Source organism: Prunus avium, chromosome 6, assembly GCF_965620075.1.
Source record: "Prunus avium chromosome 6, drPruAviu1.hap1.1, whole genome shotgun sequence".
Taxonomy (NCBI): domain Eukaryota; kingdom Viridiplantae; phylum Streptophyta; class Magnoliopsida; order Rosales; family Rosaceae; genus Prunus; species Prunus avium.
The window spans coordinates 27,000,390-27,069,906 of NC_142289.1; the positions used below are offsets into that span (position 1 = coordinate 27,000,390).

General features: G+C 41.0%; 5 protein-coding genes, 1 long non-coding RNA gene and 1 pseudogene across 7 annotated transcripts; 2 read left to right on the top strand and 5 right to left on the bottom strand.

Annotated features, from left to right (window-relative positions):
• Positions 1-3,998: 3,998 nt before the first annotated feature.
• LOC110745744 (pathogenesis-related protein PR-4) lies at positions 3,999-4,820 on the bottom strand. Its single transcript, XM_088254216.1, has 2 exons — positions 4,464-4,820; positions 3,999-4,317 (listed from the first exon to the last, which is right to left on the bottom strand). Exons 1-2 carry the CDS (start codon positions 4,731-4,733, stop codon positions 4,147-4,149), a joined length of 441 nt encoding a protein of 146 aa, XP_088110342.1. The 5' UTR covers positions 4,734-4,820; the 3' UTR covers positions 3,999-4,146.
• A 17,310-nt stretch (positions 4,821-22,130) lies between these two features.
• LOC110749445 (putative aspartyl protease At4g16563) lies at positions 22,131-23,681 on the bottom strand. Its single transcript, XM_021949559.2, has one exon. The coding sequence runs from the start codon at positions 23,626-23,628 to the stop codon at positions 22,255-22,257; it is 1,374 nt and encodes a 457-aa protein (XP_021805251.2). The 5' UTR covers positions 23,629-23,681; the 3' UTR covers positions 22,131-22,254.
• An 11,424-nt stretch (positions 23,682-35,105) lies between these two features.
• On the top strand, positions 35,106-42,747 carry LOC148293946 (uncharacterized). Of its 2 annotated transcripts, XR_015836358.1 has the most exons (14): positions 35,106-35,218; positions 37,260-37,322; positions 38,092-38,191; positions 38,484-38,557; positions 39,005-39,092; positions 39,444-39,572; positions 39,709-39,808; positions 40,104-40,428; positions 40,565-40,629; positions 40,715-41,085; positions 41,165-41,284; positions 41,407-41,497; positions 41,798-41,871; positions 42,550-42,747. It is a non-coding gene; the product is annotated as an uncharacterized LOC148293946 (long non-coding RNA). The 2 variants fall into 2 exon arrangements; XR_015836357.1 differs by having other exon boundaries at positions 39,019-39,092; positions 40,715-41,497.
• A 1,079-nt stretch (positions 42,748-43,826) lies between these two features.
• Positions 43,827-45,082, top strand: LOC110750395 (uncharacterized; annotated as a pseudogene).
• A 9,296-nt stretch (positions 45,083-54,378) lies between these two features.
• LOC148293947 (uncharacterized) lies at positions 54,379-55,347 on the bottom strand. Its single transcript, XM_088254660.1, has one exon. It carries the CDS (start codon positions 55,345-55,347, stop codon positions 54,379-54,381), a length of 969 nt encoding a protein of 322 aa, XP_088110786.1.
• A 1,477-nt stretch (positions 55,348-56,824) lies between these two features.
• Positions 56,825-57,199, bottom strand: LOC148293948 (uncharacterized). Its single transcript, XM_088254661.1, has one exon. It carries the CDS (start codon positions 57,197-57,199, stop codon positions 56,825-56,827), a length of 375 nt encoding a protein of 124 aa, XP_088110787.1.
• A 3-nt stretch (positions 57,200-57,202) lies between these two features.
• LOC148293949 (uncharacterized) lies at positions 57,203-58,477 on the bottom strand. Its single transcript, XM_088254662.1, has 2 exons — positions 58,211-58,477; positions 57,203-57,892 (listed from the first exon to the last, which is right to left on the bottom strand). The coding sequence occupies exons 1-2, from the start codon at positions 58,475-58,477 to the stop codon at positions 57,203-57,205; spliced, it is 957 nt and encodes a 318-aa protein (XP_088110788.1).
• Positions 58,478-69,517: the final 11,040 nt, after the last annotated feature.

Here is a 69,517-nt window from a genome sequence, read left to right on the forward strand (position 1 = left end):
GTATTTTTGCAGATAATAGAAAATACAGAGGAGTTTAAGCAGAAATTGAAAGATAGCATCAGAAGGAAATCTGATCTGTTTAAGAATGGTGATTTAGGGACGGACAAAGTATGATGCATTCCTTCTTGAAGTTTCAATATTCTTTCTCATAATACCTTGTGAAACGTTTACATCCAAGCATATAAACAAATATTTTTACATGCTTTGCTCCACAGGTACGATATGCTGCTGCAGGCTACAAGGAAAGATATTACAAATACAAATTTTCTGCAGAAGGGCCAGGGGATATTGAAAGCAAAAGAAAGGAAGTAGTACGTGTGCCTTTCATAAATTTTATCTTATACTTCTTTAGTCCCCATGATGTTTTTCTTTTTTGTTTCTTACAGAAGCTGCACTTTTTTCTTTGTAAAATGGAGGGCCAAAGGCCGCACCAAAACTATCCATCTTACTGAGTTTTGATAAATTGTTTGGTTGATTGTTTGCAAAACCAACACAAAATTAGATGCGATCTTGTGTTATTCCAATAGGGTTTTTGGGTAATTCATTTTCTACTTGTGTTTTTAACAGATATTTTATTTATTTAATTTTAGATTTCCTCTTATTTGCAAATTTCAATTGCTGATTTACTTTAGGTTAAATACTACACTGAAGGACTGCTCTGGGTTCTCTTGTATTATTTTTCTGGTCCCCCATCATGGACATGGTAAGACATATGGAATATGGACTTCAGTTATTTACTTGATATTGGTGTGAAAAGTAGTGTTACATTACATTCACTCTAATATCCTATCAGGTTTTATCCTTTCCATTATGCTCCATTTGCTTCCGACTTAAAGGGCCTTGGTCAGGTGAAACCTAAGTTTGAAAAAGGTTCCCCATTCTTACCTATTGATACTCTTATGGCTGTGTTACCACCCAGAAGGTAACTATGTTTCTTTGTTTTGTAAGTTTGCTCATGCACTTCCGAAAGTTTATCAGACACTTATGACAGATGAGAGTTCTACCATTATTGACTTTTACCCTTCTGGTAAGTACACGTTTGTAATATCAGTTATGTTAGTCCATGGGATCTGATAGAAATTAATTGCAAGCTCTGTTTCATCTATAGATTTTGAAATTGATATGGATGGGAAACGCTTGACATGGCAGGTTTGTCTCCTCTTCTTTCCTCATATGATTTCTGGTAGTTATTCATTGGTATTGCATTTTCTTTGACATCTAGTGATTGTTCTCTCTTTTACCTTCTAAAATTGTTTTTGACTTTATCATCTCCAAAAGGGCATTTGCAAACTTCCTTTTATAGAAGAAGAACGGCTTCTATCTCAAACAAGAAAGTTAGAGAAGGAGTTGGTGGTATGAAACTTTTTTATATATTTTAATTTCTTAAAGATATGAGATGTTTTTCCATTCTTATATTTAAATTGTCTTACCAGTTTGTGTTACAATATGTGTAGGGGGAAGACAGAGACAGGAATAAAGAGAAAGTTGATCAATTATTTGTGCAAAGCACACGCAATATGGCATCACAGATTGTCGCACTGTTTACAAAGGAAAACTGCCCCATCAAGATTGACAACAGTTTGTGGTAGGTCAATTATCTTTCTGAAGTCTTGTCTTTGTTAATTTTCCTTTTTCTTTTTCTTTCATGGACCGCTTTTGCAGTATTTTCTCAATGTTAATGTTTATTGATAAGTTCTCTGCCCCCTTTCAGTTCTGGAATTAGTAGTTTTTTCCGTCTTCATGAGAATGCTTCCAGTGTTAAAGGAGGAGATCATAAACTTCGAGAAGACTCTGTCTTGTGAGTAACTAAACTAACGAGTCGTTAATTTTGATCTTGTAAATGTTTTGCTGTCCTGAAGGATAAGTTTTATGAATTTGATTATGTTACAGATGTGTGCGATATGAGCTTCCAAAAGATGGTCCACATGCGCCTCGTTTACTTGCTGGTGTAGAGTTTCCTGTCAAGGTATCCGAACTTTCAGAATTTGCAATTATTTTCGTGAGCTTGAATGGTCTCGTGCATATATGTTTGTTTTCGTATCTGTTTAATGTGATGGTTTACCTGCTCTGCCACTGCGGATATTATTAGTTCCTTGCTAGCACTGGCTTAATGAGTTTTTGGTATTCTAACTACATTGTTGGGATGCATTTTCGAGTTCAATAGTTAAATGTCCTCACTCCCTAATATACTGTCCTTCAACTAGCATAAGAGAAATTCAGTGGCATGTTATAATTAAGCCCAATTTGTAACATTTTCCATCCACATTTGCAGACAATCACTGAAGACAATCTTATGGAGACAAAACTATGGCACGAATATCAGGGAAGCACACCCAGCTCCAGGTTCTTTGGCTTCTTGCTCTGTCTTCCATTTGTTATTCACATCTATATCTACGAATTTCTCTTTAAACTCGTTGTTCAAGAACTAAATGCAATGCAGCAGTCAGCTTGTTCAGGAAAGGTTTAGAAAACCAGATAATATGGGAAATCGAGGCTTCCGGAACAATGCTAGATTCACTTCTAGCTCTCCGAATATGATACACAAATTCACTTCTAGACCGATTTCATGCTCCAGGAAGAATACCTTGTGAAAGAGTAATGTCATCTAGCTCATATTCAGCGAACGGTGCAGTAGTATACAAAAAAGCCTCTCTTCATGAGACACCTTTTTGTCATGAAAAGTGGAGAGTTGCTGGTTCTGGTTCAGGAGATCAAATACGAACCCTTAGGGATTTGAAAATATCGAAGTCGTCATCAAGCCAGGGCTGGAGGCCTAATGGAAGAGTTCAGTCAGCAAACAATGTTTTCCAGCCGTCTAGAAATGGCTTCACACCTGACACAAACCATGCTTGGCAACATGGTCAGTGCCGCAGTAGGGGCCATCAGGACTCGTCGAAGCATTATTCACCTTTTGCTGCTAACCGTTCATCCCAAGTCAGTGCCGCAGTAGGGGCCATAAGCCCCGCTGGTAGCTAGTTAACACATAGCCCTCTTTGCTTGGCTGCCAAAAGAGCAAGAAAAGCACTGTTTTGTTCACATTCCATATATTTTGAATTTTACGGCTGAAGGATGAAGAATATTCGATCTGCTAGCTTTTTCCTATGCTTCACAATTTCTGCAATTCCATATTTTTGTTAATTAAGCAAGGCATTCTACTCAAGAATCAAATAATGTTGGGCTAAATATATTGGTGCTTTCCAAAGATCCTGCCCCTGAATTATGTCAGAGTATATTTGGGCGTTCATTTTATATCCTTGGAGATATGATTTGTATGATCTTTCCTTATAGCTATAAGAGTTTTCTTGCCCATCCGGCTATACAAAATCTGATAACATTAATGGAATGCTATTGAAAATGCAAACACAGCTTTGGAAAAACGCTCTGGAAAAGGGGTCTACGATAGCACGTCAAAAACGCTATGGTAGAGTTCGGGTTTTTATAACGTCGGCTGACACAATTTCGTATAGGGCTATTATATCTTTCTATAGCGTTTTTGTAGTGCTATCTATGTCGATTTGTGGTGCTCCGCGGAGTTGTATTCAGTATATATGCAATGTAAATTTCGGTGATATATGTACAGAAAATGCAAACATTCGATGACTATTATAGAGGATATATTTGTTTCAGTTGAAGTCTGCCCATTTTGCTTTTCTTTCATTCTTTTGGTTAAATGGGTCTCAAAGCCCAAAGCCCAAAGCCCAAAGCCCAAAGACCTAAGAACAAACTAATCCTTTGGAACTTAAAGAATGCCCCTGTACAATAGGAAATGTTCTGGATTCGAGTCCTAGCATTTGTATAATGTGTGCAAGTTTAGTATGTTATCGTCATTCTCAATATGAACGGTCTTCAAAAATAGAATGCCCACGTACAAGCTCATCAGGCAGATGAAGTAATTAATTGAGAAGACCGAAGTAGATCATCAAGAATTAGGTGAAGATATGACCAGGCCTGTTACGTACACTACCCAAACACATAAGAGACAGCTTGAAAATGAGGGGTAATTCTCAATAATGCATATGATCATTTATTCCAGAAGCTTCAAGTTTACAGTCAACAATGATAGTACTTCTTGTTATAATCCAAGAAGTGATCCCACTTTGAACTTATTTCATCTACAACATTGAAACTTATTTATTGTTTTAAGGTTTAGTCGCCACAGTCAACAAAGTTGTAGTTGACAATAAGGTGGCCTTGGGCATTGCCTTTTCCATCAGTGTCTATCTGGTTAAACACATTCACGTCCAAATCTAACCCTCCATTGCTGCACTGATCCACAATCCTTACTGTCACTTGAGCTCCTGTGCCCGTGTTTGTCACCTGCATATAATATCAATTTTACATATATAAATATACCTCGATTAACTAAATATAAATTGCAGAAATTAATGTATGCACTAATTATGTTTACTGAAAGATAATTAGAAGATGATCAACAAAACTAATTAGTACTAATGATAAATTACCAGTAAGCACTTCCCACAAGAATCTTGTCCGGTAGGGCCAACGGGTCCACAGAAGGCAGTCCATCCATATTTGCTGCGCCATGACAATGGCTGATCAGCATCCCATGTTGCGCAGTAGACGCTCGCAGTACGCAAGTCCCAGTTGATATTCTGAGGATTGTACAGGTTGTACGTTGCTCTCACATTAGAAGCACTTTGCGCAGAAGCGCTGCCCACCACACAGACAATCATCATCGTCAGAAGCACTTTGCCCACAAGCACTTTCTCCATTTTGTGATGATTTGTAATATATTTCTGTCTATGATCTCTGCAGGCAAATAGTTAACAATTAATGTCGTCTATGGAGGTGGTGGAGAAGTGGTGGTGCTTGAATGTATATATATAGGGCGGAGGTTGGTGTTGGAATTACTAGTACACCCTTTGGAAAGTCAATTAGAATTGTAAGGGTTGAATTGTATGCCACTACCAAACAGCCAAACTTCAAGACTTAATTATAAGTTTGACTTAATTATAAGTTTGCTCAATTCAAGAATGATTTCTGCATCTGATTTGGATTTGGATATATATATATACATATAAAATCCCTTAAATAAATTATAAAAATCATTTGAATTTGATATTATTTGATCATTCAATTAAATTATTGAAATTTAAGTACTTTCTTAAAGCACCGTGTTCATTGATTTTGTTGGTCTCAATTAGATGCCTTAATGATTTTTTACAAGGATGATTTATGAACGAGGACTTGAAAAATAGACAATTTGGATCGTTGAAAAAAAAAATCGTAAGATATCCTAAAGGTAAAGGGTGCTCCTCAAATAAAATTATTTGAGAATCCCTCAATGAGAGAGAGGCTTAGACTCAGCTATGGGACGTGGCAAAGCGGCATAGCGCTCATGCATAGGGAGACTTGGAGTTGTATACAGACACAAAGAGAAGTAGAGTAGTATGAAAATATATGCGGACAATCTTAATTTTATGCTGGGTATATATTGTATTAAAAATGTTATAATTTGGATTAGTTTTCAACTAATTAATTAAAGTGTTGCTTTGCTATTGGTCGTAAATGGTGGCTTGGCTTCGTATATATTATATTTAGGAGATATATATAATTGAACATTAATCACGGCTCAAAATGAGACTTTGAAGATAAGATGTAACGTAGAAGCATAGGACTTCAATTGAAAGTAATGGCTATCTGGTCTTTTACCTTATTATCTATCTCTAAGACTAGAAAGCGTCCTTATAATCTAGAAGCAGGAAGGAAGATAGATTTTCCATTTGGAGTGAGAAATTTTTCAAGCCACCTCCCACCCCGATCTCCACGCCTTGACAATTTTGGCTTGACCTAATTAATTGATTACTTAATTAATAAGATCTTTTATTAAAGCTAAAAGTAAACATCCACGCCTATTCATAGCAGATTCTGGATATATGCTTTGTATTTGTACCTGTACGTAACCTTAATTAATTAATTGGCAGGCTTATTTAGCCCAATTTGGGATTCATCTCATCTCATCTTAAAGTAATCAAATAAATCAACAAGAAGAAAAATGTAGACCCAATTACAACCAAGTGGAAATATAAGATGTTAATTAGCTTAGAAAAGATCATTAATTATGTGTCTTAATTGGTTAATTATTTGATTAGAAGTTGATATATACTATGATCGATGTTCGATGTACATTCTTTTGTAGGCTAAATTTGTAGGATGTTGCTATTTCCATCCCTTGTCCTATTTCCCCACCCACTATGTAAATTTGAAAAAAAACACAATCTTATCTTTCCACCCACCATATTATTCCTAAAATACCCTTTAAAATACCCACGTTTTCCTTCAAACCCCTCCCAAATCTAAAGAGTTAATCCAACGGCTGAAACCACCAAGTCTACCTCAACTACCACCCACAACGCCTTGCTCCTCCTCCTGATATACTTTCTATCTCTTTATATATGTGTGTGTACGTCTCTATCTCTCTCTCCATCGGCCCAAATCTCTCATACGTCTTCCTTCACCACAAGCGTACACATCTCCTCCCTTCGCCAAGATCCAGCCCCCCACATCACCTAGATCTCTTTGTCTATGCTTAATTACCAATTTCAGTTCCTGCCTTGGGAAGGCAAAAGACTTCTCAGCTATGGAAGAATTTGAGGGTAGGGAAGGGGGTGTTGTGCTTGGGTTGCTGGGTTGTGCCGAAAAGCGATGAAGCTGCAAGGTTGGTGATCGATGCATAATTACATGTCATTTTGTATCCTTCTAACTTATGATTTGGTTATGTTTTTGAGTTAAACTTGTGCTTTTAATAAGTTTTGTGTTTGTTTCAGTGTAATAAGCTTGAGACTCATTAAATGCATTTTGGAGACAAGTTGGCTCATCGGTGTCTGCAGATCAGTCAACTTCATGAATTGGACTGTACTTGCTCAAGAAGAACCAGATAACAAGCCATACATCATTGGAAAGATACGGAAGTCTAGTTTCTAGATAATTTTACGGTTCATGATTCCGAGTTTTCTAGAGAAAGTTATACAAGTTTTGGCAACTTAAGGTAAAATTCTGCAGCATCTGCGTTACTGGGCCAAATATCACATTTGAAGGGCTTTCCGATTTTTCCTTGAGCTGGGCTGCATATGCTTGGAAAGATAATTCAAATAGTTTCAAGATCCAGATTTTTCCAGATTTTGGAGGAGGGAAGATCAAGCCCAAAACAAGCCCACAAGCTGACTGCAATGAAGTCAATTCCAGTCTATTTTCGGCAGTCAACTTGTAAGGCCCAAAACTTACACTTTTACTGCTCAGATGGGAATACATTCTTCATAAAGGTTGTTCCAATGGGTGTTTTTTATGACATATCCAAATTTGAGCCCCATTGGATACATATTGAAACCTCAGGCCTTCCTACACCAAGCCTGGTTCAGAAGAATTCGTTTTTCCAGCAACACATGTGCAACAGCAAAAGAACTTTATTAGCCAGCCACAAAGACTAGCAGCACATGGGTTGGCAGCAAATAAAGAGCCAGACCTCCATGCTAAAAGAAGAAACCAGCAATCCCATGTGAAGAAAGCTTGAGGTGCAACAAAAGAAGTATGGGATGGAATTGATTCCAACCACACTAACATAGACAAGATGAAGTGGGAGTTATGGATTGTATTAAAAGAGGAATGGTGGTGTTGGAATTCATTATGATGTTCCTCCCTCTTAGCCCTATAAATAGAGAAGTCTTCAAGCTTCATAAATCACACCCCAAGGGGGGAGTGTTGTGCCTCAAAAGAGGTTTCTTTTAAAAGTTATAAACTCGCAAGCGCACGAATCGAATATAGCATAAGCGTGTAAGAGCGAGATCGTACCAAAGGGATTGCGTGTAAAGATAGAAAACCAATTATACCCAAGTTAATTTCATTACCAACCTAGTTGATTTAAATGGTGATTTGTTTGTTCATAAAGAAAATTAAATAAAGCATAAAACAAATATGGAAATGACAATAAACTAAAATTAAGATTTACATTTATGAGAAAAATAACTAAGGTATTAGAATCCACACCATCATTCCATAAGATCCTAATTATTTATCTTTCAATTCCCATGGAGTAGCAATCTAGAAATCAATCTACTGCTTTCTCAAGATTTATCAATTAAGCTTGTAATTTATATCATAAGTAAATTTTCCTTCCCTTAGTACAAATTCTAAGCATAAAATGTAAACAAAATTATTTAACTACAAAGGATCAAAGTTTCCTAAGCATCCTATGTGAAAAAGTTCATTTGAATAACAAAATATCAAAGAAATTTGTAAATTAGAAATAAAAACCAAGGGTGAATTAATAGATTAATCCAAACTCTTAACTACCACAAATACATGTTATATGTTACAATACATGATAGAAGTGGTGAAAAGAAGATTAATCTATTAATCATGTGAAGTGAAAATTATAATCATTGAACACCACAATATTTGAGAATTGAAAATAAAAACTAGAATTCTATTTAATAATGGTGTTTCATCCAACCTTAGTTAAGTAATTTAAATAGACATAATTAATATTTAAAACAAAACAAAGAAACTAAAATACATAATTTACATGAGAACTAGGAAAGGAAGAACAAGTTTAAAAGAGTTATTAGCTCTTGGTTCTTTCCTTTCCATCATTGTTCTCTTTCTTCCTCACTCTTTCTCTCTTTCTCTTGCCGTGTGTTTCTCCTGAATTTCTCTACACCACTCTCCTGAGTTGCTGCCTATTTATAGAAGTAGAGCTGGCAAACGGGTCGTTTTAGCGGGTTCCGGGTCGTTAACGGGTCAACCCGTTTTCTTAACGGGTTGACACGAACACGACCCGTTAAGTTAACGGGTGACAAATACTAGACCCAAACACGACCCGTTACAATTCGCGAATATCCGACACGACCCGTTAACCCGTTAAGAATAAACGAGAAAAAAAAAAAAAAAAAAACATCAAAGCACAGCTTCTCTACCCAGCTAGCCAACACCTTCTCTGTCATTTTTCCCCCAAACCCCAACCCTAACCTTTCTTCCCTCTTTCCCTTTACATTTCAATCTTCTCACCCCAAAATAGTATATATCTCTCTCACAAATATATTAAAACCCAACAACAACAGAAACTGAGGAAAAAAGAAAATTCAATCTGTGGAACTCGACCCAGATACCTCCTCCTTATTCCCTGGCTGACTCTGGTGGCTGGGCTCGTTGGTGGACTCTAGTGGCTGGGCTGATGGAGTCTGTTGAGTGGAGAGAAGCATAGAAGAAGAGAAGAAGAAAAAAAGGAGAGGAAGAGCTGGAGGAGTCTGTTGAGTGGAGAGAAGAAGAGAAGAAAAAAAGGAGAGGAAGAAGAAAAGGAAAAAAAGGAAAGAAGAAAAGGACACGGAAAGAGAAAGCTAAAGCGGAAAAGGTGAACTCACCCAAAAAAAAGAGAAAAAACAAAAAGAAGAAAATAAAAGAAATTTTGCAAAATTACAAAATTAACCTCCCTAACGGGTGTAACGGGTTCACCCGTTTTCGACCCAACACGACCCGTTAGCTTAACGGGTGGCTAACGGGTTCACCCGTTTTCAACCCGACCCATTAAGCTCAACCCAAATACTGATAATTTCGTGCGAATTCGTGTCGTGTTAACGGGTCGTGTGCAATATTGCCAGGTCTATATAGAAGCATGAAGTCCCTTTCATTCCAGCTGCATATGCAAGCTGTCTTCTAGAACCTGTCTTGGTGTGTGACAGCCTATGGATTGAGTTTTTATCCAATTGCTCCAATTTTTGGATATGTAGTAGTCGACATCTTATTGAACAAGTGTCATGAAGGATATTTATTCATTTGAGCATGGGAGAATTCGTTTTTCAGGCCTGCAAATGGACTGTACAGCATGAGCTGTAAAAGGCAAAGTCATCAAATCCAAATTGAGTTCTTCCTCTCTTTTTGCAACACATTGCTTATTCCTCCTCCTCCTCATGCCATTGGTGGAAGACACTTAATATCTACAAACAACCACTCATTAAATACAAAAACAAAGATTGGAAATAGCCAATACAAATACTCTAATAGATTTACATAATACAAAAGAAAGTACTAACAAATATAAATTTAAGGATAAAACTTGTATTAATTTTGTGCTCATCAAATACCCCCAAACCTATATTTTGCTAGTCCTCGAGCAAAAGAAAATTAAAACTAAGTAGAAAAGAAAACTAAGCCACTTTCGCAGGGATCTCGATTGCATTGAGCAAATGCAACAAGCCTTTAAACCTCTAGGCATCCCTAGTAGGAGGAGTTGTGTCTCCTGAGGGTTTAACAGATACGATACCCACAAACGTTTTACTGACTCTGTAAAACAAAGTATTTAGAAAACTTAAAAGATTGTGTTAGTCTTTTAAGCAAAACAACAAAAAGAAAAAAGAAACAGAAAAAGAAAAACAAATTCAAAAATAAAAACAAAAGTAAAAACTCAAAACAATCTTTCCGCACATTTTCTGAAGAGAAATGACTCATGCACATGACTTAAACGTTTTAACAATGAAAGCTCAGTTTTAGACATTATTTACAAGGTGGCAAAGTTCAAAACGTAATATGCTTAAAGTGTAGTAGTGTGATGGCCAAATTCAACTCATTCTCCAATTTCAGTTTTTACAAAACTTCAAAAATCATACCAAGCACAAATGTAACTTCAAATCTCACCAAAGTTGTCCTCTCACAAATGAATCACTCGGAAGAGGGTTACAATGCACCACTTAATAATAAATATGAGAATAGAGTTAAACCATAAGGGACTTAACTCATAATAGAAGGATGGAAAATATGCATGACTATGATCTCAAGAAGGATGCCAAACACTTAAAAGTTAAAAATGTGTGCAATTGAACCACATGACATTTAGGATCAATTTAGGTCTTTACCATGGGTTGTAATGGGGCTAAGGGTGTAAGGTGAGTAAGAAATGAAGGATATGGATACAACAAAGTTCAAGGAACTCACAATGTAAGAGCATATAACAGTTGATTACAAGACTTTGAATCCTTACGCTTTAGATTTTATTTTTTTACGTGATCATTTAGACCACAAAGCCTTATACCTTCACTTATTTTGATTCACACTCCTTTCTTCTATTTGAACAACCATCAATTTATTTTTGAGGCCAATAAAGAAACTTGAACTCGAAATCTGAATCCAATGTCACTTAACCACAACTTTTCTCTTTTCTTTCACTCTTTGAGTGAAGTTCTTTTTTTTTTCTTTTTTTCTTTTTCTTTTTTTAAAAAATGTAATATCTCTTCCCAAACTTAGCATAAAAAACACATCCAAACTAAAGCTCATGAGTTCCTTAGAAAGGTAAATTCTTGTTTTTCAGGCTAAGGCTAAGACTAATAATTGGTTAAATGAAAGAAAAGGCTTACATGTAGGCTCAAAGTGGTTACAATGGAAAATCATGCTTAAGCATGCATACGGTTAGTTTGAAAGGCACAAACGGTTCAAAGAGAGCCTTAATATCATTTCTCAAATGTCACGTAATCAAATTGTACAAGAATGAATGTTTTTTAAGTGCTCAACCAAGTCAATGAATAATGAGATCAAACAACAACTTGGATGATAAGAAAATAAGAATATGTGTATAACACTCATGAAATGAAGCACAAGGCTTAAAGCTCACATTATATGGTTATACAAGTCTAATTCATGCTTGATACAATTCTTTGGATCATGCAAGTCCCTTAACTGGAGAATTATGAAACAAATGGCAAGTGCATAGAGTGTTTCAAACATATCATGCTAGAACGATGCCATTCAGTGAATAATTTTTTTTTTTTTTTTTTATATAGACATTTTCAATCAAGTCATGTAAACATTCATCATAATCTCATCTTATGTGTCCGGAAAGTGACTTGAAAACAAAATGACTCAACACTGAAAAGAAAACAAACTAAAAGAAAGCAAGAAATTAAGTGAAACGAAAATAAGACTTGCTATCCCTTCCCAAACTTAGAAATAAACATTGTCCTCAATGTTGAAAAATTTAGGCATCAGCAAAGTTATAACAAGAAATGAAAGGGATTTAAAGTAATTAAATAAAAGAACAAACAAGAATTAAAACTAGAATTTAGTTGCAAAAACAAAACAAAATCAAACGGAACAAAACCAAACCAAATACAACAGTAAGCCCTAACAACAGTTCTACGCACGCAGAAATCCAGCCCATGAGAACGTTCAAATCAATTGAAAACCCAACCCAAACGAAAGCCCAAACACTTCTTTTATTATTATTATTATTAATTATTATTTTTATTTTTATTAAAAATTAAAGAAAACAAAGAAGCGTTGTCAGAAGCGCAATGAACGAGATTTCTGAAAAGAGAGAAGAGGGGCCGGATGTCTCGTTTACTGATAGGTCATGGGCCAAAAGAGGTGAGGGACGTGTCAGCGCACAGAGGCCGCTTTCACATCCCCCAAGCCAGAATTATTGGCTTCGTAGGAAGGCGCGGCGACGTTTTATTTCTTGAAAGCGCTGAAAGGCAGAAATACAATTAAGAGGATTGGGGGACGGGTGCGGCAGATGGAGTTAAGCTGTAGGGGCGTGCGAAACCCAGAAGCGCAGCGGCTAGGGTTTAGAAAAAATTAAGTCTATAAAAGGCAGAGAAAAATTGAAAAACACAAACTCCTAAACACACAAAAGAGAAAAGAAAGAAGAAAAGAGAGTGAAAAATCAAAATGGCCTCTTCCTATCCATTTTCGTTGGATCTTAACTTAGCTCCACCGACTCAGACTTGGGGCCAAGCAGTGGCACCAGTATGGGTGCCCTATTTTGCCTCCGCACGGGGGCCTGTAACAGTAAATGACTCAATACTCCTGGACAACGATGTTGCTATTGGAGTTGCGAGAAATCTAGTGACTCCTAAAGATATACGTGTGCTGGGCACAAGGGATGACAATCGGGTTGTGAGCGACGCCCTGGCACTAAGCGTGCAGAGTACAACATGTGTCGCAAGCTTGGGTCATCGCCTACTTGCGAAGTCCCATGAGGTAGAGGTGCTGAAAGGTCAGTTGGCGGCGGAGCGAAGTATAGTTGAAGATTGTCAGAGTGTTATAAAAAGCTTGAAAAGGGAGAGGTCAAGGATAGTGGAGGTGAATCGACACCAGCTAGAAGTATTGCGGGACGAGAATAAAAACCTATCAAAGATGGTAGAGTTGTACTCTCGAGACATGCGAAAGCAGCTGGAGGACCTAGACCGACCAGGGAAACGCAAGCAATCAGATCGCGAGAGAAGTTTTGCTGAAGCGAAGATTGCGATCTTTGGGAGCTCAAGTGATGAGCCCCAAGAGGCTGTGCGTGAAGACTCTGGAGAGGACATCCAGAGGGCCAAACTCAAAGCTCCTATGGTCGAGACACCAAGCACTGTGAAAAAATAATTTCTAATGTATTATTAGTGTGCTTGTTTGTTTCGCCCTTCCCCTGTATTTTTTTCATTTTCATTTTGTTTCACTCTTCTTTTTTTTTTTTTTTCAGAAATAAAAGAAATTAAGTTGCAAAAGAAAGAGTAGCACACTTCCCAAACAAAACAAAGATGACAGCCGAAAGGGAAAACACACTTCCCAAACTTAAAATAAAACAAAGCAAAACACAAAGCACCAAAAAAATGAAAGTAACGGGCAAAAACATAAAACACCAGAAAACACGGAGGTAAAAAGAAAAGTAAAGTGAAAGTAGAAATGCTCCCTTCTAAATGCATGTGACCGCAAAATCCTCGTGAAGCGTAGGGATCCGAGAAAAAAAGGGCAACGGCTGGATAGCAATCTGGAGATCCGAAGTAGATGTCGGCTCCCTCATCAGTAGATGTCTATTTAAACCGTGCATTGGTTAAGTGTTGGAGTACCCTTCATTTCTTCCTGCTAACTCAAGAAAAACCATCAAATAATTCAGAAACAAAACAATGGCATCCTCATGCGCTCACCTTGATGATCTCAACCTTGAATTGTCCCTTGCACCTTCGAATGCCCAGATAAGGGCTCCTCTAAACCCTGTCTTTCCAAACTCTACATATCATCACGGCACGGCCTCAAACTTTGCTGAGGCAATACCGAACTTTGCTAAGGCAAGGCCGAACAGAGCAGTGCTGCTGGGAGGCATGATTGGCAGCAAGCTCACACCTGCAGATCATTGGCATATAGCACACAGGTCTGACAATGTGGCAGTGGATGAGTCCCACACTTTTACCGCGCTCCAAGCGGTCTCGGCCACAAATCTGGGCTTGCGCCTACTGGCGAGGACGCGGGAGTGTTCAGCACTGAGTGAGGAGGTGGCCTCCTTGAAAGCTCTGGTGGCGGATTTGCAGAAACGGCTCTACTGTGCCAACCAGAATGTAGAAGCACTGCAGAAGAGAAATAATGATCATGTCGAACTTTTGCAGGTTCTACAAGTAAGAGCAAATAGAGGCAATTAGCATGATGCCTCAGGTGGCTCAGAATCTGGAAACAAACATGTGATTAAGAAATTTATGTATGCATTTTCACATTTGTGTATGTAATCACATGTTTAGAAATGAATAAGTTTTTGAGCCAAATTTCTAAGTGTGCAATCATGAAGCAATCTACTTCCCAAACTTAACAACAAATTAAATACATAAACAAGTAAAAAGAAAGAAAGAATTACAGTAATAAAAGCAAAGAGAGACAAGAAATTCGGAATTACTTTATAAATAAATAAATAAATAAAAATAAAACAAAACTTCTAAACCTTACCCCTGAACCTAAATCAAACATTGTATTTAATGTTTCAAAATAAAAGCATAGCAAATGTATGAAATAAGAGGGTAAATGATATAGAAAGATAATACCTGGAAAATATGCGTGCCAATCCCTTTGGTATTTATCCATTGCAGAATAAAAAAAAATATATATATATATATATATATATATATATATATATAAAAATTCAAGCAAAAATAAATAAAGACCAAAATGAATCAAAACACACAAAAAGAAAACTAAAATCTATACAAACACGAAAAAAAAAAAAAAAAAAAAAATAATCACTCAAATAAATAAGCAAAAATTATAGTATTTGTTTTTTTTTTTTTTTTTTTTTTTAAACACTCAGTAACTTATTTTAAAAACACACAAATATACAAGCAACTCACGGATGACCAGTTAAGGGCCTCAGAAAACACAGCCAGGGGATCCGGGAAGGTTGGAGGGGTCACAATGGTCCCGCTTAAAACCCAAACTTCTTAAACACCGAAGGTGTCGCCTATAGAACTCCTAGACACTGTATTGACGAAGACACTCACTGAAGTTACCCAAAGTCAGCTCATATGAAAAATCTTTTTTAAATAAAAAAAAAAAAATTTGTTTAAAAAATAATAATAATAATAAATAATAATAATAACAATAACAAAACAAGAAAAGAGAAAGGATTGGAATGATCCCCTTGAAGCGATTAGGTCGAGCATGGATGCATTTGGAGGTCGCGACTTCTCCTACTACTCCACACTTCTCCTCCTTATGATTAGAGTTGTCTTCTTTTCCTTTTTTTTATTGATACCTGTACAAACAAGCACATAAAGTTCAAGCAATAAGCACACAAATTGACATAAAGAAAAAGAAATGAACTTTCTTAAAATAAAATAAAATAAAATATAAAACTTCTTCCAAGTCCAAAGTTGCACCAAAAGAAGCTTTAATGATATAACTGAAACAAAGAAATGAAAAATTAATACACAATGATATTACAATATGAACAAGAGAATTAACAAAATCAATTTTTTTTTTTTTTTTTTTTTTTTTCTGTAAATTTTTTTTTATAAAAGGTTAATACATATTACAATAGAAACAAGATAATTGACAAAATCTAAATTTGTTTTCTTTTTTTATATTTTATAATTTCGTTTTTTTTTTCTTTTTAAAAAGTTTTATATATATTACAAAACTAAATTATAACTAGTGGAAGAATTTAATTAACCAAAATATGATTAGTTTTCCGTTGCAATCCCCGGCAACGGCGCCAAAAACTTGTTGTGCCTCAAAAGAGGTTTCTTTTAAAAGTTATAAACTCGCAAGCGCACGAATCGAATATAGCATAAGCGTGTAAGAGCTAGATCGTACCCAAGGGATTGCGTGTAAAGATAGAAAACCAATTATACCCAAGTTAATTTCATTACCAACCTAGTTGATTTAGATGGTGATTTGTTTGTTCATAAAGAAAATTAAATAAAGCATAAAACAAATATGGAAATGACAATAAACTAAAATTAAGATTTACATTTATGAGAAAAATAACTAAGGTATTAGAATCCACACCATCATTCCATAAGATCCTAATTATTTATCTTTCAATTCCCATGGAGTAGCAATCTAGAAATCAATCTACTGCTTTCTCAAGATTTATCAATTAAGCTTGTAATTTATATCATAAGTAAATTTTCCTTCCCTTCATAAGTACAAATTCTAAGCATAAAATGTAAACAAAATTATTTAACTACAAAGGATCAAAGTTTCCTAAGCATCCTATGTGAAAAAGTTCATTTGAATAACAAAATATCAAAGAAATTTGTAAATTAGAAATAAAAACCAAGGGTGAATTAATAGATTAATCCAAACTCTTAACTACCACAAATACATGTTATATGTCACAATACATGATAGAAGTGGTGAAAAGAAGATTGATCTATTAATCATGTGAAGTGAAAATTATAATCATTGAATACCACAATATTTGAGAATTGATAATAAAAACTAGAACTTTATTTAATAATGGTGTTTCATCCAACCTTAGTTAGGTAATTTAAATAGACATAATTAATATTTAAAACAAAACAAAGAAACTAATATACATAAATTAAATGAGAACTAGGAAAGGAAGAACAAGTTTAAAAGAGTTATTAGCTCTTGGTTCTTTCCTTTCCATCATTGTTCTCTTTCTTCCTCACTCTTTCTCTCTTTCTCTTGCCGTGTGTTTCTCCTGAATTTCTCTACACCACTCTCCTGAGTTGCTGCCTATTTATAGAAGCATGAAGTCCCTTTCATTCCAGCTGCATATGCAAGCTGTCTTCTAGAACCTGTCTTGGTGTGTGACAGCCTATGGATTGAGTTTTTATCCAATTGCTCCAATTTTTGGATATGTAGTAGTCGACATCTTATTGAACAAGTGTCATGAAGGATATTTATTCATTTGAGCATGGGAGAATTCGTTTTTCAGGCCTGCAAATGGACTGTACAGCATGAGCTGTAAAAGGCAAAGTCATCAAATCCAAATTGAGTTCTTCCTCTCTTTTTGCAACACATTGCTTATTCCTCCTCCTCCTCATGCCATTGGTGGAAGACACTTAATATCTACAAACAACCACTCATTAAATACAAAAACAAAGATTGGAAATAGCCAATACAAATACTCTAATAGATTTACATAATACAAAAGAAAGTACTAACAAATATAAATTTAAGGATAAAACTTGTATTAATTTTGTGCTCATCAGGGAGCTCTCAAACACTTCTCTATAGCTCCCTTCCCTTCTCTCCCTCAAATTCTCTTAGTTTCCTTTCAAGTTGTCAATTGTTGTAACAAAATGATTTTACTAAATTTTCCTTCAAGTTTTCAAGTTCTACTTTAATTTTATTTGTAATGTACATTCTTTCTTAAGTATTCAAGTTTAATTAGTTTCCAAGTTTCAATTATGGTTTTTGTTCTTATTCATTATGCTTATAAGTTAATATGCTAGTTTGAATGATTGATCACCATTTAGGCTTGCATGTTAGCTATCTTGGTTTGAATTAAGAGTAGACACCATGCTTTAATTCGAATTGAACTATGAATAGGAAGAGTATGTATGGACATTCGACAACAGGGATTAGATACATGCTTGGTTGTTTAAATTGTTCTTCTATGCTTAATGGGTTCCTAATGCTTAATTTTAGGTTAGACAACAAATGATCAAATTAGGGAATTAGGAACACAAGGTTAGGACCAAACACCATGGCTTAATCATACTTTAGCTAGAATCAATCCATTAATCTAATTGAACTTGGGAACTTATTTGCTTGAGTTATTTCCTTTTTTCTTGTTTTATTTATTTATTTATTTATTTTTCATTTCTGTTTTGTGTAGGGGAAATGAATTGGATCATTCAATCACCAATCCTCGTGGAATCGACCTCGCACTTACATATGCTATACTACCAAACGGCTCGTGCACTTGCGAGTATCACAAGTTGAGGATGCAGCTGAATCCATTTTGGTGCAGCTGAATCCGACACAACAGTTGGCGACTTGGGTTAATGAGGTGGCGACTTTGTGGGTGTCAAGCAAGATTGGGTTTAGGTGTCTCTTGAGAACTAGCTGGGTGGGTGGGTGATGTGGGAGAAAAACTTAGTCACAACGGAGATAACACTATTTTGCTATCCCCGGCTAATAATGCTATGCCATGTGGAAGTGTTATCACGCATGTCATAGTGTTATTGGCATGGAATAGAGAAATAATGCTATCCCCATTTCATGAAAGTCTTTCTCGTGATGTTGGGGTTGTGGTAAATGGTGGTTGCTACGTGGCTGGTGTTGTTTACGTGGTGGCTTGTTGGGTGGGGCCTAGGAAAGAGGCAACTGATGATTTTCCAAGTTTTTAATGTTTTTTAATACTCTAATCTAATTTTTTAAAGTTGTTCCATGCTAAATTAACTCTTTAGAGCACTTTCACCTATTTTCCATGGCAAAGGGCAAGGGCCGGTACTGTTCATGTGAATAGTATCTACCTTAGCAATTTTTTTTTTTTGCGTTCCCACCCATTGCCAGGGCAACCTATGGGCAATTTCTATTCACACAGGATAAATTTTATTTATACCTATGAGATTAATAAATAAAAAATTGCTAGGTATTTATAAATATTTAAAAAAATTCTGAATTTTTTGATATTTTTTTTAAATAATTTTTTTCCCTTTTTTTCCTTCGTTGATGTCAGGATGGCATCAATGCCCCGAGGCAATAACTCGGGTTGTTCTTGCCTTTGCACCTATCTAGTCTTGGTGGAGCCCACCTCCTGTCACGATTGCAATTGATTGGTGAAATGAGTTTTTCCTGCCCAAGAGGCCTTTTGTCATGGCAAAACCCGTTGTTGGAACTGCTCTTAAATAAGTCCAGTTTCTATAATTTTTTATATATTAGGTGTGGGTTATGTATGTCCTTAGAAGTCATTTTACAAAGGAATAAACTTATCTTTAAAATTTTAAAAATAAAGTAAGTGGGAAAATAAGACACAAGTGGAAATATTAGCACTCAATTTGTATTATCTTTTTTAACTTAAACTTAATTACGAGACAATATTCGCCAATAACAAGGAGAGATTGCCTGCATCTGCATGTGGTTGCCTTGGTCAGTTTAATTTCCATTGGCAGTATTCTCTGCAGTCTATGATGATCAAGCCACATAAGTACAGAGATTGCTTTTCTTCTATGACTCCCACTTTGAACTTTTTGCACGTCTCATTATGATGAGAATTCAAATTAAGCACAAATACTTTGATGTGGTGATGGTAAAGTTTTGAAGTTTCTATAGATATTACGGACCATTCATTTGCTTTCACTATCAAATAATTTGTTTTTCGTACTCGTTGTGATTTCATCCCTTTCTCGTAATCGTAAAAAGAATATCTAGTATCACAAAGGCGTGATTGTCACGTGTTGAAAACTTAGAGAACTATATTGGGATATGAAGAACGAGAATCAATTGATTTGTTAAAATTGAATGAAAAACATATCGAAGTAGAGAACTATATTGGGAGCGCGATAATGTAAATCTAGCTCTAAATTCACATTTTGGACAACAACAGATTTAATTAATTTGATACTTGCAATGCATTTAATCTAGCTCCATTTCATCTTATTTCGTCTTTCATATACAAACAAGTAGTACTTCTACCAGGACTGCTCTGTAACCAATAACATATAAGTTATAGAAGAAGCAGCATTTTCGTTAGTATTTATTGGATCAACTATCGTAAATTCCCCAAATTATGGGGGTCATTTCAAACTTATACTCAATCTTTAAAAATCCGTTTGACTGGTACCCAAATTTATAAAAACCTTATAAATGAGATTCTCCGTTACTCAAATCGTTAATAAGTCTGTTAATTCTTATGTGGCAAATGTGAGTCTCATTTTTTTGGCTCTTGCAAGAAATTAAGAGCCATGTTCATTGGCTGTGTATGTATAAAATTAAATTTGAAAATGAATTTAATTCATTTAAAGGTTCTACTCCGGTAGTTATTAATAGTCATATACAAATAAATTATTTTATTCTTGTTGTCCTCATCGAATGTAATTACGGCTATATTTGTGCCAAAATGTGCAAATGTTTGGAGCTGAATTTGTGAAAGGTCAAATTCTGGTTTATGTGAAGTTTATTGAATGGCTTTTAAGTCCATGAGGTTCACGAAACTATTAGGTTGAGTTATCACAAAACAAAGTTTGTTTAATTTTCCAATTATACCCATATGAAATCAAATAATAAAAGAATGCACTTAATGATATATTGTAATTCTAAATTGTTAGAGCATTCACAATAGGCTCCTTAAACCGTCTCTTTAGACAAATTTTAGGGAGGAATTGGAAAATACAACTCCAACCATGCTTCCTATCCATCTCCTAAAATATGGAGACTTCTAGGAGCTCCTAAATCTGAGGAGAGAGAAATGACTTCTAGTGGCTCCCTATAATTTAATGTTGTTTTATTTAATGAGTATTTCAAACCTTTAATTAATGCTAACTATTTTTATATATTATTTTGCAATAGAAATTGCCCAATTAAAAAAAAAAGTTATATCATTTATGACTCCCTAAACTAGAGAGCATGATTGGAGTTTAAATTTTATAGAGAGCTCATAAAATAACTTTGATATGTTTTTAGCTAAAATTTAACTGAAAAATAGAAAGCATAATTGTGGATGCTCTTAGAGCATCCTTAATGGACCTTCTTAAACAAATTTAAGGGAGGAATTGGAAAAATACAACTCTAACTATCTTTCGGATCCACCTCCTAAAATAAGGAGACCTCTAAGAGCTCCTAAATCTCAGAGAGAGAGAGAGAGAGAGAGAGAGAGAGAGAGCTCCTAGTGGCTCCTTATAATTTAATATTGTTTTAATTTATGCATAGTTTAAACTTTTAATTAATGCTAACTATTTTTTATAACTCCCTCAACTAGGGAGTATGATTGGAGTTCAAATTTTATAGAGAGCACCTAAAATAACTTTTGTGTGTTTTTAGCTAAATTTTAACTAAAAGAGAGCATGATTGTAGATACTCTTAACGGGGACAAAATGGTCAAGAAAAATGTGCATTTAATGCTAGCCCATTTTCCCAAACTTTTTCATGGGAAGGGAAAATGAAACCCAAGGGTTTTCCCATGTGCTAGGCAACCATTTCTCATGCATGGACTTACCAAACATGGGAAAGCAATTGATTTCTCATCCCCAGGTCGTCTTTTCCATAAACTAAACGTAGCCTTAAGGTTAATATGTGTGCCCACAAATAGTCCTTGTTGTGAGTTTCCATCAAAAGTTCTATTAGTTTGTTGATGTGGCGCTTATGTGGAACCCACATATCCAAGGCCATACTATTGTAGTATTCTATAATTTCTCATACTATAGTGCCATATGAATTTAAATAAAGTATATATTTTTTAAAGTTCATTAAAAAAATTTGATTTTTTATCGCAAATGATCTCGGAAATTCATGAAATTATCACATTTCGTCCTTCAACATTTTTGTGACATTAATGGTCCTTAAGTTTTTCATGCCAAAAGTTGCTCAAATGTTTTACTTATTAAAGCTTGCACTGTGCCATTATTTAAATGGAAATTTGTTGGATCACAAATGCCATGTTCTTCTTATCGACATGTTTTAGTTTTACCATGTTCTTCTAGCTCTAAAATATCACAAATGCCAATCTGTAAAAATAAATAAAATAGAATTACTATTGACACAATAAAAATTAAATTTTTATTAATTATTAATAGATATGTCAACATGTGATTGGTTGAATAAGGAGTCATTGGTGGAATGCTACATGATAAATAAGTCTTACAGGTTTTGTCCTATCGAAAGTTTGTTACGATTAACGGATTGAGCTCTCTTCCGAACCGATTCACAGCTCTCTTGAAATAATAAAATATAAAAGTTGAGGATGATTGTGGAGTGCAAATGATGTTTATTTTTATTTTTCATGTATTTTATGAACCAGGTGGGTTTGATTCTCTCATTCTGCACAGATTTATTCTTTGATAGAAAAAAACAAAAGAAAAAGAAAAGACATCAGTTGCATTGCTGTTGCTTGAACCCAAACCTCTCATTCTGCAAATCATACTCCACATGGTAATTCTGCATTTGGAAACTCCCCAGAATTATAGAAGGCCCAGACGAGATCACAGGCAAATTATCACCCCGAATCGTCAAGCACAGCACCTTCCAACCGGCCGGCGCCATGTAATTCTCCTCCGGCAGCGCCATCTCAGCCCCTCCCTTGAAGTGAAACGTCACGCTTGGAAACATCGGCGTTTCGATCCCGGAAACATTATAGCACGGCCTCAACCTAGTCAAAGCCTCCACTTCCTCCGCCCTCTTGTAGCCCTTCATCAGCTTCTCGAACTCTCCCGCCACGAGCTCGAACACCTCAGGCGCCATATGCGTGAAGGTGGTCCCGGAATCGACTATGGTCCCGCCGGAGCCGTTCTTGTCAGGCCTTAGGTACCTGTACGGAATCTTCACGCACCGCCCTCCCACAGTGATGCGGCTGAGGCCGACGTAGTAATAGGTGAGGAAAGCCCCCTTTCCGGGGACTTCTGGGTTTTTCACAAACGGCGTGTAGCTGATGCCTTTAGTTTTCTTGACGGAGTCTTTTCCGCCGACGAGGACCAGTGAGCTGCTTTTGTTAGTGTCGTCGAATAGGCGAGAGAGAAGGCAGTAGGAGAATTTTTTGACGGCCAATTGGGTGGGGAGAGAAGCTGGGCCGCGGCCCAACCCGGCAATGCCCGCGGCTGGTTGGTCGGAAGCGCGAATGGAGCAGCCCACAAGGAAATCGGGTACGCGTCGATTAGGGAGGTGCAGCGTTTCAGAGAGTAGACTTCCACTTGTGTCGCCAGAGCCGTAGGGGTATGTGTACCAAGGGCATCTCCGGGTACAGTTTTTCGAACCGAGTTTGCAATCTGGGCAGTGAATTTTTGGGTAAACCATAGCGCATTTGGGGTTCAAGCAGGCGAGGGGTTCGGAAGATGAGGACAAGTTGGGAATAAAAGATTTGACTTCGGCGGTGTTGTTGAGGTAAGTGGAGCAATTGATGCACTGGTAGTTTTTGCCGCAAGGGAACCAAGTTAAATCACTACCAGTGTCCATCATGAAGGGGAGGGTTTGGGGAGGGGTGCCAAAGCTCAGGGGAATGGAGTAGCCTCCATAGCTGTGGGAGAAAAATGGGATTTCGGTGTTGGTATGAGGAGGGGTAGTTTGGGGATTTTTGAGGTGGTGGGCTCTTTTTAAAGAGGAATTTGCTAAGTAGCTGAGGTGCTGGTAAGGATCTGGATGTGGGTTTTTGGGTAAATGTGAGATGGGTATGGTGATAATATTGGAAGAAGTAATATACGGTAGAAGGAGTAGAGAGAGAAAGAGCAGCAAAGAAGATGAAGAAGAAGCCATGATTTTGATAGATTGGATAGAGGAAGCTTAATTTTTATTGTGGTTCTTAAGGATAGAAAATGTAAGTTCCAGTCAGGTTGGATGATGAATTTTGCCAGCTTCAATCTTTGATACCAAACAGGTGTCTTTGTGCATGTGTTTTAAGCATAGAAAGAAAGACTTACATGTCCAAACCAAAAGAATAGATGAGTTTGGTTTCTACTTGACCTTTGCAAAACAACAATTTTGTTTGGCAGCTTGTAAATCCTCTTTTGGGTTGAGGTGTTCAAATTCCAATTCCAATCCGTGCTCACTTACAAAGAGAATTGAATTCAAAGCAAAAATAGAAACAGATACATGTCACTCCTTGAACGCTTCGTACACTGGTCCAAAGAAGTCGCTTCAAAATTTTAAATCATCCTCCTTGTGTCATGCATGTTGAGAAACAAATCAAGTGGCTGATCCCTCGACGATCTTCATTGTAAAGTTTTTCGTTTATAAAAACAAATACATGTTAACTTCGGATTTTCATGTAAAGACTAAGGAGTACTTGTTACGCTAAGTAGGCAAGTCTTTCTTATTTCTTGTGTTGCTCGAATTTTGTTACGTGGTTAATCAGTTGTTTTCTTTAATTAGTTTTATGTTTTACGTATATTTGACTTCAGTAATTATTTGGTCTCATTATGCTGATGTTTTATATGCTCATTTTCAGTGCTAATTGGACTCAGAAATTCAGTTGTTAGTTTTTAAACTTGGGTTCTTAAGACCCTATTCGACCCCAATTTCTAAGGGCCTGTTTGGTATTCAATTTGAATCCAACTTTTTAAACTCAAAAACAGAATTTGAGTCCAAAACAAAGAAAACCTATTTGGTAGCCCTATTTTTAAAAACTCAAACTCAAGAACAACTAAAAAACACCCCAATTATTAAAAACAAAAAATATATGTTTTTTTAGTTTTTTTTCTAACAACCCTCAAGTTCTCAAATTTTTAAGATTTGAAAACAATTTTTAAGTTGCATACCAAACAAGTTTTTGAATCTTAAAAATAGATTTAAGAACTCCTTGTTTTTAAGAAAAATCAAAGTTTTTGAGTTCCATATTTGAATAGGATACCAAACGCCCCCTAAGCTTTACACATTTAGCACAAGTAGTTATTCTAAGTTTTTTTTAGTTATTTTGTCTTTTTACACAAAGATTCTATTTTGCCTTTTTGTTTTTAGTGAATTTAATTTTTAAAAATAAATGTATATCATTGGATCGCTTTTTATAACACTAGTCAGCCAAAATATAAATGACGAAAGAGACTACATATATATACACACACACAACAAGCTCATCCAAGTTCATTTTTGTTAGACATGGTTTGCTCAAAACAAGTATTAGTTTCTATTATCAGTTTCTTCTCGGTTTTATTTTTCACGCATGCGACCGCCTTTCGAATTCAAGTTATAGGATATAAATGTTGTGGTTAGAACAAATATAATGCAACGAGTTATGACTATATCTTGAGCCCAGTGGCGGTGGTGGTCGTACGCTAGGGCAAGGTAGGCTCTAACATTCTAATTCCAAACATAATTACTAAAACATATCCAGCGAGCTTTCAATTTCTAAGAAAACCAAAACCACTAAAACAATCGGCTTCAGCAATTAGGACTATAAGTAAATTTGTTGGATTTGAGAGTAAAACCAAAAAAATAAAAAATCACAACATACTTACATTTCCTAATCCTCCGTGTCTCCAAGTTTTCTCAATCCTTTATTTCATTCTTTCTCTCTCAACCAGAATCAACGAATATTCAAGAACACTGAAACCCCAATTCCCCTCCCCAAACCAGAAATAGCTGAAGGACGACGAATTGTTGAACCAAGACGACTGCACTAGTCCGGTGCTTGGAGCTCTCTACAGTTCGTTCACGATAGCTTTAGCGTCTGATAATTTGTCAAGTCAAGATTTTCATGTTCATTTGGCCGGAGTCGCTCACATCCTTAATTGCATTGTACAAGGAGTCGCTCACATCCTGAATTGCATTGTACAAACGTGAGTTTCAAATTCCCTCCTAATAAATCTCATTATTTGGTTACTGTAGCCATTGTTGACTTTTGTGAACTGTACCATGTATCTTATGTGGTTAGATCAATTCCTTTAGGGCTTTTATATCTTACACACCGTTAGATGAAATTATAATTATTTATTTAATTAAAAAGATATAGGAGACATACATACCAGCAATGTATTAAATGCCGATATTATCGGCGATATAATTATCCCGATAATATCGGATTTTTTGGGGGCCGATATTTTCGCAACTAGCCATGGTGTTATAGTCAATATATCGATATTTTTAGAGTGCTGCTAAACGAACTCTAAAATTAACTGAGTACACCCTACTATCAAACTATTTATTAAATTACTAATTTACCCTAATATAAAATGACCAAAAAGGATATATTGAATTGTGTACCCCAATATGTACACCATCCTTAAGACTTGACGCATGTCTATTGTTATAACTATGGTCAACTCTTTAATTTTAATCTTTTAAAGTATTTAAAACCAAAAAATAAAATAACATTTTAAAAAGAGAAAAAAAGCTCTCTCTCCTTCTCGACCCACCCCACTCTGAGACGAGTTGAGATATGCTGTCCCCAAATTCCCAAACTACCAAATCTCCCTAAATTAGATTGAAAACCCACACCTCTCTCGAAAGATTGAAGACAATATATTTAATTAAGAATTAAAATCTTTGTTTTACTGCTTGAGCTTTTGAACCCATGCCTTCATACAAATTGACTTAATACATACAACTCGAAATCCAGGAGAAGTGTATTGATCCCAGTTGATTTTTGTATGCATAAAACTTAAACAATCAATAACACAAACCAGTTGGTGGTGGTCGCACAGGAGAGAGATAAAAGAAGAAGAAGAAGAAGAAGCAGGAGAGAGAGAGAGAATTTTAAATACTTTAAAAGATTAAAAATTAAAGAGGGTATACCATAGGTATTTTTGGTAGTTAAATAGGGTGTACTTAGTTAATTTTACATTATAATTTAAACATTAGGGTGTACTCAGTTAATTTTAGGGTTCGTTTAGCAGCACTCTATTTCTATGAATGATTTGGGCAATATATCGCGATATTATCGATAATATCCCGATACGAAACCCAAAAAATACATGAAATTTTTTGAAAAGCCCCCCCTGTTGCGCATAGAGGGATTTGAACCCCTCCCCCTTTGTCAACAACCACATCTCCTTATCCATCTCGCTGATGATGTGTTTGTGATTATATTTTCGGCGTGTAATATTTATAACGTCTTTAAAATGTCTGCAAGCTAACATTTATTATCTAGAATAAATTTCGATATTGAAAAAAACACCAAGGGGATTTGAACCCCTCCCATTTTACTCCTTAACCACTATATCACTTATGTTTTTGTGAAAATATGCTAATATATATATATATATACATGGTTTTGTTTTGAATTTTTTTTGCAAGAAACAAATTTTCACATGAGATGAGAATGAATCTTTGACCATTCCTTTTCAAGTTTCACATGCAAGAAACAAATTATCATTTGATGACTACTCTTCACAATATACTTACTCTACACATAGAGATGATGAATTAGAGACTGAAATTCTGGATGAGAGCTATTCACTGGGCTTAGAAAATGCATGACTGGGGCTACTGTCTCTCCAAGACCTATGAAGCCGTGAAGTATGGCTCTTTTGTTACGGAAACAACCCCCTCGAATGTGAGTGTTGCTTTCACATTTGCAGGGTATAACATCCCGACCCAAAATAAAAGGAATAGTGAATTAGTTAATTTCAGGAATTATGAATTTCCAATTTTGCCCTCGGAGTAGGGGTAATTTGGTCATTTTTAATCCGGAAGGATTTGGGGGCAGTGGCTGGTATGTTTATGTAGGTCGTACTGAGACGAGTCCGTAGACATGTAGTGGGCTCGATTCGGACTTATAACGAAGAAGTTACGATCTAAAAACTCTCAGTGGCACAATCGTAATTATTTCAAAATTTTATTTGAATAAAAATCAGAAACTCTCCCATTTTCTCTCTCTCTCCCCCGCGCGCAGAAACCCCCCTTGCGCTGTTACTGTTCACCGGCGGCTTCTTTGAGCCGCCGCCGCCGCCACGGTCCACCACCGGAGCTGGGACCAATCCCAAAACAACCGGCTGGTCTTCCTCGTCCAATCCCAGCCAAGCCCAGCCACCACCACCGCCGGAAGCCACCGGAAAATGCAGAAAATCGCGGCTGGTTTTTGACAGAACTTCCAACTGCTCGTTCTCCCTCATTTCTCCACCAAATTGGACGTGTAAGGTATGGATTTCCATCTATTTTTCCTGATCTAGCTGCTGGTTGGGTAGGATTGCATCAATTTTGAGCGTAGGTAGTTCGATTTTCGAATTTAAGTTTAGCCGGACTTCGGGTTGAATTTCCGGCCACTTCCGGCCACTTTTTGGCCATAGCCCAAGAACAAAAGTGACTCCAAATTAGGTGTATTACATAGGGTAGGAGTTTGGAGCCGTGATTTTGAGATTTTCCGGCGATGTGATATCGCTTTGGACACCCACGTGCTGCCAGCGCGTGGGCACTGTATCAGAGAGGAATTTTGTCCCAATGCGATCCTCTGGTTGTTACGAGTGCGTAGGATTTTACGGATCTCAATTTGGGTAACGTTTGAACCCCGAACGGATTTTACATATTGTGTGATTTCCGGGTTCGATATGTTAGAACCGTTGGATCGTTTCCCATTTAATATATGTTGATTTAGGTATTCCTAGGATCGTGTAGGATTTCACGGAATGTGAATCGGAGTCCCAGATGTTCCGATTTAATAAATTAAAATTTGTATTTTACGATAACCGTTCGATCGTGCGATCGCGAGCGATCTAACCGTCCAATCCAGACCAAACTTGCAGGACGTGTATCCTAGACCTTGTGGAACCCATAGGAACTTTCGGATCGTAAAATGGAGGTCGTGGGCCCCGCGGGCCCAGTTGACCAAGTTTGGATAGTTTAACCATCGGTTGACCGTGAGTCTTTCGAGGTAGTTTCACTCCTCGAGGAGTACTAGAACGACCCTTTTGGACGAGTCTTGACCATCATTTGATTTTTGTTGTTTATGTGGGACTATGGGGCTATTTTTTTATGGTTTTGAGAGGGAAATCTTATGCTTTTGTATTTAGGGCCAGTTTGGCATTACTGTGCTGTGAAAATAATCGCTGTTAGATTTGCTGTGAGAGAAATCAGCTGTAAGAGAAAGCTGTTTGGCGTTTGGTAAAATTTTTGTTAAAAGTGTTGTTGATATTGATTTCAACAAAATCATAAAATAATTGTTGCATTATCATTAAACCCAACGCATCTTCAAAACTGATTTCTGCATAATCAGAAAATGACAGCAACTCATTAGCTACTTTCCCTTATAGCTTTCTCTCACAGCAATTTTTAACAATAAGTGATGTTCTCATAGTTTACCAAACGGGTTGGACTTCCCAAAATTTTTTAAAAATCACTTATCACCCCAAATAAGCAATGCCAAACGGGCACTTAATGGTTTATTTAAATGCTTGTTACATTTAATAGTTGAATTCTTTATTTTGTAAAGTAGTTGCAATATATGTGGTTTGACATATTCGAGTGTTTTGATTATATATAATAATTGAGAAAGTGCTATCTTTGTTGATTTTGTGTGGGGTACTTAGAATGTTAATTTGAGTGTTTTTAGCACTACCTTAGGTACCTCCCCGGTTATGGGTTTTATGTTTGAGATTTATTTTGCCCAGGTCCGTCGGAGTTTGTCCAGGCCCTTCGGATGTCTTCTTAATACGATGCCTTTTTGAAAAATTGGATTAAGGAAGGGAATATTACTTTATAATATTTATATAAGGATTAAAAACTCCACCATCATACGTACCTCCCCCCTTGGATGATGATACTTGGAAACAGTGGATATGGACATTGGGATACATGAAAATGGATATATGGATATGGTTTGGATATGACGGAACCCGGGGCATCCTTGACGGGATGTTGTTGTAGACCCTTGATTGGGTAGTCTGCGCGCGTAGGGCTGTTCCAGGTGTACGGGTCTTGATTCTTCGTCCATACGTGCTGGGTTAGAGTTAGTCCCCCAGTTGGACGGCTTATCCCTAGTCAAATGGGCGTTTGAGGCCGGATACTTGTGAGCTAGTCAGAGCTAGTCAACAATCCCCTGTTGGATTGTTTCCCCGAGTACATGAGGTGCGTCATCATATGTACACCCCCTTGGATATTGATATATGAAAATTGTGGATATGGTTTGGATATGACGGAACCCAGGGCATCCTTGACGGGATGTTGCTGTAGACCCTTGATTGGGTAGTTTGCGCGCGTAGGACTGTTTCAGACGTACGGGTCTTGATTCTTCGTCTGTACGGGCTGGTTAAGTTTAGTCCCCCAGTTGGACGGCTCGTCCCTAGCCACATGGCCATTTGAGGGCGGATACTTGTGAGCTAGTCAACAATCCCCTGTCGGATTATTTTCCCCTGGTACATGATGATGGTGAGAGGTGGGTGTTATTATATATATACTCATTTATAGGCATACATGTTACATATTGGTATATGTGGTTTTGATTCGGGGTTTAGATTCGTGAGATTGTACTTCGTGAGGACCCTGTATATGTATGAATGCTTGAGCCCTGGATTGGGAAGTGTTGTACGGCAACATACGCCTTGGATAGGGTATGGTTATGGGGTTGAACTGACTTAAGGAAAGATATTGAGAATGTGTTCATTCAGTGTTTTGTTGGAATTGGAGTTGTGATAAATCTGAAATGTATCGTTGGTGCTGTTTTAAATAATTGTATATTACTGGAAGTGGCTGTTGAGATGAGAACTACATGTGGCTTGATCCCTTGTCTAAGGGTACATAGGCAGCCTGGGGTCTCACCTAGGTGCAGCCGCGAAATATTATTGTGTTTAAAAAGGTTTGATCGATTCTGAATATGTGATTGGACTTTGATGTGATTCTTGGATTTGAATTATGTTTGATGATTTCAGTGGTAATTGTAAAGTTATTTGAGACCATCAATTATTTGGTTTGTGTATTGTTCGACTTAAGAACATTGCTGGGTCTGTTTCGAATTAATTGAAGGCTGGAGGCCTATTATGCAATCGCATGTTGATAACTGTGTGTATTGCATTGTGTGTGCTGCCAGTTGGGTTATAAATTGTGTGTTTTTAACAGGTTGAAATATTTGGGAAATGTCCAATTTACAGGGGAGACTCTGCTGAAATTTCGGCAGAAAGTCTCGTGGCCTTTTCCTTTTTAGGTAAAGAGGCTCGATTTTTGTAAGTGGGCCTGACATCGATGTGATGTCGAAAAATTTCCACAGGATTCGTCTCGGGTTCCGAGGAATTCGGTGTGGGTCCTGTCACAGGGACTACCCCTTTCATCACTCTCAATTACTACCTAGCTGAGAAGCTGAAGAATATTGTACAAAAAGATGCCAGATTTCACAACTAGGTTGAAAAATATTCATCCAATCATTATCAAGTTTGTCCATTTTTTTTTCGGTAGGCAAACTCCATTTATTTGTTGTCAAGGAAAACAATTTGCAGCCGCACATTATGTCTTATTTTTAAAGCATATGTGTTTATTCCAGGCACATTATACCCATACGGAGAGGGTGCTCAATCATCTATGCTGCTCTTTGACCAGGGATGCCTGGCTTCAGTTTTTTGAACCACGATATAGAAGTTCCATGGAATTGGCAATAGACTTTTTCAGCCTGCAAGTCATTGCTGATCAATTCCCCGTAGTTCCTGTAATCAAGGAGGAGTTTGATACTGCAAGAGAGCTCCTCCTTATTGCCCGTGGGTTGAGTTCCTCCTGCTGTGATTCTTACACCAAAGATTTGATGAAGGACATACCTATTGTAAGGGGTAAGTACGTTGATCTATTATTTCAGTTTTTAAAAGTGTAGTTTTGACTTGTGTTTTCTTTCTTTTGCAGTGAGATTTGTACTTAAAAATGTACAGGAAGTCTTATCTCAATTTGCAGATTTTGAAATAAAATTGGACATTTTCAATCAGATTTCTGAGAATACTAAGAAGAAGAAACTGTTGAGGATATTTGTTGGAAGCTCGGTTGGTGACCTTGGCCCTCTTCTGGAAGCAGAATAGGGATTGTCATCAATCCTTGCGATCACCTTTTGGTGGTAGGCTATCAATTTGGGGTGACTTTTATGCCACTGTTGTGGGCAGTCATTCAGGAAAGCAAACAAATGCGAGAAGCCACCTGGCGATAAGAAGCCACCTCGTGGCGATATTCTTGAACCTAAGTCTGCAAAGCCAAAGAATGCTGGTGTTAAGACATTGTCAGATTCTCAGTTATATTTTGATGGATGTAGTCTGCAACTTCTGAACTTTTGGCACTTTTGCCAAAGCCAAAGAGTCCTGTAAAGCTACCTTCAGCTGAGAATGAAGCTGAGACTGCTGAAGATGTGAATGTGGAAGCTGAAAAGCAACAAGCTGAGAAGCCAAAGTGTGCTGCAAAGCTACCTTCATCTGAGAATGAAGTCGAGATTGCTGAAGATGAGAATGTGGAAGCTGAAAAGCCAAAGAGTGCTTGTGCTAAGCCACCTCACTGCGATATTCTTGAACCACAGTCTGCAAAGGTATCTTCTACACTTCGGGAACTTTTGCCAAAGCCAAAGAATGCTGGTGTTAAGACAGTGTCACCTAAGTCTGCAAAGCTGCCTAAGAATGTATTAACACCAGCATTCTTTGGCTTTGGCAAAAGTTCCCGAAGTGTAGAAGATATCTTTGTAGACTGTGGTTCAAGAATATCGCAATGAGGTGGCTTAGCACAAGCACTCTTTGGCTTCTCAGCTTGTTGCTTTTCAGCTTTCACATTCTCATCTTCAGCAGTTCAGCTTCATTCTCAGATGAAGGTAGCTTTGCAGCACTCTTTGGCTTCTCAGCTTGTTGCTTTTCAGCTTCCACATTCTCATCTTCAGCAATCTCAGCTTCATTCTCAGCTGAAGGTAGCTTTACAGCACTTTTTGGATTTGGCAAAAGTGCCAAAAGTTCAGAAGTTGCAGACTACAGCCATCAAAATACAACTGAGAATCTGACAATGTCTTAACACCAGCATTCTTTGGCTTTGCATACTTAAGTTTAAGAATATCGCCATGAGGTGGCTTCTTATCGTCAAGTGGCTTCTCGCATTTGTTTGCTTTTCTGAATGACTACCCACAACAGTGGCATAAAAGTCACCCCAAATTGATAGCCTACCGCCAAAAGGTGATCGCAAGGATTGATGACAATCCCTATTCTGCTTCCAGAAGAGGGCCGAGGTCACCAACCGAGCTTCCAACAAATATCCTCAACAGTTTCTTCTTCTTAGTATTCTCATAAATCTGATTGAAAATGTACAATTTTATTTCAAAATCTGCAAATAGAGATAAGACTTCCTATACATTTTTAAGTACAAATCCCACTGCAAAAGAAAGAAAACACAAGTCAAAACTACACTTTTAAAAACTGAAATAATAGATCAACGTACTTACCCCTTATAATAGGTATGTCCTTCATCAAATCTTTGGTGTAAGAATCACAGCAGGAGAAACTCAACCCACGGGCAATAAGGAGGAGCTCTCTTGCAGTATCAAACTCCTCCTTGATTACAGGAACTACGGGGAATTGATCAGCAATGACTTGCCGGCTGAAAAAGTCTATTGCCAATTCCATGGAACTTCTATATCGTGGTTCAAAAAACTGAAGCCGGGCATCCCTAGTCAAAGAGTGGCATAGATGATTGAGCACCCTCTCCGTATGGGTATAAAGCGCCTGGAATAAACACATATGCTTTAAAAATAAGACATAATGTGCGGCTGCAAATTGTTTTCCTTGACAACAAATAAATGGAGTTTGCCTACCGAAAAAAAAATGGACAAACCTGATAATGATTGGATGAATATTTTTCAACCCAGTGGTGAATTCTGGCATCTTTTTGTACAATATTCTTCAGCTTCTCAGCTAGGTAGTAACTGAGAGTGATGAAAGAGGTAGTCCCTGCAAATGTGAAAGCAGCACTCACATTCAAGGGGGCTGTTTCCGTAACAAAAGAGCCATACTTCACAGCTTCATAGGTCTTGGAGAGACGGTAGCCCCAGTCATGCATTTTCTAAGCCCAGTGAATAGCTCTCATCCAGAGTCTCCAATTCAGAAATTGAAATTGAGGTATTGAATGCTGTCTCATCACCTTTTGAGGTATTTAATACATTCTTAGGCAGCTTTGCAGACTTAGGTGACACTGTCTTAACACCAGCATTCTTTGGCTTTGGCAAAAGTTCCCGAAGTGTAGAAGATACCTTTGCAGACTGTGGTTCAAGAATATCGCAGTGAGGTGGCTTAGCACAAGCACTCTTTGGCTTTTCAGCTTGTTGCTTTTCAGCTTCCACATTCTCATCTTCAGCAATCTCGGCTTCATTCTCAGATGAAGGTAGCTTTGCAGCACTCTTTGGCTTCTCAGCTTTTGCTTTTCAGCTTTCACATTCTCATCTTCAGCAGTCTCAGCTTCATTCTCAGCTGAAGGTAGCTTTGCAGCACTCTTTGGCTTTGGCCAATGGCGGACCCAGGAATTTTTATAGGGGTAGGCTAAATTTTTTTTATTTTTTACGGGAGATATATTATAAGCCTTTTTTCTGTTGAAACAAAAATGTAAATAAAATTTTATATATCAAACAAGACCACATTACGAGCAAATATAATACAAAGAAGTACAAAATATAAATAAATATCAAATCAAACACATTGTTCAACTACTTGAGATATGAGTTGAGTAAGTTCCTCGGGAATTGAAGTATCAACATCAGATGCAGAAGGTGTATCCTTGTTATCATTACCACTTTTTTTGAAGAATGAATAAATAGTTTTTCCTCTCTTTGTCGGTCTATTATCATCATGTGACATGATATCCTAATAAGAAATATTAGACACCAAAAATCATATATACTAATTAATAATTCAAGTTGCAAAAATAAAACATATATAACAATTCCCAAAAGTTATCACCCAAACCATCATAACAACTTTACAACAACAATTAAAATTGAAAATTGAATAAATAAAAAAGAGAAAAACTTACCAAGATTAAAGAACCCACTGAAGATAGGTTGGTACAATTTTTTCGAGGTGAAGAGCTATTTCTTCTAGGCTCTGAAGGTTCAAATATAGCATTTTGGGTAGCTAGAAGAAAAATTATGATGTTTGCTTCTAATCAAATTTATATAGGTTATGACATGTTTACTATTTCCTTTTTATGCTTCAAGAGTGGGCTTATTTCTACATAGAGAGCTCAGCTTATTTTAAATAGAGGATTAGACTATTATTTACTTTACCTATATTTGGCTTAAACCACTAAGACTACAAAAAAGAAAAAGAAAAAATCAGCACTGGGCTGGAGCCCACTCCAGCCCAAGTGTAGATCCGTCCTTGGCTTTGGCAAAAGTACCAAAAGTGCAAAAGACTTTGGTTCAAGAATGTCGCCAAAGAAGGCTTACTTTCTTCAATCTTTCGTAAAAGGTCACCCATTTCAGTTTCAAGTAAGCACCTTCTCCCTCAATTTCAGTTTCAGTTTGGTTTTAATGTTTTCTGGCTAAGGCTCTTGAACAGTGAAACTATTTTAGTTAAATTAATGTGTATGGTATGCATGATCGCTTTCTTAAAGCTGGTAATAACAATTAATGAGGCTCTTAAAATATCCAAACACTTTTGGAAGAAGATACTACATATCAGGGGATTTTGAGACCAAGAGTTGTTATCCACAATGATTATGGCAAGACTTATTTATAAACCACTGTTTGGTTGTTATGTGTATGTGTTTGACAATTGCCATAGAATGCAGCATACCTATATGGTATATTTATCTATGTATGTGCGTACAATCATTTTTGGTTAGCATTTTTAAGTTTAACAAGTGATACTAGTTTGCAAGTTCAAACCTTGGAGGACAAATAACTTGACACAAAGATTTGATATAGAGCATTCTTGCTCCACCAGTCGTAGACTTGACTGATATTCATGAAACGGTTATTGCTGTTTGCTTTACTCCGAAAACCAGATAGCCTGGTCCAGCTCCCTTATATTGGATGCTTAGAATGTTCATAATATTATTGGGAAAGTTAGGTTCTTGTCAGCCTTGTGGGCTTCAGTTTCGGTTGAATTTAAAGACTACTTTCTCCATTTTTCTAGACTGGAAAGGCTGTGGTGGTTTGAGTTCTTATGTTTTTGGCCTGGTCTTTTTATAGCCTAGTCCTGTTGAAGTCTTCTCTGTTTATATTTTGTTTCCTGTAGCTGGCTGTGAAGTTCTCGTTCACGGCTGTTGTTTCTTCTGTCTAGTTGCTTCCTTCAATAAAAGTTTGTTTCTTTTCACAAAAAGAAAAGAAATATTAGTGAAGCCTTGATTAGTTGAATTGAATTATATTAGAGAACTTCATCAAGATTTCTATAAATCCTGCTGTAACACTACAACAACAAATAGGCCTTATGATCAATGTTGTTTGTAATATTTACTTGGACCTGATCCTGTTCAAGTTGGGAACACCAAAAACTATGATGAATTTCGATTGTTGTAGTTGATATAGTTTTAATCATGAAGTCATTTTACATATTTGTTTCTCCATTTGTTGTTTATTGTTATTTTCGTATCTAGTTGTCAATGTAGATAATTGTTGCTTAAGTAGAGTGAAATGTGATGGTTAATTATATCAATCATCATATATGCTTAGACTGTGTTCTTGCCAAAGTTCAAATAACCTAAACTAGCATGCCTCATTTTGGATCCTGAAACTGACAGACTATGATAATGATAATGATTTTTTCTTTGTGGAACTGAAACTTAAGATTTTTGGGTTACAAACTGAACATAATAGCGTATTAGAAAAAGAAAGAAAAAGTGAACATAATAGCTTACACTAGTGAGAGACTGGGAAAGTGTGGTATAAGCTGTAATTTTGCAAGTGGCAAGTAGAAGATGTTTCGGTTTGCAGATACAAGGGATATATAACCGCGCTGTCTCAACTCAATGGGTAACTGATACTCACTAACTTTGCTGCTTATCCCTCTAAACATTGTATTTTCTTATCTAGAAGAAATATTTGCTTGAGTTTATTCTTGTTGGCATTCATATGCTAGACTTCTGATAAAGCTGTTTAAAACTACATATCTTTGAACCAAGATATAGAAGCTCATCTTTTAATTGTTTTCAAATTGGTGTGTGGAATAGGGGTTTGACCCATGTTCCATAGGTCGAATTTCGTTATAAGTCATAATAAGTTAATAACTCCCTTGAAATACAGATTTCTAGTACCAATCCTCTGAATATCAGTTATTCTAGCTTCAGCAAAATTGTTGCTAAAATATTTAATGAATTTGTTAAAACTAATACGTCTGTTTTCATTAGTTCTTGTTGTGTTTCCAGGTATCTGTTTTTAAGCAGTTTGAAAGTAAATTAGCTGCTCTTAATGATATGTTGATTGGTATCAAAGTAGGTGATGTCTGATAAGGCTCAAGAATTGTGGGTTATTTATATTCCCATCCATTTGGTTTGTAATGCATGCTCATGTAATAGTTGCCTTTCTCCAGCTATGTGAGGGAAGGACTTGTCCTTGGCCAATTCCTGGGAAATCGATTTACTGTAACATTGAGGTAAGCATCTTCCCTCTATCTATTTGTATTTTCTTGCATAATTCATCTCATTTGCTCATTTGCTCTCTCTCTCTCTCTCTCTCTCCCTCATTATTTGTGTTGTTTCTTTTGGAATTGTACTATTATCCTGATTGAGATTATTTATTTGCATAATGGTGCACTTAAAAGGCTAGATGTTATTGAGATTGGGTATCTTGTTCCTTTTTTTGCAATAAGAGGTTCCCTGTTCTTACAATTGCAAAGATACTACAAAGCCATTAAAAGACGACAGTTCTGTTGCAAAAGACCAGCTGGTTCTGTTGTAAAAGACCAGCTGGTTCTGTTGTAAAAGACCAGCTGGTCTTTTTTTACCCAGAAGATGTCTTGTGACAAAAAGATGGTTTATCGAATATGCGATGGATTAAATTTTGCTTGATGGTTTATCGAACTGCATTCTGATTTCAGCGGTTGGCAACTGGTTCGCTGCCAACTTACCTCATTGGAGCTGCTGATGTAGTAACAAATACATTAGGAAACTAATAAATTTAGGTCCTATGCGTCCTGCATCAGCTGCACTACTTAGAGAAGAGTGGAAATCTACTCTGAGCGTGATCCTTGATCCAAGAGAGGGGGATATCCTTTTACTGTTTTCATGTGTTGTGAGTCTTGTGACTTGTGAGGATACCTTTTCTTTCTATACTTGACTACTTCCTAATACAGCAGTTTATTGCATGCTGATGTAGTGCGGGATTAGTATTAATTTTCTTTAACTTTATCTTTTATTACAAAGAAATCCGATTACGGAGGCAAGAGAATATTATATGGAAGCTGATGATATTGAAGGGACCCTGAGGCAGTTACCCCGACATCTGGTTGCTGAAAGAGCTAGAGTAAGTCCCCAACTATGAGTCTATGATTGCTCCTGCTTTGCTTTTTCTCTGCAGAGTCTTGCTAGTGTTTTAATGATTCTAAACTCTCCTGAAAGATTAATTTTTATTTAAATCCTTCTCTAATTGTAAGTAATCCTTCCCTGCATTGCTGAATCTAAGCAGTTTTTTCTTTCATTTTCTCATGCATCTGGGATGATGATCTTATTATCTTTTATGAGGATTTCTACGTTGGATTACTTCTTCTTGTGGTTTGTAACTGATCATGAATTTTTTGTTCCTTGTTCTCGTACAGCTGCAGTATCTAAAGAAATGTCCTGGGAACTACTTGCAGGCTATGAAAGCTATTCCTAGAATTTTGAGGATGATGTAAGTGATTTTCCAGCAGATTTAGTTTAACACTTATGCATGAGTTCTTGTAATGCATCTCTTTTCCATCTTGGTTCTCACTTTTTCAAATGCATTATATACCTTAAAAACCATATGATTTGGAGAAGGGGGAAGTCTGGTGCAAGTCAATGTGTGTTGTTCCCAGTGAACAAAATGGAGTGTTTGCAGAATGAATTCTAAGTGATCCGTAATCTAACTAGGAATAATTAAGTTCAAAAAAATATTCAAGGACATTGTATTCAACTGCATTATTACTACTTTTCGGTTTAAATCCTTCTCATTTTTGTATTCTTCTACACTATTACTATCCTATATATTTTCAGGTATGTACATAGGTACCAAAATTATTTGTGGAACCATGCAGCCAGTATATTCTTGCATAATACATCTTATTTGCTCATTTTATGCATCCACATATCTTCTCAGAGGAGTTGTTGCAGATTCTGAAGATACTATTAAAGCATCTGCATTTGCCTTCAGATAGAAAGGGTTTATTAACTACTTTGGTTAACAAGTAATCTCTCTCTCTCTCTCTCTCTCTCTCTCTCTCTCCCTGATTATTTGTGTTGTTTCTTTTGGAATTGTACTATTATCCTGATTGAGACTATTTATTTGCATTATGGTGCACTTAAAAGGCTAGATGTTATTGAGATTGGGTATCTTGTTCCTTTTTTTGCAATAAGAGGTTTCTTGTTCTTACAATTGCAAAGATACTACAAAGCCATTAAAAGACAACAGTTATGTTGTAAAAGGCCAGCTGGTCTTTTTTTACCCAGAAGATGTCTTGTGACAAAAAGATGGTTTATTGAATATGCGATGGATTAAATTTTGCTCGACGATTTATCAAACTGCATTCTGATTTCAGCGGTTGGCAACTGGTTCGCTGCCAACTTACCTCATTGGAGCGGCACTACTCAGAGAAGAGTGGAAATCTACTCTGAGCGTGATCCTTGATCCAAGAGAAGGGAATATCCTTTTACTGTTTTCATGTGTTGTGAGTCTTGTGACTTGTGAGGATACTTTTTCTTTTCTTTCTATACGTGACTACTTCTAAATACAGCAGTTTTTTGCATGCTCATGTAGTGCAGGATTAGTATTAATTTTCTTTAACTTTATCTTTTATTACAAAGAAATCCGATTACGGAGGCAAGAGAATATTATATGGAAGCGGATGATATTGAAGGGACCCTGAGGCAGTTACCCCGACATCTGGTTGCTGAAAGAGCTAGAGTAAGTCCCCAACTATGAGTCTATGATTGCTCCTGCTTTGCTTTTTCTCTGTAGAGTCTTGCAAGTGTTTTAATGCTTCTCTAAACTCTCCTGAAAGATTAATTTCTATTTAAATCCTTTTCTTATTGTAATTAATCCTTCCCTGCATTTGCTGAATCTAAGCTGTCTTTTCTGTTATTTTCTCATGCATCTGGGATGATGATCGTATTATCTTTTATGATGATTCCCACATTGGATTACTTCTAATTGGGGTTTGTAACTGATCATGAATTTTGTTTCCTTTGTCCTCGTACAGCTGCAGTGTCTGAAGAAATGTCCTGGGAACTACTTACAGACTTTGAAAGCTATTCCTAGAACTTTGAGGTTGATGTAAGTGATTTTCCAGCAGATTCAGTTGTTTTTTACTAACTTCATTAACTGGTTTGGCCTAGAGAAGACAATAAATCTCCGTGTGTTAAGTTTAACACTCCTGCATGAGTTCTTGTAATGCATCTCTTTCCATCTTGGTTCTTGCCTTCTCAAATGCATGTACCTTACTGACCATACCATTTGGGGAAAGGGGAAGCGTTGTGCAAGTGATTCTGTGTTGTACCCAATGAACAAAATGGAGTATCTGCAGAGTAAGTTTCAAGTAACTATGAATAAGTTTCCAAAAATATGCAAAGAAATATTGTATTCTACTGCATCGTTACTACTTGTTTGTTTATATCCTTCCAATTTTTGTATTCTTCTATGCTATGACTACCCTATTTTCAGGTATGTACATAGTTACCAAAGCTATTTGTGGAACCACCCAGCGAGTATAAGAGTGCAAAAATATGGTATGCTGTCATTTGTTTATATCCACACGTATGCTTATATCCTTCCAATTTTTGTGTTCTTCTATAAAACATCTCATTTTCTCAGTGTATGCATCCACACTCCTTTTCAGAGGAGTTGTTGCAGATTCTGAAAATACCATTAAAGCATCTGCAAATGCCTTGGGCAAGTCCGGAACTACTTTGGTTTACAAGCACTCTATTTCTCCCTCTCTCTGATTATTTGTGTTGTTTCTTTTGGAATTTTATTGTCCTGATTGAGACTACTTATTTGCACAATGGTGCACTGAAAAGGCTAAATGTTATTGACATTAGGTGTGTTGTTCCTTATTTTGCAATAAGAGGTTTCTTGTTCTTACAATTTGCAAAGATATGACAAAGCCACTAAAAAATGACCGTTCTATTGCAAAACAGCAGCTGGTTTTTAATATTTGCCCGAAGATGTCTTGTGACATAAAGGTGGTTTATTGTATTTGCAATGGATTAAATTTTGCTTGATGGTTAGTATAATAACTTATCAACTGTATGATGATTTCAGAGATTTAGAACTGGTTCTCTGCCAATTGGAGCTGCACTACTCAGAGGAGTGGAAGTCTACTGTAAGCATGATCCTTGATTCAAGAGAAGGGGATTTTAATGTTTTCATGTGTTTTGACATGTGAGGATACTTTTTCTTTTCTTTCTGTATACTTGATTACTTCTAAATAAAGTAGTTTATTGCATGCTGATGTAGTGCAGCATTAGTATTTATTTTGTTGAACTTAATCTATTGTTACAAAGAAATCCGATTACGGAGGCAAAAGAATAAACTAATGATATTGAAGGGACCCAGAGGCAGTTACCCCGACATCTGGTTGCTGAAAGAGCTATAGTAAGTCTCCAACTATGATTACTCCTGGATAACTTCTTCTTTGTGGGGTCTTGCTAGTGTTTTAATGCTTCTCTAAACTATCCTGAAAGATTAAGTTCTATACATTTAAATCCTTTTGTTATTGTAATTAATCCTTTCCCTGCCTTTGCTGAATTGATGCAGTCTTTTCTGTCATTTCCTCATGCATCTGGGATGATGATCGTATTATCTTTTTATGAATTATGATAATTCCCGCTTTGGGTTACTTCTTCTTGTGGTTCGTAACCGATCATGAATTTTTTGTTCCTTGTTTTCGTACAGCTGCAGTGTCTGAAGAAATGTCCTGGGAACTACTTGCAGGCTTTGAAAGCTATTCCTAGAACTTTGAGGATTATGTAAGTGGTTTTTTACTAACTTCATAACTGGTTTGGCCTGGAGGAGAGAATAAATGAAGGCTATATTAAGTTTAACACTTATGCATGAGTTTTTGTAATGCATCTCTTTTGCATCTTGGTTCTCACTTTCTCAAAATGCATTATGTACCTTAATAACCATATGATTTGGGGAAGGGGGAAACGTGAACGAAATGGAGTGTTCACTGTGGCTCAAATGAACTGCATTGCCGGTTGTGGTGAACTGTGGCACAAAGGAGGGCACACACTAGACATGAAGTTCACATGGGTGAGAGCCGAAACCCTCTGTACGTAGTAGTGCGAGAACAAACCAGGATCAAACTGCTGTTCACTCATTCATTAAGATCTCATATTTGGAACAAATTGTTTGATTTTAAGATTAGATGCCATGGTTCTAAGTTTAATGAATGCTATGAACACATATTTTTCACATATTTGTTCATATTTGGAAATCAAATCACACCCTGCAATTCCAATTCCATTTGATTGTGATAGATTCAAAACCTAAACCTCATCGCCAGTCACATTAACTGTGTCTTCGTTTGCTTGGATTTTTTTCTTGGGGCTTTACGTTTTGTTTGGTTGGTGAATATATTATGTTCTAATAACATATTCATTCTCACAAGAACGATGAATAATACATTTTCTACTCGTGGCCAGGTGACATGGGATGCACCCGAAGTTCCGTGAGACTGGAAGAACTCTGTAAAGATAATTAAAGACCATTTACTGCCGAAACAAAAAACTAGAGGAGAAAGTTTTGAAGTTTAAACATGCAATTTAAATCGATTTCTTGTATCAATAACTTAAACCCTTTTGCACCATTATATATATTTGGAGAGCTCTCATTCTCATACATATGAACTTGATGGCTTTATCTGAATTCTGAATGTAGAGAAATCACAACTAGAAGCATCATCTCATTGAAGGTTATTCATATGGATTATTCAAAAGATCTCATGTTGCTTATTTGTTATAGAGCATGCAAGTTAGTGATCGGTTTTCTCTTAAATTGATTTGCTTTTTAATTTTTATATCTTAACTTGTAATTGACTAGCTTGCTCATCGTAGCGCATCTACAAGGGAATGTCAAATGCAAAGTGATAAATTTGAATTTGATGGTTTATGTGACAATTTGACACTTTGAAAAAAATTAACTCCATATGAAATGTCAAATATCATATTATATAATGTCCACGTGATAATTTGACATATCGGTTGGAGATGCTCTTAACAGCCGGACAATCTGGTTGACTTTAGGTTGATTAGATTTTAGAGCTAATTAAATTTTGTACCCTTCGGGCCTCAACTATAAATGTAAAGCGTTTGCATTTTACGACATTATTTTGAAACTAACATTTTCATTTCACCGTTGATTGATAATGATATACTGAAATACGACACTTTAGCCCTTCTGTTAGTTTGACCATTTAGGTTGACTATTTTTGCTGACGTGTCAAGCGCATATGACCCACTAGAGTTCCGCCTATTTCTTATACACAGAGGAAGACAAGAAAGGGCGGGAAACAGAGTTCTTATTTCCCAATCTCATATGGCTCTCTCTTGAAAGCATTCATCTTTCTTATCTAATCTCAGCCTGCAACTGGCAAGCCTAAACCTCATCGTTCACAACCCGACCCGGACCCGCTTTTTTTCCCCACCCTCTGTTTGGAGTCTGGTCCCTAAACCCTCCTTGGACGGCCCCGTTTTATCGTCACCAATTCGGCTCGGCTCGGCATTCAACCATAACCATTATCGAATCCCTTACGCTTCTCATTGGTAATTTCTTAATTTCGGTTTTCAATTCTAGTTTGATTAGGTTACTTTTTATTTTATTATTATTAGTTTAATTCTAGTTTGATTAGGTTTCTTAATCCCAATTGGTTTGGTAGTTTGATATTCGATTCCACCTCCTTTTCCGTCTAGAAAATCAAAGATGTACACCGGGTCCCTCGCCTCTCTCTAAACCTCCCGTCTCAGAACACGATTCTCTCTTGTCCCAAGAACCCAGTTGCCAGAAGCAGGAGCAGCAGTTGTTGATTCTCAGAAGTGTATTTAGAAATTGGGAGTTGATTCTCAGGTGGGCGTAGGCCAATGGTTTATGATGTTGAGAGGCAGAATAGGGATTGGAGGAGGCTTCAGTACGAGCATGAGGTTGGGATCAATCCTCTAAATTACGATTCCTGGATTGGTTGCATACGGCTAGAAGAAGATAGTGCTCCAGCTCCAGCCAATAAGCACAGAATTAGAGAGCTCTATGCCAGAGCTTTAGCTAATGTTCCTCCGCTTTGCAAGCTGCTTTGGAAGCGCTATGTTGATTTGTGGATCGACTATGCACGGTATGAGGAATTTGTTGCCGCTGGAGGAGATGCCGTGGAACGAACCAGACAAGCGTATAGGCAGTGCCTTGAATTGATTCCTCATACCAAGTTTTCGTTTGCGAAAGCATGGCTTCATGCCGCCCAGTTTGAGATTCGACAGCTGAATCTCGAGGGGGCGCGCAAGATCCTCGGCGCGTCAATAGGCTGTGCACCTAAAGCTGCAACATTTGACAAGTACATAGAGATGGAGCTGAGACTTGGAAATGTAGATCGATGTCGGAAACTGTATGAGAATTATCTGGATTGGTCACCACGTAATAGCAATAATTGGGTCAAGTACGCAGAGCTAGAGAAGACTCTGGGTGAGGAAGAACGAGCAAGGGGGATTTTCGAACTTGCCATTGGGCAGCCGCAACTTGACAAGCCTGGATTGTTGTGGAAGGCTTACATTGACTTTGAGAGATGGGAGGGTGAGGTTGAGAGAGCTAGACAGATTTACGAGAGACTCTTAGACCGGACACAGCACCTAAAGGTGTGGCTCAGCTATGCAAAATTTGAGGCACAAGGTAATCAATCCAAGGATTCTCTTGTTGCACAAGGAAGAGAGGAACAATGTGTATGCATTCAGCGTTGTAGAGGGGTTTTCGAGAGAGCTGTCAAGTACTTGGATAAGAATAAATTGAAGGTAGAAAGGTTGATGTTGATAAAAGAATGGTTGATAATGGAGACTAGCTTTGGGGATATGGGTGATGTTAGCCTAGTTAAAGCTAAGTTTCCAATGAATTCAATGCGAAGAGGAAGAGGCCTTGCATCCACTCTCCCATCCCCTCTTCCTCTCCGTTGTTCTCATCAATACTTGTCCAGAAAGTAATCATCCTTTAAATTCAATGCTTGTTTACATTCAATCCTTTATATTGTTATCATATTGTCACAATGTTCAGATATTCTTGACAATAATATTTATTGTTTATGTCGATGCCCAAGCCCACACAAAAAGATTAGTTTAGTAGTAAACTTGGCCTAATCATGTAGGTTGTAGGGGCCCAAAACAAAAATAATAAGCAATTTTTATATAAACTGTCCCCCCAACACTGAAATGTAGCATAAGGAAATATTGTCTCCCACCCACCATCGAATGAGAAAAGATAGAGTGGACTCCACGGAGAAAAACAAATTAATAAAAAATTCTTTTTTTAAATCAAATATAAAAATTAGCCCAAAAAATAAAAAACAATCCGCACTCTCCCTCCCCAACCCATTGCTCCTTAGATTTGAAACCAGGCTCCCCTACGCCAACCCACCCAATCTCTCCGTCTCTCCCTTTCCCAACATCTCACCCCAGATTTGTAACCAGCCCTCCTTCGCCAGCCAATCCACCCACTCTTCCTACCTCTCAATCCCAAGCTTTACGCAAATTGTATATCTCCGTCCAGAATTTATTGCTGGAAATGGTCCGGCCGGCCAGCCAGAAGTGGTCGCGGAACAGCTGGCAACATTTATTGACTTTAAATGAATTTCCTAAAATATGGAAACAATGGTATTGTGTGTAAATGTGGGGGTTCTTTTTTATTTGTATAATTGTAGTAAGAGTTAATTACAGTTTAAGATCCTGTGATTATGTTTTCGTCACATCTTTCCATTAGTTGTTTATGTGGAATTATGAGTTCCATAATTTCTCTTTTTTAAAATTTTAAATTAATTAAAATATGAATAAAATATTAAAATTAAAAAATTAGACTCTCTCTCTGCGCTCTGCGCTCTCCCTCTCCCCCGTCGATTTCTCTGCAAGCTCCAACCCTCAAATCCATCCCACAATCATTGTCACGACAAACCCAGAACCCCAGCGCCCCCCACCCTCCACCCCAGCCTGCAACTATAGAAAAAGAGAGAAAAAAAAACAAAAAATCATCCCAACCTAGCGCCCCAGCCCCCAGTAGCTTATTACCCAAAAAATCGATGTGGGTAAGGTTCAAATTCAAGTGTCTTGGAACACTACCAGTTAGATTGGCATGAGGAGAGATGGTCACAGACCTGAGCTTCTTCATGTTACTAAGAATGACAAAGGGTCCAGAGGCATTGACTTGGACATTGGAGATAGTGAAATCAGTGAGGTTTTGGAGGCGCGCGAGCCAGACGCCAGTGAGCCTACGGAGGATGTTAATGCAGGTGAAGGAGTGGAGAGAGGCAACGAGATCGGCCGAGAAGTGGATAGGGGCAATGGTATTTGAAAATGAGTTGTATAGTATGAGTTTAGGTTATTTGTTGATTATTGAACCCCCACTTTTCTAGTTTGTCCCTTTATTTTCTGATTTAAAACATTTCCTATAAAAGATATCATCTAGTTTTAAGCATGAAATTATGAAAAAGATAAAAGAAACAAAAGACGATCAAGGATCGAAGAAGATCTTGCTGCGTCTTTATACGCATGCAATACGATTTTAAGGTGATGTGCTTTAACAAATTTACAAACAGGTACATAATAAGCAAGCCAACTGGTCTGAAGGGATATCCTTTTGCATATCTATCAACTTTCATATTAAATTTCACCTGAATTTTGAATATGTTTGTGTTCATATATTGTAAGTAATATTTTGAATATGGGCATACAATCTGTGGGAGCAAATTTCCTCCCACGAGAATATTCGCCTAAAGATTCCTTCGTCTTCTCCGCCTCTCTTTCTCCCTGCAAAACAAATAGCAATAAGAGGACCACACCCGGGGGGTGTTGGCCAAAGGCCCTCCAATGCCTAAATTAGTTCAAGAGTTTTGTAAAGAAAACACTAGCTAATTAGGGTACGGAGTTATGTGTGTTTTTCTTGGGATAAACCGGGCGGCCGGAGCCTTATGTAAAAGAGGGAGAGAAAGGAGGTGGCTAGGGTTTCTGAGAGATAATTTCTGCAGAGTTTCAGTAGGAGTTTAGACGTACCTCAACCCTTGTGTGTGGCCATCCTTTTATAGAGGTCTCGGGAGCTAGGGTTTCAGAGGAATAATTCCGTAGATGGAAGGGAATTATTCCTCCCCAATTTGGCGAGATTTGGCTAATTAGGGATTTGATTTATTTGATTTAAATCAAATCCCTAATCAGGATAGCAATAAAATCAATACCTAATTTAATTAGGTAACTCCTCCATTAATTGAGAATATTCGTAGGAATCAAATCAATCCTCAACCTAATTAGGAATCATTCTATTTAATTGGGTAACCCCTAATTAAATTGAATAATTCCTAATTAGGTCAAATAATCCACAAATGGAAGGAATTATTTGACCTAGGTTTACAAATTAATTAGGTTCCCACAAATGCCCCCCAGCTTCTGCATGGCGCGTGGTGGCATGTAGGAGATGTAAATCATCTGTTGGGCTGTCCAGCTGTAACTGGGCTTCCTGCGTGGACCTGGGCTCCTGAGTAGAGGAGGTGTTTGACTTGCCAATTTTATGAACTCCAATTTTGGGAAGGATTTGCGATTCCTTGTAGGTCAAGGAATTTCTGATCCTTATAAATGTAGGGCTCCTCCAATTTATCCTTCATATCAGAAATCCATCCCTTCAACTTCGTTAGTGAGAGAGAGATAGCCTTGAGGAATTATTCCAGCCTACTTGAGTCCTTGTCCTCGTTACATATCCAAGGTAATTAGCATGGAAAATTTTTTGTGTCTTTGACTTCTGGCAGCTTGGACCGTGCCTTAATGGAGCTGCAAGGGGTGCGTGATTGGCTTGGAAGGTGGCACGAGGCTGCTTGGAGGTTTGGAAGGAGCGTGGAAGGGCTGGCAGGTACAAGCCTGCGTGCGCTGGGCTTGAAGTGGAGGCAGGAGGGCGCCAGCCCTGGTGTGCGAGGTGGGCTCGAGTTGGGGCGAGAAGGCGCTGGGCCTTGCGCTGGAGTTGGCGCGCGCTGGGCCTTCGCATGCGGAGTGGGCCTTGTTGGACGCGCGCTGGGCTGGAGGCGCGAGGTGGGCTGCAACGACTGCTGGGCTGCATGCTGGAGCGCCTTGGGCCTGCACTGGAGCACCTGAGGGGCTGCACCCTTTTAGCTTGGGCTGGTCCAAGCAGCCAGAATTATTATTTATTATTTATTTTTTTATTTGCTGCTGCTACTGTTTTTTTGTATTCTAACTTGTAGAATTTTCTTTTCTTCTTGCAGTTGCCCGTTGATCATGTCTTCTGGAGATGATGGCAAAGTTCCAAGCTCTCAAAAGCCAATGTATTTGTGGGGAGGCTCCTTAGTGCACAACAAGAGGTTTGTGGCTAACCTGCATCGTGTGACGACTGAAGCTCAATTCCAAAAGTGGTGGGCTGCTTACGCTTCTGCCATTCCAGATGACGTGCAGGTCAAACTAGTGAAGTCTCGGGTTGACAACACGCCTCGTGCGGATGCGAGCGACCCAACTGCTAGGATCATCACCTTCCGTCCTTTTTATTTTTCCTTGGGCTTCACCTTCCCATTGTCAAGGCTTTTCAAGGAGGTGTTCTGCGCCATGGAGTGTGCTCCAAGTCAGTGTACCCCGAATGTCTACTGGGAGATCAAGTGTTTCGAGAACCTGAGTCGTTTCTTCACGCTGGAGCTGACAGTGCGGGAATTCTTCTATTTTTTTTCAAGTGAGGCGTTTCGAGGACTATGCACAAGTTCGCATCTACAAGGCCAAGTCGTTTGACAGTCTGAGTCAGGGAGATCATGCGTGGCATGATGATGTGTTGGAAGTCAGCGGACGGTGGGAGGGCGATGTCGGTGACGGCCCACTTGTCCCCATCACCTACTGCAACGGTATGCCCTTTTGTGATTCTTGATCTGCTCTTTATTTGAGTTTCTTGAAGTATGGCTGACTAACTCCTGTCTTCTGCTTGTAGCAAGTAGCATCAGCAAGCAACTGAAGCTTGGACCTGACATGGCTAAGGTTCGTCGTGCTTTGAGCATTCCCCCCAAGTTTCGTGAGTGGCGCTGGCTGTTGAGCGAGTATCGGGAGGAAGACGGTGGGCTGCCCCCTGCCAAGGATGTCGAGAGATGGAAAGAGAGCAGTCCTGACCCTGATGATCTGCTTGTCGGACAAGAAGAGTGCTCTGCCGAATCCCTTTCAAAAAGGAAGGTTGCTGCTACATCCTCAAGACATGAAGCTACTTCTTCACGGGCGAAGGATGATGCGTCTCCTTTGAGGAAGAAGCCAAGGCTCCCTTCTGCTGAGAAAACTCAAGCAAGGTCTGTCCCATCGTCATCTACCAAGGTTGAGAAGACTCAAGCAAGGTCTGCTCCATCGTCATCCACCAGGGCCACACATGGCAGGAAAGTTGGTGAAAATCATGATCTGCTTCATGAGGTAGTTCGTGCCCGATCCCGTTCTACCGAGCGTCAGAGAGATGCAGATATCCCTCTTCAAAGTTCAAGTCGTCCGCATCAGTCGAAGGATGGGGATCGAAGCGGGAGATCTGCTCATGACCCAGTTGTTGAGACACGGGCAGCCAAGCGTGGAGTTGATTCTACATCATTGACCTCTTTGCAGGCGAGGTTGGCGGAGGCTAAGAAGATGAGAGAGTCGTCTGCCCGGGCCAAAGGTTCTTCTTCGGTATCGGCGGTTGATCTCAAGGTGAACAAGTCTAGTCCTGCAGGGGATGCACGTGTGTCTAATCTGCTCAAGACGAACTTCTTGTCAAACCCGTCCTCCTGTGCTGAGTTGGTTGATCATATCCGTCAGGCTGGTGATCTGGGCACCTTTTCGAGTCTTTCCTTGGAAAATCAGAGGGAAGCGGCATTTCACCTAATTCAAAAGGGGCTGATTTTTGCTGCTCAGATTGTTCGGAACTCATCTGATGTTGCCCCCTCTTCTATCCAGCTCAGCGAGCTGGAGAAGAAGAATGTTGAACTTGCCAGTAAGCTTTCTGCCGAGCAGGCTCGTTGTGAGAAGAAGACGTCTGACTTGAGGGCGATGATATCGGAGCTGAAAAGCTCTCTTGCTGAGAAGGTTTCTGAGACGTCTGATTTGAGGGCGACGATATCGGAGCTGAAAAGCTCTCTTGTTGAGAAGGATTCCGAGCTCAGCTCTTCTGCTGCTGATTTGGTTAGCTGAAAAGATGCCTTCTTTCGTCTTGAGTGCAAGAATGCAGACATCTCCCACAGCTATGAAAAGCTCCTGGCTAGGTTTCGCGCTCACCACGAGTCTGCTGAAAATGCAGACATTGAGACACTCTGTCCTGACATATTCCGTGTGCAATTGAAGATGCAGACATTGAGACACTCTGTCCTGACATATTCCGTGTGCAATTGAAGATGCAGACATTGAGACACTCTGTCCTGACATATTCCGTGTGCAAGGGGAAGCTGAAGAGCAGGCAGCTGGAGCGGATAGGGCCGAGGAGGATGAGATGATGGCAGATGTCGCGGAGCAAGCAGGCGAAGCTGCTGAAGGCATGGTTGATCAGGCGGATGCAGAAGAGACTGCAAATCAAGGGCCTCCTGCCGGCGTCTCGGAGTAGATGAAGACTTCTTTATTTGTTTTTAGCTTTTGTAGTCTGCTTTCTTGTTTAGAATAATTGGCCTCGTCTGACCATCTCCCTTTTGTTGAACTTGGCCAGTTGGTCAGCTTGCTATGGAAATTTCAGTTATTTTTTCAACTTCAATTTGCATATTGACTTGTGAACTGCTTGAGTAACCAGCCTGTATCTTGATTGGGCATCTTATTTTGGAGATTCATAGTTGCCAGGGTCCCCCTTAAGGGACTCCGGGCGTGGTCTGCATACGTTGTAGGTAAATTCCTGGCGAACCCTGCGTCTCCCTTAGGACGCTTCTTATGGGCTGCGTCTCCTGAAGGACGCTTTGGTCGTCGCCCTGCGTCTCCCGAAGGACGCTGCTTATGGGAAACTGTGTGACTATCCTGCCCCCCTTAGGAAACGGATAGGAACCTGGATACCTCCCTTAGGAAATTCCTGGCGAACCCTGCGTCTCCCTTAGGACGCTTCTTATGGGCTGCGTCTCTCGAAGGACGCTTTGGTCGTCGCCCTGCGTCTCCCGAAGGACGCTGCTTATGGGCGACTGTGTGACTATCCTGCCCCTATTGGTAATTTTTAACAACAATATTAAAACCTTGCAAGTGCACAAATCAAATGATAGTATAGTAAGCAAGCAAGGGTCATTCCCACAGAGATTGTAATCTAAAGAGATGTTTATCAATGTCACACAAAGAAAACTAGAACACAATTAAACACGAAAACAAAATAAAGATTGAAATCACAAGGACTTCCACACACACGCCAACACCAAGGGGGTTTTGATTTGATTTTGTAAATAAAAGAAAACAAAACAGAATTTAAATTAGAGTTTAAGAGAAATTAGTTTAAAATCAATCAAGAACAATAGCTAGGACTCACTATCCACCTCCAAACAATCAATCAATCCATAAACAACAATAGATAATCAATTTCTAACAAGCATATGATGACGACACTCACAACAAGATCATGGCATTTGACTCGAGTTGTATGATTCTCTCTTAAGTGTATGTAAAGTGTATGGCATTTACATCAATACGTGTATTCTTAATTGAAATCCAGTATGGCATTTACTCAATTTAACAATCAAGAATCCATTAAGATCAAAGAGAATATGAGTGTCACAAAAACCCTAAAACATGGCATTTGTTATTAGGAATTCAAGAATCGATTTCTCATAACTAGTTCTTAACCCAATTATTCGTTGCAAACAAGAACACATTCAATATGGCAATTGACCTATGTTCTACAACAATTTAATTCCGATACATGCTTCAAAGTTAGCTACTCAAAGAAACAAAATATCAGAATTCACATAACATCGAGAAACCGAAATCATCCCGCTTGTAGAAACTGAAAAATCCATTCAAACTTGTTTATAGAATTGAAATCATGTTTAGGGCTTCAAGATTAAGCCCTAACTAACAAGAAATTAGTTACTCATGTTCTGGGATGAACTCAAAAATAAATACATAAGAACTGAAAATTAAAAGAAGAAAGGAAAAGAAAGAACTCGCTGGCAGCTTTTTCCTCTTGCGCGGTTGATCTCCTTCGGACGTGAATCCTCTGTATGGGGCCTTGGCTGGCCTTTTATATGACTTAAATCAAAGTCCTAAACCCTAAAATTTACTGAAAAGTCATCCAAGAAGTCTTGGTAAACAAGGAATCCAAATAGGAAAGTAAAGATCACAATTCCTAACTCCACAGGGAAATACAGCTCAGCCCAATTGTCACACGATTTGGGGTTCTTCGGCCTTCTAGAAAAATCAGGAAAAATATATTTTAGAAAGATAAATGTCTTATCTTTCCAACCATATATAGCACGTAACTTAGAAAATTCTGGAAGGCTTCCGTTTCTTCATATTCACGTAACATGTACGAAACTGTCCTGTCTGCACGTGGGCTACCGTTACTTGTAATACTGTACCAATTGGCTCGGTAGAAAATTCTGGAAAAATCACAGATTCAACGTCAAGGTGTTAGCTTTCATCTCCAATTGACCTTGCACTAAAATTCCTCCGAAAAGTTGATTTTCCCTTAAAAACCTTCTAAGAGCGCAGAAAAGCTGAAAATCAGAAAAGTGAAGTAATAAGCCCTTTTTAAGTCTAATTCTTCTACAAAGCCTAAGTAAAGAGAGTACATAAATGAGTATATTTATGGACTTATCAGCCCCCCTTAGGAAACGGATAGAAACCTGGATACTTCCCTTAGGAAATTCCTGGCGCACCATGCGTTTCCCTTAGGACGCGTCTTATGGGCTGCGTCTCCCGGAGGACGCTTTGGTCGTCGCCCTGCGTCTCCCGAAGGACACTGCTTATGGGCAACTGTGTGACTATCCTGCCTCCCTTAGGAAATGGATAGGAACCTGGATACCTCCCTTAGGAAATTCCTGGCGCACCCTGCTTCTCCCTTAGGACGCTTCTTATGGGCTGCGTCTCCCGAAGGACGCTTTGGTCGTCGCCCTGCGTCTCCCGAAGGACGCTGCTTATGGGCAACTTATATGGAGATGTTCTGGAATGAGTACGCAGATAAGACATTCTAGAATGAGAAACTGAACTTATATTGATGTTTATAAGGTTACAGTGCTTTATTCGAGAATGGAAATAACTGGATACAAAAACCAGAAGCTTCTAGCAGTTGCTTCTCTTCTTCAGAGGTGTGCATGGCTCAGTCATCTGCTTGGGACTGAGGAGGAAATGTCATGGATAATACTTTCGGAGATGGTAAGCGTTCCACTGTCGTGGAATTTCCTTCCCTTCCATGGTGTCTAGGGTGTAGCTCCCCCTGCCCCCGGACCGGCTGACTACATAAGGGCCCTCCCAGTGAGGATTCATCTTTTTGGACCCTTGCCTTGGTGCAGTGATGAAAGCCTTTCTGAGCACGAGATCGCCTGGTTGAAACTGTCTGACCTTGGCTCTTTTGTCGTAGTAAGACTTCAACTGTTGCTGATAGGAGGCGACTCGGACAATAGACTTCTCTCGTTCGCCCTCAAGAAAGTCGAGGTTGAGCTTCATCTGCTCGGAGTTCTAATCAACACTGCCTGCCTCAAGGCTTATGGTGGGGACAGTGATGTGAGGAGGGATGATCGCTTTCATCCCATAGGCGAGGGAAAATGGGGTTTCGCCAGTCGATCTTCGTTTGGTGGTGCGATAAGCCCACAGTACTCCTGGGAGTTCATCCACCCATTTCCCTTCGGCGCCTTCTAGCCTTTTATTCAAGCAGTCTAATATGACTTTGTTGGATGCCTCAACCTGTCCATTTCCTTGTGGATACCTCGGGGTGGACAGGTGTTGCTTGATCTTGTATTTTGCGAAGAAGGCAGTGATGTGCTTGCCGATGAATTGTGAGCCATTGTCAGTCACCAGTGACTGTGGGCAGCCAAACCGGCAGATGATGTTTCTCCAGATGAATCGCTCCACATCGGCTTCTTTAGTAGATGATAGAGCCTCGGCCTCGATCCATTTAGTAAAGTAGTCAATGGCAACGATCATCATGTCCTTTTTGGCGAGCGCCGGCGGCAGAGGACCCACTAAGTCAATGGCCCATTGCATGAATGGCCATGGACTGTTTTGTGGATGGTAGACTTCGGCAGGCAGGTTAGGAATTGGCTTGTATCGCTGGCAGCGATCGCATTTCTTGACATATTCAGTGGAGTCGTGGCGCATGGTAGGCCAGAAGTAGCCTACGTTTAGAGCCTTCTAGGCTAGTGATCTGCCCCCAGAGTGGTTGCCACACTTGTCGTCGTGAATTTTGCAAAGGACCTCGAGTGTTTGAGGGTACTTTATGCAGGTAAGATGAGGGCCGGAGTATGATCTGCAGATGAGCTTGTTGCCTTGTATGTAGTATTTCGCTGCTTTCTGCTGGACTTTTCTGGCTTCGGACTTGTCCTTTGGTAGATTTCCATTCCTTAGGTAGTCGATGATGGGGTCCTGCCAGCTAGGGTCCTCGTCAATCTGCATTGCGTCGATTGGCTCTATTTCTTCAATGCTTGGTCGGTCTAAGTGTTCGACCGGGATGGAGCGTCTGAATTGGGTATCCAGCGCGGACCTTAGGCTTGCCAGGGTATCTGCATGCGCGTTCTCTGCTCGAGGCACCTGTTGGATGGTGAATGTAGGAAACGCCTTCAATAGCTCTTGGACTTTGTCAAGGTACAAGATCATCCTTGGGTGTTTCGCCATGTATTCACCTGACGCTTGATTTGTGATCAACTGGGAATCTGAGTAGATGGCTAGCTTCTTTATTGCTAACTCCTTTGCCAAGCGCAGGCCAGCGAGCAATGCCTCGTATTCTGCCTCGTTGTTCGAGGCTGGGAAGCCAAGCGTGATGGCTTGCTCTAATAGGGTCCCATCCGGGATGATGATGACGACGCCTGCTCCCGCTCCTTTTTGGTTCGACGCTCCGTCTACGCGCAATTGCCACATGTCTGTGGGTTCGTCAGGTTCATCGGAGGTGCCGTCTGCTTTTGATTTTTCCTTCTTATTGTTGACCAACTTCTCTTCTTCGGCTGGTGAGGTGAATTCTGCCACAAAGTCTGCTAGAGCTTGGGCTTTTATTGCAGTTTTTGGCCGGTAGAGGAGGTCATACTGACTTAGTTCTATAGCCCATTTCATGAGTCGCTGGGAAGCGTCAGGGCTGTGAAGTATTGATCTCAAAGGAAAGTCGGTCATGACGATGACTCGGTGAGCTTGGTAGTAGGGTCGTAACTTTCTCGCGTAAACTATATGGGCCAAAATAAGCTTTTCCAATTTCGGGTAGCGAGTCTCTGCATCGAGGAGAGCTTTTGACGTGTAGAATACCGGATGTTGGGCCCCTAGTTCTTCTCGAATGAGAGCTGAGCTAACGGCCGAGTTGGACACTGCCAGGTATATGAACAAGTCCTCGCCTGGGACTGGTTTTGAGAGCAGGGGAGGTGAAGTGAGGTAAGTCTTCAAATTCTGAAAAGCTACTTCGCACTCCTCATCCCACTTGTCTCTTTGTCCTTTTTTCAAAGCTTTGAAAAATGGTCTGCACTTGTCGGTAGATCTCGAGAGGAATCGGTTGAGGGCTGCTGCTCTGCCCGTCAGACTTTGTATTTCCTTCATTGTGGAAGGTGACTTCATCTCGAGAATGGCCTTGATTTGTCGTGGGTGTGCCTCGATACCTCGTTGCGTGACTAGGTATCCCAAGAATCGACCGGAGGATACACCAAACGTGCATTTACTTGGGTTCAACTTCATGCGGTACTGGCGTAGCAAGCTGAATGCCTCGGTGAGGTTTTTGATGTGATCTGCACGCTTTGGGGCTTTGACCAGCATGTCGTCCACGTAGACTTCCATAGTCTTGCCGATCTGCTCCTTGAAGATTTTATTCACGAGCCTTTGGTATGTTGCTCCAGCGTTCTTTAGCCCAAAGGGCATGACCTTGTAACAGTAGGTCCCTCTCTCGATGATGAAAGAGGTTTTCGCCTTGTCATCTTCGTGCATTATGATTTGATTGTAGCCGGAGTAGGCGTCCATGAAACTGAGCAGCTGGAAGAGGTTTTCGCCTTGTCATCTTCGTGCATAAGACATGCCTTGTTAAGGTCAGTGTAGTCGACGCAAACTCTCCATTTGCCCTTTTCTTGTTTCGCTACCAGAACAACGTTGGCCAACCACTCCGAGTTGGAGACATCTTCAATGAAGCCGGCTGCTAGAAGTTTATCGATCTCGGCTTCAATGATTGCGACCCGCTCTGGGGCGAAGTTGCGTCTCTTCTGTGCCACTGGCTTGCTGGCAGGGTTAACGTGGAGGCGATGGCAGATGATGTTTGGGTCGATGCCTGGCATGTCTGACGGCGACCATGCGAACATGTCCTTGTTGTTCTGGAGGAAGGTGGTCAGCTCCGCCTTCCCATCTGGGCTTAGGGGCGAGCCGATCCGCGCTTTTCTGTCTGGCTGGTCAGGATCCAATGGTATTAGCTCGACGTCCTCTTCGGGTTTCCATCCTTCTTCAGGGGAGACCTCCGGACGGATTTCCTCGACTTGGTCCTGATGCTTTGATTGCTATAAGGGGATAGCTATCCCCTTCCCCTTCTGGCTTGCTCGGTTGCTAGGAACGGGGTCTGGATGTTTTGCTCCCTCCAGGTCTACTTGATTCACAGGGAGGAACTGTGTTGGCTTGCTTTTCTTCAGCCCTTGAGCTGAGCATTTCCTCGCCATTGCCTGGTCGCTGTTGATCTGGCCGACACCGCCCCATGAATTGGGTAGCAGATTTTCTGATGAGTGGCGGAGGTGATGGCGTTGATCTTACCAATCCATGGTCTGCCCAGAATGCCATTGTAGGGTGAGACTTCGTCAATGATCATGAATGTTTGTGAGCTGATTACAGGTGGGGAGTAGACGTTGAGATCTATGGTGCCCACGGTAACCGTCGTTGCGCCATTGAAGCCAGTCAGCGACCTGGCTGATTTGTTGAATTTTGCTTCCAAGCCCATCTGTTGGATGACAGTCAATTGCAGGATATTGGCTGCGTTGCCTTCGTCCACATGGATTCGGTCTACCATGGCCTAAGCGATTTGAATGCTGACGACAAGGGCGTCGTTGTGTGGCATGTCGAGGCCGATCAAATCTTTCTTCTGGAAGCCGATCACTGGGTCATCTTCCGCCGGTGGAAGGTCGGTCGAGACTTGGGAGACCACCGTGGCCTGCTTGATCTTCCTCTTCTTCTCTTTGCTGGTCAGCCCAGACTCTTCGGAGTCGGCTAGGATTGTGTTAATCCTTATGACTTTCTGAGGTGGCTCCTTGGCGATGTCGCGATCCTCAATCCGCTGGATGGCCTGCTTCGCAATGAATTCCGTGCAGTGTCCTTCTCTCACGAGTTCTTCAAGGTGCGTTTTCCAAGCAAAGCAGTTGTTTGTGGTGTGCCCGTGCGCCCTATGGAAGGCGCAGTATTTTCTGGTATCCTTTTTGTCAGGATCTCCCTTCAAGGGTGGCGGCCTTCTTACCCAAGGTTTGTCCTTCACTTGGGCCAAGATCTGGTTTATGGGGATGGAGAACTTAGTGTAGTTCTCTCCTACCGTGGCGCCCTCCTTTGGGTGTGACCTGCGCTTGTCCTTGTTTCTGTTGCTGAACCCGTCGTTCTTTTGGCCTGCCCTCTTGGTTGGTTGATCTTCCTGCTTAGTAGACTTCTTTGCGGCGATTCGATCGTCATCCCAGAGCGCATAACGTTCCGCGGTTGCGAAGACCTCTGCCAGAGTCTGGCTGGGAGCGATAGTCAGCTCGCGGTATAAGTTGTGTTCAGCTGGAAGGCCTTTCTTGAAAGCAGAGGACGCGATCCGGTCGTCACATCCTACGATGTTGGCCTTTTCTGCTTTGAATCTCTTGATGTAATCTCGAAGGGATTCGTCGGACTTCTTGCGTAGGTTGAACAGGTGGTCGGGGTTCTTCTTGATTGTCCGGTAAGACGTGTATTCTTTCGCGAAGACGTATGCCAACTCCTTGAAGCTGCTGATCGACCCAGATGGTAGGGTGTGGAACCAGTCCTGAGCTGCTCCATGCAGGGTCATCACAAACACCTTGCACATTAACGCGTCGTCGGCTTTGTGGAGGATCATGACACTTTTGAAGTGTTTTAGGTGGCTCTCGGGATCGGAGTCTCCCTTGAAGGGTGTAAACGAAGGCGTCGAGAACCGCTTCGGGGGAGCTGCCTGCTCAATTTCGACCGTGAAAGGTGTGGAGTTCGCTGGATCCATCTCCTTGCGCAGGGCATCTTCGAAGTTCCCGCCGGTTTTCAAGTCTCGTAGTTGGTCACTCACAAGCTTCTTGATGTCCTCTGCACGCATTGCTGGTTGGACACGTCGGCGACCCTCGCGATTTGGACGACGCTGATTGACCTCCTCATTGATCACAAGGTTCGAGCTTCTTGGCTGTGTTGCCTAGGCGGCGTGTTGGTGGACTGCACTTGCGAGTGATTCTCCGCAGCTTGTCGACGAGAATCGGTCCTTCGAGAGTGAGCAGCGGAGCGCCTTTCCTCGCGGTTCTCACCGTGAAGGTTGTCAGGTTGACCTCCTTGGGAGCCTAGCCTTTGAAGAATGTTCCTCGACGAGTGAACAGGAGAGCGCCTTTCTTCACGATCCTCATTGCGATGGTCGTCAGGCTGATCTCTCTGGGAGCTTAGCCCTCGAGGAGCACTCCTCTGCAGGCCTAGGCGGTCGCGGACGTGGAGTCGTGGGCCCTGCCTTCCTCGCACGTCGCTCTGAGTGTGGCTTGCGGATGCTTGTGACATGTTGGCGAGCTGATCACGTTGTTGTCCCTCTCCTTGTCTCCTCATGCCTGCTTGACCTGCTCAGCGCCCGTCGATCTGCCTGTTGGCGCAGTCGTCCATCCTTCTCTCTTCGCCCAATGGTCCAAGGCCAAGGTTTTGAGCTAGATTGATTTGGTTGAGAAGCTGCCTCATCAAATTGCTTTGGTCGTCCATTCTCAGAGCTAGCTAGTCAACTCTCAAATTGAGGTCTGCTTGACTTCGTGGATCGGGAGGACAGAAGTGTGTGGAGCCCAACTGCATACGGGCTAGGGTTTCATTGGAGGTGTACGCGGGAGCATGCGTCGAGCACGGAGGCAATGAAGGGAATGGATGGAGTTGCTCCAAGATCGGGCCTAAGTCGGCGGTGGTGACGAGTCCACTTTGATGGGAGGTTCCACCATGCTCGGCGGTGGTGCCATGAGGATGGCTAAATCCGGCCAAGGGGCCTTGGGTGGCTGCGGTGACCGGCGCGGTGGTGAGAGGTGGTGGCGCCACCATGTCGATCGCGGGATCATGGGTGGAGTGGCTTTGGGCCGTCGCGGATTGAGCCATGGCGGCGGCCTTGCCTCTCGTCATCTTGCTTCCAACCATGGTTGTTTGGAAGGCTTCGGTGGATTGGAAAATAGGAGGAACGGATTCCTTGAGCACGCGTTGAGTATAACTCGTGCTCTCAATGAAAGCACCAATTTGTGGGAGCAAATTTCCTCCCACGAGAATATTCGCCTAAAGATTCCTTCGTCTTCTCCGCCTCTCTTTCTCCCTGCAAAACAAATAGCAATAAGAGGACCACACCCGGGGGGGGGGGGGGGGGGGGGGGGGTTGGCCAAAGGCCCTCCGATGCCTAAATTAGTTCAAGAGTTTTGTAAAGAAAACACTAGCTAATTAGGGTACGGAGTTATGTGTGTTTTTCTTGGGATAAACCGGGCGGCCGGAGCCTTATGTAAAAGAGGGAGAGAAAGGAGGTGGCTAGGGTTTCTGAGAGATAATTTCTGCAGAGTTTCAGTAGGAGTTTAGACGTACCTCAACCCTTGTGTGTGGCCATCCTTTTATAGAGGTCTCGGGAGCTAGGGTTTCAGAGGAATAATTCCGTAGATGGAATGGAATTATTCCTCCCCAATTTGGCGAGATTTGGCTAATTAGGGATTTGATTTATTTGATTTAAATCAAATCCCTAATCAGGATAGCAATCAAATCAATACCTAATTTAATTAGGTAACTCCTCCATTAATTGAGAATATTCGTAGGAATCAAATCAATCCTCAACCTAATTAGGAATCATTCTATTTAATTGGGTAACCCCCAATTAAATTGAATAATTCCTAATTAGGTCAAATAATCCCCAAATGGAAGGAATTATTTGACCTAGGTTTACAAATTAATTAGGTTCCCACACAATCTACATCTATTTATTATTAAACCTCGTCCATCCTGAATTTTGAATATGTTTGTGTTCATATATTGTAAGTAATAGTTTGGCTAAGAAATTTCATTGTTTTTGTTTTTGTGTCCCTCGTCCAGTCCAGGGTGAGCTTCTAATCCCCAAAAAACATTAAAACACAAGAAAAACAAGTAAATTCCAATTCCTATATGCGCCCCGACTCTTTGACTCGGTGTGCCTTCTCCTGCTTAAAAGAAGTTAGAAAATCCCATACAAGTCTGGCATACATGTATTAAGACCAAATCTAAAACATAAAGATCCAGCTGCTCTCCTCCTTTGTCATGTCTTCCGGGTTCACAGGGTAAAGCAGATAAAAGGTAAGGTGAGCTTCTTAATTTGGAGATTGCTTCTTAATTTTTTTGTTCTGGGAAAGAGGAGATTGCTTCTTAACAATAAAAATCGACTGCTTCGTAATTCATTTGATTTCTCTTTTAATTAAATCCTCTTGCTTTTTCATTTTTTGTGTTCTTGTTTCTATTTGGTAGGATATATATGATTTACATTACTTGGATTAAATTCAGCGACCATTGGATTAGGATCTACATTATTTGAGCCTTGGGGTTTATTCCTAATAAAAATTGGATTCACCAACCCTTAGGGTTCACTTCAGAATAATTGTTGAATTGAAAGGTTGAGGGCGGGTGTTGAGAGTGTTTATCCCACATTGAAAAATTAAGGAACCTAGTATGGGTTTATAAGGAGATGGGCTACTCCCCATTGCTAATTGGTTTTGGGTTTGAAGAGTGGGATAGATGAGTTGCTGCACTCCCTCCGCTGCTTGTTTTTCCTTTTTCTTTTTAATACCTACAAGGACATTTTATCAACTCTAAAAATACAGAATATTATGTGTTTTTTTATTTTTCTGTAAGAAGAATTTATTTCTTTATTTTATACATTTATTTATTTTTTTCGTTGTTAAGAAAGATGTTGGGAACATGGGTCTTGCATGTTTCTTGGGTTCCTCCAATGCAATGGGGACAATAGGTACTCAAAGTGGAAACACGCACGTTATTTGGGCCCAACAATTTCAATATTTATTTATGGACAATGTTTGGCTCCTGATATATCAGGAGCCATTCCTCCTCAACAATGATGTGGCCTCTTTAAAAAATGACACATGTTTCTTTTTTCATTTGTTTCACTGACTCTCCCTCTCTCTCTTCTCACCCACTCTCCTCTCCTCCCCTCCCCCAACTCTCTCTTCTCTCATCTCCCCGTCTCTCTCTTGAAATTCTTAGGAGGCTTCCAGACACTCACCTCCCCATTAATTTGTCTCAATTGAACCAAGAGAAAGTTCTGTTTACACCCAAAATAAACAGCCAATAAGGGCAAGACACGTGGAGGAAATTGGGCTTGGTCAGAGGCGCCCTCGGCACCCTACCTACCGATCTCTCCATTAGGGCAACGCCCTCTCCTGGGACACGTGGCGCACTCCCAAGAATCAACAAAATGCACACCACCCAAGACCTATAAAATGAGGCCAACTACCCCAAAATAGAGGTAATCAGAACTTACGGCATACAAGCCTATTGATCTGCCAGTTAAACTTTCTATTCCCGAACTTACTTAAGCATCGGAGAGCCTTCGGCCGGTACCACACCGGTGCCCTAGGTCTTACCGTGCGTTTGCTCATATTGCAGATCGCGTAGACTACCGAGGCATCAAGGATACCGAAGGCAGAAATTTACTAAGTTGACCCTCTAAGTCAAAGAACCACTTTTTGGCGTCAACAGTTTGGCGCCGTCTGTGGGAACTCGATAAAATCGACCTTTTATCCCGAACACATGGGGACCACTGAAAAAACTACGTTCGTACCGCGAGAGGGGATGCCGTTCGGCATGCCAAGCGGGGTGAGCCCTGCGCCAGCCCCCTACACACCGGCAACTAATCCCCCTGCGATCCAAGCTGCCGAGAACGCAGAGCTTTTAGCACAAGTCGTGTCCCTTCGGCAGGACATGGCTAGGATGCAAGAACACAACAATCTCCTCTCGACCAGAGTGGAAGAAACGCAACTGCTGTTGAACCAGCAGCAAACACAGAACATGCCGACAGATCGATCGTCCGAAAGCCTGCAGACTCCCCGTCGGCAGAAGAAGGGCAAGAAGGTGGCAAAGGCAACGCCTGCGCCGTCTAAGCAATTGGTAGTCCCGGCACCCAAAAATAAGCCCCATGTACCGAAGAAGGTCTATTCCGATTGCCGACACAGGCTGTTGGAGCGAGAAGTCGAACGGCAGTCCGAACGGCAGGAATCGTCGATCAGGATCAACGCCCGCCTGGACGATCCCCGACTGAGGAACATGGGGAGGAAGTCTCCGATACGAAGGATACCGGTCCTGGAATCCACGGCAGAATCTGACCGAGAATATGCTCCTTCCACCCATCGCTCATCGTCCTACCGTTCGGTAACGCCGACGAAATTCTCCGAAGTTAACCCTGCCAGGTCCCAGCAGCGATCGGCACACCAGATTGCAGAGGAGATACCGGACAGGGACCCTGTCATTCGCCTCCTCCTTCAAAGGGTACAGAAGATGGAGGACGATCGGACTCGTTCACAGGAGCCAGACTGGGGAAGGCTTCGGCCAGGACCCTTTACCGAGCGCATAAGGCACTCACGGCAGGATAGGGATGTGCAGCCCCTCCGCATAACCCCTTACACGGGGGTGGAGGATCCACTGACACACCTTCATTCTTTTCAATCGGCAGTAGGGTGCCGAGGGCTAACCGATGAGGGCCTGTGCCTTCTGTTTCCTTCCTCACTCACGGAAGCAGCTCTGAATTGGTTCTACCATTTGGAACCGGGGACAGTCGATTCCTTCGACGAGCTGAAGCAAATCTTCCTGAACCACTTCATGATTCAGACGGACAGATTGTACTCTGCCGATGACCTGTATACCATCCGACAGAGAGATGACGAACCGTTGCGTGAGTATGCCGCACGATTCAGCCATGAATACTCGAGATGTCCGGATACCGATGACAGGGCAGCCTACGGCGCCTTCAAGAGTGGCCTACGGTCCTCACACTTCCGGTATCTGGTGCACAGCAGCAATTGGCGTACGTATGATGAACTCATGAAACAAGCGGCAATCCACGCCAAAGCCGAATACTTTAACTCGAGGGCCGAGCCCACGGCTCGGCAAGGCGAACCCATGCAGCATCCGTCAACGGTACAAGTATCGCCGTTCGCGCCCGCAGCGCAAACTGCTGGGTACCTCGAGAGCCACAAATGCAAAGATGCCGGAAGCTCCCAAAAGGGGCATTCTAAGAAAAACAAGAGCAGGTACGGCAGGGACAACTACCGAGCTCCACTAACGGCACATAACCAGGGGACGGAGGTGTTCACCCTGCTCAATACCTCCTACGAAGCAGTGCTGATGAAGGAAAACGAGATAATCCCGAAGCCAGCATTCCGAAAGTCCAGTCGGCAAGACGGCAGGGATACAGGGAAATTCTGCCGATACCACCAGCAGAACAGCCACAATACCGAGGACTGCATAAGCCTGCGAAAAATCGTTGAGCGGTTAATTCGGGAAGGCAAACTGGACCAATACATAGCCAGGCCTCAGCAGGCGCCAGTCCCGAACGCTAATCGGCAGATCAACATGATCAGCACGATCAGCGGAGGCCTAACCCTTGCCGGAGCATCTAACTGTTCGATAAAACAGTATGTCAGGGCGGCACAGTACCCCAAGTCCTCGGAATTGAAAGCAGCCGGCATACAAAGATGCCGAAGGTCAGGTGGGAACCCATCACCTTCTTCGAAGAAAAAGAGGAAGGGATCATCTACCCACACAACGACCCTATGATCATCCGAGCCGACATTGCCGAGTTCGATGTCGGACGAATCCTGATCGACAATAGCAGTTCGGTGAACGTCATCTTCGCCGATGCATTTAAAGAGCTCGGAATTGATGACAGCCAAGTCAATCGGCAACTCTCGCCTCTCCTTAGCTTTTCAGGAGATCTTGTCCAGCCAATCGGCAGTATCAGCTTGCCAATCGCCTTCGGCACAGCACCACGAAGGACCATGGTCTACGACCAGTTCCTTGTGGTAGACTGTCCTACGGCATACAACGTTATTATCGGCAGAACGACGCTAACGGCAATAAAGGCTCACCTGTCCCCCCACATGCTCCTCATGAAATTCCCAACCTGCTACGGCATGGGGGCAATTAGGGGCGATCAATTGAGCGCTCGGAACTGCTACGCCACAGCGTTGAAATCGGCAGCTCCCCACAAGCAGAAGGAAACCTTCACGATCGCAGACTTGCCGAACGGCAATGAACCAGTGGACGATCCGAGGGAGGAAACGCCCACTCCAGTGGCACAACTTGCCGAAGATCTCGAAACGGTGGCGCTGGACGAGAATCAACCGGACCGGTGTGTGAGAATCGGTACCATGCTGAACGCCACCCTTCGTGCCGAATTCATCCAGTTCCTTCGGCAGAACTCAGAAGTCTTTGCTTGGTCCTACAACGACATGCCGAGCATATCCCCTGACATCATCAACCACAAACTGAGCATCTCGCCAGCATTCAAACCTATCAGGCAAAAGCGCCGATCCTATGACGCCGAACGGTATGAAGCTATGAAAAACGAAGTGGACAAGCTCATGACCATCGGCTTCATACGAGAAGCCATATACCCGGAATGGCTGGCGAACTCGGTCATGGTTCGGAAGGCAAAGGGTGGCTGGCGAATGTGCCAGGACTATACCGACCTCAATAAGGCCTGTCCGAAGGATAGCTTCCCGTTGCCACGCATCGATCAGCTGGTTGACGCCACTGCCGGTCATGAGCTGCTCAGCTTCATGGACGCATACTCTGGATATAACCAGATCTTCATGCACCCTGCCGATAGCGAACACACGGCGTTCATAACTGACAAAGGCCTATATTGCTATAACGTCATGCCGTTCGGCTTGAAGAATGCGGGGGCAACCTATCAGAGACTGGTCAACCGAATCTTCGCTGAGCAGATCGGCAGCACCATGGAGGTCTACGTGGATGACATGCTAGTAAAGAGCCGAACGGCAGGGGAGCATCTGAAAAACCTATCGCTCATGTTCGGCATTTTGAAGGATTACCGAATGAGACTCAACCCGACGAAGTGCGCCTTCGGCGTATCTTCCGGAAGATTCCTCGGTTTCATGATCTGCCAGAGGGGTATTGAGGCAAATCCCGATAAAATCAAAGCCATAATCAACATGGAGGTGCCGAAGACACAAAAGCACATCCAGAGCCTTACCGGACGAGTAGCGGCCCTCACTCGTTTCATCTCCAAAGCCACAGATAAGTGTGCACCGTTCTTCAAAGCCTTGAAAGGGGGCAAGCACCATATAGACTGGACTGCCGAATGCGATAAGGCGTTTCAAGACTTGAAGGACTATATGGGCCGAGCACCGCTACTGTCAAAACCCCTCCCTGGAGAAACACTCTCTCTATACCTATCAGTATCCAGCACTGCCGTCAGCTCAGTACTGATACGGATCCCAGAGAAGGCAGAGCTGCCAATCTTCTACGTCAGCAAGGCCCTTCAGGGGGCAGAGTCTCGGTACCCCCCACTCGAACAGCTGGCTTTAGCTCTGGTCGTTTCTGCCCGGCGGTTGAGGCCCTATTTTCAGGCCCACACCATCGTCGTTCTAACCAACCAGCCCCTTCGACAAGTTTTTCAAAAACCAGAAACATCCGGAAGGCTGGTGAAATGGGCGATCGAGCTAGGAGAATTCGACGTGCAGTTCAAACCTAGGCCTGCCGAAAAGGGACAAGCCGTAGCAGACTTCATCGCTGAACTGACACCTTCGGAGACTTCAGAAACTGAGAAAACTCCTCCACAGGAAGGCCTACCGAACGGCAGTCGTCTCGACCAGTCAACTCCTTTCTGGATCCTGCATGTTGACGGTTCGGCAAACCAACAAGGATGCGGAGCAGGTCTGGTACTCACCGCTCCCGATGGAGCCAAAATTGAATATGCCATCAGGTTTGGCTTCCGAACGTCCAACAACGAAGCCGAATACGAGGCACTTTTGGCTGGCCTACGGCTCGCCAGAAGCATGGGGGCAATTCAGATCAGCATCTACAGCGACTCACAACTAATAGTGAACCAGGTGACTGCCGACTTCGCAGCTAAGGACGCGTCCATGACGGCATACCTTACGGCAGCACACCAACTGCTAAGCAAGTTCTAGGCGTACGAGATTCGGCAGATACCAAGGAACGAGAACAGTCATGCCGACGCCCTCGCTAGACTGGCTTCGGCAATCAACGACAAAGTGGGTCGAAAGATCCCCGTCGAGATACTGGCCCTTCCGAGCACCGCCACTGCCGAGATCTGCGCTATAGAGTACAACGATACGTGGATGTCACCTATTCATGCTTACCTAACGAACGGTACCCTCCCTACAGATAAGGCCAAGGCCAGACAGCTGCGTTACCGATCGACGAGGTACATTGTCATCAACGACATTCTGTACAAACGTGGCTACTCGACCCCCTACATGAAATGTATCACCGAAGAACAGGGCGAATATGTCCTTCGGGAGATCCACAGCGGTGTCTGCGGCGATCACTCCGGTTCTAAATCCCTGGCCCACAAGGCCTTCCGACAGGGATACTATTGGCCGTCAATGCATCGTAATGTAATAGCAATGGTGAAGAAATGTGATAAATGCCATCGATTCGGCAATATCCCGCACCTACCTGCCGAACCCCTCACGCCAATCGTGAGCCCTTGGCCGTTTGCCCAATGGGGGCTTGACCTGATCGGACCAATGCCGCAGGGCAAGGGGCAGGTCAAATACGCGATCGTTGCCGTGGACTACGTCACGAAATGGGTTGAGGCCGAAGCCTTAGCCACCATAACGGCAGCAAGAGTTGAAGAGTTTGTCTGGACCAACATCTATTGCCGCTTCGGCATTCCCTACGCCATGATCACTGATAACGGCAGACAGTTCGATTCGGCGCTCTTCAGGCAGTTCTGCACTCGCCTCAAAATCAACCTGTTCTTCGCCTCGCCAGCCCACCCCCAATCGAACGGCCAGGTTGAGGCCGTAAATAAGATCATCAAGAAACTCTTGAAACGGCAACTCAACAGTGCCAAAGGCGCTTGGCCGGAGAAGCTTCCCGAAGCTCTGTGGGCCATACGGACATCCTACCAAACCTCCACAGGGGAAACTCCCTTCAGCCTTGCATTCGGCTCAGAAGCCGTTGTCCCAGTTGAGATCGGTGAGTCTTCTTACCGAACGGAAAGCTTCGAGCCGAAGGCCAACGAGGCAGCACTCGCGTTAAGCCTGGATTTAATCGAAGAACGGCGGACGGTAGCCAACCTTCGGAACGAAGCTTACAAACAGTGCGTCTCTCGGTACTACGACTCAAGGGTCAAACCGCGTTCCTTCAGAATCGGGGACTGGGTTATGCGCAAGGTTTCGCTTGCAACAAAAAACCCAACGGAAGGAACCCTCGGACCTTCTTGGGAAGGACCTTACGAAGTCATCGGCGTCCTACGTTCCGGTACTTACAGGCTCCGAGGCACAGATGGGAAGACCCTCGGTCACCCATGGAATGTGGACCATCTCAAGAGTTATTTTAAATAAAGCCCCCTAGCCAACGGCAGGGAGGAATTTGTATTTTTGCCTACGGCATATATAAATAAAACGAGATTATCCAGTTCCATGCATTCAGAACGTAACATCCTAGCGGTATCCGTTCGGAAAATTGTTTCGGTAGGGCTCACCAAAATGAGCCACAGTAACATTGCCTACGGCAATTCAAAGTACACCACTACATGCTTACTGCCGATTCCAACTTAGCTTGTCAATTTTTATTCCAAGTTAATGCAGTATGTACAAGCCTACGGCAGTACAATGCCCTAGAATTACCTACGGTATTCTCATCGCGCACGGACTACAAAGCTATACGGTATCCTAGACATACCCACGGCATCTCCATAGGCGAAAGGCTATTGGGACCTTGTTCCCACCAATGCGCGTAATACTTTGGTTTGTATACCGAAGGTAAGGGCATTTTGGTTAAATCCAAAGCAAACAAACTCCTAAGTGGCCAACGGCCCAATCGGTAATTATCCTACAGTTATTAGCCTACGGCAGTAACAAGCATGGATAAGAATTCAAGCATAAATTAACAAAAACACAAGTTTGAAAAGACAAATTACTTTAGAATTAAAAATGCCCTCGGCATTAATGTGTTCGGAAATTTTGCCAACGGCAATTAAAATACAAAAAATTACCATTATAAAAATACAGCTCATGCCTCGGCAGCACGACCTCCCTGTTCTTCGGTAGCCTCAACCGCGGCATCGACAGTCGCATCAGGGGCATCCTCGGCATCCGGACCCTCGGCATCCTCAGGGGCATCTTCCCCCTCATATTCCTCGATCATCTCTTTTGTGAGGCCTTCCGGTAGGGGAGGAGGATCGGCAGCGAAGTTCAGGTTCAGCTTCTGGCCCGGATTAAACCGCTTGAAACGGTAGTTGAGGTCCGCCATCTCCGAAGCCACTTCATTATCCACCAAAGAGGTGAACTCAGAGGAGGAACGGTATCCCCCGATGGCTTCGTTAACGGCAGCCTCTATCTCCACTGCCTTCGATCGCTCGGACGCCTCCAGTGCCGTCTGCGCCGCCACCTTCACTTCTTCGGCATCCCTGGCCGCCTGCTCAGCGCCGTCTAGAGCCTCACGCATCTCGGCAAGCTTTGCCTCATGCGCTTGAATCTGCCGTTCGGCAGCATGCATGTCCTGCACCAGGTTGGCGTGGTCCTGAAGCGCCTTTGTGGCGTCGGCAACCTTGGAGCGGCCGTCCTCGTAGAGCCGTTTCGCGCGTTCGGCAGCGTTGATGGCTCTCTTCATGCACAGCCACATGTCCATCGACGCCTGAGAAACAAAGCCACAAGTCAGTATCAAACGAAAGATAACTATTGAGAAATGCGCGATTGGAGTTTGAAGGTTACCGTGGCCTGCAGACGGAAGTCGCGCCCAGCCTCCTCCCGAAGAGCCCTCTTCGGCAGCTCGTCGATCTCAGCAAGGTCCATCTGCGAACCCACGATCATGTGGTTCGTAAACTGGACCGTCTTCGAAGGACAGGCCAGTGTGACCGCCTCGGTAGGCACCCCTTCCTCCTCAACGGCAA

What these genes read in the sequence shown, in the direction of transcription:
- LOC110745744 (XM_088254216.1), bottom strand. Translation starts at nt 4,733, where the DNA reads ATGGAGAAAGTGCTTGTGGGCAAAGTGCTTCTGACGATGATGATTGTC. An exon ending in CTTGTGGGAAGTGCTTACTG is followed by an intron (nt 4,318 to 4,463) that starts GTAATTTATCAT and finishes TATTATATGCAG; the next exon opens with GTGACAAACACGGGCACAGG.
- LOC110749445 (XM_021949559.2), bottom strand. Translation starts at nt 23,628, where the DNA reads ATGGCTTCTTCTTCATCTTCTTTGCTGCTCTTTCTCTCTCTACTCCTT.
- LOC148293947 (XM_088254660.1), bottom strand. Translation starts at nt 55,347, where the DNA reads ATGACCGACTTTCCTTTGAGATCAATACTTCACAGCCCTGACGCTTCC.
- LOC148293948 (XM_088254661.1), bottom strand. Translation starts at nt 57,199, where the DNA reads ATGGTAGACCGAATCCATGTGGACGAAGGCAACGCAGCCAATATCCTG.
- LOC148293949 (XM_088254662.1), bottom strand. Translation starts at nt 58,477, where the DNA reads ATGCGTGCAGAGGACATCAAGAAGCTTGTGAGTGACCAACTACGAGAC. An exon ending in ACGACGCGTTAATGTGCAAG is followed by an intron (nt 57,893 to 58,210) that starts GTGTTTGTGATG and finishes GCTCCCAGCCAG; the next exon opens with ACTCTGGCAGAGGTCTTCGC.